This window comes from Zingiber officinale, chromosome 9A, assembly GCF_018446385.1.
Source record: "Zingiber officinale cultivar Zhangliang chromosome 9A, Zo_v1.1, whole genome shotgun sequence".
Taxonomy (NCBI): Eukaryota; Viridiplantae; Streptophyta; class Magnoliopsida; order Zingiberales; family Zingiberaceae; genus Zingiber; species Zingiber officinale.
Genome location: NC_056002.1, coordinates 34615465 through 34687553, shown reverse-complemented (window position 1 = coordinate 34687553; position 72089 = coordinate 34615465). Strand labels below are relative to the sequence as shown.

General features: G+C 37.9%; 3 protein-coding genes and 1 long non-coding RNA gene across 6 annotated transcripts; 1 reads left to right on the top strand and 3 right to left on the bottom strand.

Moving 5' to 3' along the window:
- Window positions 1-45507: 45507 nt before the first annotated feature.
- On the bottom strand, window positions 45508-56169 carry LOC122020032. 2 transcript variants are annotated; one of them, XM_042577742.1, is made up of 4 exons: window positions 56039-56169; window positions 54488-54708; window positions 48510-49293; window positions 45508-47724 (listed from the first exon to the last, which is right to left on the bottom strand). In XM_042577742.1, exons 2-4 carry the CDS (start codon window positions 54704-54706, stop codon window positions 45770-45772), a joined length of 2958 nt encoding a protein of 985 aa, XP_042433676.1. In that variant the 5' UTR covers window positions 54707-54708; window positions 56039-56169; the 3' UTR covers window positions 45508-45769. The 2 variants fall into 2 exon arrangements, with proteins under 2 accessions (XP_042433676.1, XP_042433675.1); XM_042577741.1 differs by lacking the exon at window positions 56039-56169 and having other exon boundaries at window positions 45509-47724; window positions 54488-54823.
- On the top strand, window positions 50763-56444 carry LOC122020033. Of its 2 annotated transcripts, XR_006122075.1 has the most exons (5): window positions 50763-51414; window positions 51865-51928; window positions 54591-54676; window positions 56063-56130; window positions 56207-56444. It is a non-coding gene; the product is annotated as an uncharacterized LOC122020033 (long non-coding RNA). The 2 variants fall into 2 exon arrangements; XR_006122074.1 differs by having other exon boundaries at window positions 56063-56444.
- A 1752-nt stretch (window positions 56445-58196) lies between these two features.
- LOC122019141 (transcription factor bHLH62-like) lies at window positions 58197-60099 on the bottom strand. The gene is made up of 6 exons (XM_042576640.1): window positions 59578-60099; window positions 59330-59494; window positions 59194-59259; window positions 59044-59109; window positions 58455-58517; window positions 58197-58322 (listed from the first exon to the last, which is right to left on the bottom strand). Exons 1-6 carry the CDS (start codon window positions 60097-60099, stop codon window positions 58197-58199), a joined length of 1008 nt encoding a protein of 335 aa, XP_042432574.1.
- Window positions 60100-62880: 2781 nt separating this feature from the next.
- Window positions 62881-66208, bottom strand: LOC122021696 (50S ribosomal protein L25-like). Its single transcript, XM_042579852.1, has 3 exons — window positions 65811-66208; window positions 65587-65716; window positions 62881-63320 (listed from the first exon to the last, which is right to left on the bottom strand). Exons 1-3 carry the CDS (start codon window positions 66165-66167, stop codon window positions 63112-63114), a joined length of 696 nt encoding a protein of 231 aa, XP_042435786.1. The 5' UTR covers window positions 66168-66208; the 3' UTR covers window positions 62881-63111.
- Window positions 66209-72089: the final 5881 nt, after the last annotated feature.

Sequence of the window (72089 nt, the reverse complement as noted above, 5' to 3'; positions counted from 1 at the left end):
AATTATAAAAAAATTCGTATTAAAATTGTAGAAAATTATAGAAAATACATAATTTAGAATTATGTATAATTTGTGATAGTCATGTCCCAAAAAGACCCAATTGGATTGGTATATTTTGTGTTGTAATTCATAATACGTCCTGCGTGCCGTCATGTGATTGTGTGTGATGTATTGTTTGATACGCGACCTGTGCATCATGCCTTTCTCTATTTATTCTTATTGTAAATTAGTTTATACTCGAATGTAACTTGAGTTTCAAAATTGTAATGTACAAAATTAGAGCCGTGGAAGGTCCACTCAAGACGGAGTTACGAGGAAGGCACGAGCAACATAAGGTGGTCAAAGGGAGGAGCTTGAGAAGCTATTGACCCTAGGTTGACCATCCAATCTTCTCATTGGCTTGAGAAGATCATAGTAGGGTCATGACTAATCACGAATTAATTTAATTAATTGCTTGTGTGTATGTGATGCATGATTATTAATTAATTAGTGCCTAACGATTAGATTAGATCTAAATCATGTACAAGATGCACCCTTTCGATTAGATTAGATCTATCGCGTATTTGATACACATCGACAATTAGATTAGATCTAAATCGCGTCAACTCTAATGACTACCGTGCCGTGATACCTATCACTACCTCGATCACATGTGTTGTTGAATCTGCCAAAGCATAGCAACACATATTATCTTGGTAGGGTACGGAGGGACAATCTTGGTCCCGCTTATCAACGCATGGGCGAGTACAAACTCAATTAGATTGAGTATTCCTAGTTAACTCGGTTAGATCGAGTACAACTATAGGCATTCTTCCAAGGGTTGGAAATATAGGACATAATCACATTTATATTAATTCTTGGGCGTATTAGCCAAAGCTAACTCAAGTTTTAATATAACTTCGGATAATGATCCTATAAACAAGAGTTTCATAGAGATGTAATTGATAAATCGTTACCTACCGATCATACTAAGTCTTGGGTGATTTAGCCAAAGCTAACTCAAGGGTTAGTATGATGTGGATCTTGTCCCATATGAATTATAGAATTCAGTGGGAACATCATTTAGTTAAAGGCCTAATTAAATGATTTAAAAGAATATGATATTTATTTTCTGTATTTTTTTGTTGTAGATAACCATGACGTCGAATACGAACACTTTCTCCCTACGTTCTATCCTTGAGAAGGACAAGCTCAACGGAGCAAATTACCTGGACTGGTACAGGAACTTGAGAATAGTTCTCACCCAGGAACGTAAACTGTACATTCTGGAGCAGCCCATTCCGGAGGCTCCTCCTGCCAATGCCACGCGAGCTGACAAAGATGCTTACAAGAAGCATCAAGATGATGCATTAGATGTGTCCTGTCTAATGCTCGCGACCATGAACTCTGAGCATCAGAAGCAACACGAGTTGATGGGCACTTACGATATGGTTGAACATCTTCGTCAACTGTATCAAGGACAAGCGAGGCATGAGAGATTTGAGATCTCAAGGGCACTGTTTCAGTGCAAGATGTCAGATGGGGCTCCCGTAGGCCCATATGTACTTAAAATGATTGGGTACATAGAAAACCTACAGAGGTTGGGATTCCTGCTTGGCCAAGAGCTGGCCACTGACCTGCGGATAACTTTAGTCAATTCGTTCTAAACTACAATATGAATGAAATTGACAAGCCACTGCCCGAGCTGCTTAGCATGTTAAGAACTGCTGAGCTGAACCTTAAGAAGGCAAAGCCCCACTCTGTTCTGATGGTTCAGAAACACAAGGGCAAGGGCAAGCCCAAAGGCAAAGGAAAGTCCTAAGTCAAGGGCAAAGGAAAGGCACTGAAGCCTAAAGGAGGGGTCGCCAAGGATGCTACCTGCTTCCACTGTGGTCAGACCGATCACTGGAAGAGGAACTGCAAGGTGTACCTAGAAGATCTTAAGAAGAAGCGAAGTGAGACTTCCACTTCAGGTATATATGTTATAGAAGTCAATCTATCTATTTCTTCATCATGGGTATTAGATACCGGATGTGCATCTCACATTTGTACTAATGTGCAGGCGCTGAGAAATAGTAGGGCATTGGCGAAGGGCGAGGTGGACCTACGCATAGGAAATGGAGCACGGGTTGCTGCTGTTGCTGTAGGAACTTATTTTCTATCTCTGCCCTCTGGGCTTGTATTAGAGTTGGATGATTGTTGTTATGTGCCTGCACTAACTAAGAACATAATTTCAGTTTCTTGTTTGGACAAGAAAGGTTTCTCTTTTATTATAAAGGACAAATGTTGTTCTGTTTATTTAAAAGATATGTTCTATTGTAGTGCACCTCTGATGAACGGACTCTACATTCTAGATCGTGAAAGCCCTATCTATAACATAAATACCAAGAGGTTCAAGTCAAATGACCTGAACCAAACCTATCTCTGGCACTGTCGCTTAGGTCATATAAATGACAAGCGCTTATCCCAGCTCCATAAGAATGGTTTACTGGACTCATTTGATTTTGAATCTTATGAGACGTGCGAGTCATGCCTACTAGGCAAGATGACCAAGACTCCCTTTAGTGGGCACAGCGAAAGAGCGACTGATTTGTTAGGACTCATACATAGTGATGTATGTGGCCCTTTCAATGTCGCTGCTAGAGGCGGTTATAGGTACTTCATCACATTTACTGATGACTTCAGTAGATATGGTTATGTGTACTTGATGACACATAAGTCAGAATCCTTTGAAAAGTTCAAAGAATTCAAGAATGAAGTACAGAACCAGCTTGGCAAGAGTATTAAGATACTTTGATCAGATCGAGGTGGAGAATACCTTAGCCATGAGTTTCGTGACTATCTAGCTGAGTATGGGATTCTATCCCAACTCACTCCTCCTGGAACACCACATTGGAATGGTGTATCCGAAAGGAGGAATCGTACCCTATTAGATATGGTATGATCTATGATGAGTCACACAGATCTTCCAACATACCTTTGGGACTATGCTCTAGACACGGCAGCTTTTATACTCAACCGAGTTCCATCCAAGGCCGTGATAAAGACACCATATAGGATATAGACTGGGAGAGATACCCAGGTGTCTTTTATGAGGATTTGGGGTTGTGAGGCTTACATTAGACGTCAAGTCTCAGACAAATTAGGACAAGTGCTACTTTATTGGATATCCCAAGGAAACTAAGGGATATTACTTCTACATTCCCAGTCAGCACAAGGTAGTTGTAGCAAAGACTGGAGTCTTTCTAGAAAGGGACTTTGTTTTTAGAAATACTAGTGGGAGTACGTTTGATCTTGAAGAAGTTCAAGAAGCGGACCATAGCACTGAAGCTTCGATGGAAGTTGAACTGGAACCACAAAGTGTTGTGGATGATGTTGTTCCACTAGGAGTTGAGGAACAACAACCAGTTCAAGTAGACATACCTCTTCATAGGTCTGATAGGGTATGTCGTCAGCCTGAGAGATATTCATTTCTCTTGTCTGACCATGATGACATTGTGCTCATAGAGGATGAGCCTACCACCTATCAGGAAGCTGTGATGAGACCAGATTCCGAGAAATGGCTAGAGGTAATGAGATCCGAAATAGAATCTATGTACACCAACCAAGTATGGACTTTGGTTGATCCACCTAAAGGGGTAAAACTCATTGGATGTAAGTGGGTCTTTAAGAGAAAGACTGACATGGATGGACTTATCTATAAGGGTCGCTTGGTAGCTAAAGTATTCAAGCAGATTCATGGTATTGACTATGATGAAACCTTTTCACCAGTAGCGATGTTTAAGTCCATTCGGATCATGCTTGCTATTGCAGCTTACCATGACTATGAGATATGGCAGATGGATGTCAAAACCGCGTTTCTGAATGGAAACCTGCTCGAGGATGTGTACATGACACAACCTAAGGGTTTTGAAGATCCACAGCACACTAGTAGAGTATGCAAGCTGCATAGGTCTATTTATGGACTAAAGCAAGCTTCTCGGAGCTGGAATCTTCGATTCGATGATGCAATCAAATAGTTTGGTTTCATCAAGAACGAAGATGAGCCTTGTGTCTACAAGAAGGTTGTAGGGGATATAGTTGTCTTTCTCATATTGTATATGGATGACATACTACTCATTGAGAAGGGCATCCCTATGCTTCAGTCTGTCAAGACCTGGCTAGGGAGTTGCTTCTCAATGAAGGACTTAGGTGAGGCATCCCTCATTCTAGGGATACAGATCTATAGAGATAGATCTAAGAGATTGCTTGGCCTAAGTCAGAGTACATATATTGACAATGTACTCCTTGGGTTTGCCATGCAGAACTCCAAGAAGGGATTTCTGCCGATGTCACATGGCGTGAGTCTTTCGAAGACTCAAGGTCCCTCTTCTAGAGAGGAGAGAGACCGCATGGATCAGATCCCTTATGCCTCAGCCATAGGATCTATCATGTACACCATGCTATGTACTCGACCTGATGTCTTATATGCTTTGAGCATGACGAGCAGATACCAGTCAGATCCAGGTGAAAGTCACTAGTTAGCGGTCAAGAATATTCTTAAGTACTTAAGAAGGACTAAAGAATATTTCTTGATATATGGAGGCAATGATGAGCTAGCTGTAAAGGGTTACAGTGATGCTAGCTTCCAGACCGACCAGGATGATTATCGATCGCAGTCAGGGTTCATATTTTGCATTAATGGTGGTGCTGTGAGCTGGAAGAGTTCGAAGTAGGACACAGTAGCTGATTCTACGACAGAGGCCGAGTACATTGCTACATTAGAGGCAGCAAAGGAGGCAGTTTGGATCCGCAAGTTCATCACTGAACTTGGGGTGGTTCCCAGTATCGCTGACCCTATTGAGCTCTATTGTGACAACAATGGAGTTATAGCACAGGCGAAGGAACCTCGCTCACACCAGCGGACCAAACATATACTACGGCGCTTCCATCTCATTCGAGAGATTATCGAGAGAGGAGATGTGAATATATGCAGAGTACCTACGGAGGCTAACATCGCAGATCCTTTGACCAAGGCTTTGGCATAGAGGAAGCATGATGGTCACACTAGGTCATTGGGGCTTAGAGCCTACACTGATTGGCACTAGTGCTAGTGGGAGATTGTTAGTTAGAGCCCTAGAGCCAATCATTTGATGATTGTATTATGGACTTATTGTATCATATTCTTATATAAATAAAGGCATTTGTTTTGGTTATTATACTTACTTGTATTGGTGCTAAATAAACTAAATATAATAGCGCCCTTGAGTAGAAGGTTCTCACTTATATCAATTGGTTAGTTGAACCGATAGTGAGATGATATAGGGAACACTATTCTTAATCATTCCTAGTTGAGTATTAACATTCAGGGACAATGTTAATGCAATAAGACTAGCATGTAGGTCAACTTGATGACTTGATCTCACAAGTCATGGATATAGAGATATCAAGTTGACACATGGGTATGCATTGGAGAATGTATACTGAATGACCCGCCATGAGAAAGTATCATGGATCGTTATATGAGTGTCATATACTTTCTCATGTGGCTATTAGTATGACTACTAGTCCTTAGACCTGAAGTCACCATGGATCCCTACATAAGGCGTTATGTACTTTGGTTTCGTCAAACGTCACTCGTAACTGGGTGGACTATAAAGGCGATTACTGGGTATGTAACGAATTATGCAGAGGGATGTGAGTGATGTAGATGAGATCTATCCCTCCTATATGACGGGAGAGACATCGATATTCTTGATAGAGTGAGACCACGAAGTGCATGACCATGCCCAAATGAGTCAATATGAGATATTGAGCTCATTTAATTTAGTGAGTCTACATGGAGATCAAGATTTAGATTGGTCAGAGGATAACACGGTCTATACCTCACATTGATCAATCTAGATGTCTAGTATAGAAGAACACTTGTCATAAATTGTGAGGAGTCACAATTAGTAGTCATAAGGTGATGTTGGATCTCAACATTCTTGTAACTTGGGTAGTAATGATGTGTTGCTAGATACCGCTCATTACTTATGCACCTAAATGGGCTTAGGGGCATTGCCAACGTTACAAGAACCTATAGGGTCACACACTAAGGACAATTAGATGGAGATTAGGTTCATATGATGAACCAAGAGGATTAGATTCATTTGATGAATCAAATTGGATTAAGAGTAATCCTAATTGGGCTAATTGAGTTGGACTCAAGTTGATTCATGTGTTCAATGAGTCTAATTTAGATTATGACTCATTGAATCAATTTAATTAAATGAATTAGATTCATTATATTAAATAGGCTTGAATTAAATTGTTGGATTAGATCAACCATGAAAGAGATTAAGTCAAGTTTGACTTGACTTGAGAGGAAGAGGAAGAGTCAAGTTTGACTTGACTTTATGTCACATCATTTGTGACTTGGCATTAAGTGGCCAATGATGAGGTGCCACATCACCATGTTTAGCACATGTGTGTGCCACCTCATGAAGGTTACAAATCTCTTTAATGGCCACACTTAATACAAAATGGGGGTTACAACTCCATGAATGTGGCTGGCCACTTTTGATGGGTGAGAATGAATTTTTCATTCAAGTGAATTCATTCACATCTTCTTCCTCCTAGTGCTCTCTCTTCTTGCTCTTCCTCTCCTCATCTTGCCGAACCCTACTAAGGTGCTAGCACACTTTAGTTTGGTGATCTCCTTCTTGTGTTCGTGTGGATACTTCTAGAGGGTTGTCTACTTTGACAATCTCGAGATCCGGCAAACCGTTGGACTAGCGGGATAGCGAAGGGCATCGCATCGAGGGTAATGTTAGCTAGAGCCCTAGAGTCAATCATTTGATGATTGTATTTTGGACTTGTTGTATCATATTCTATATAAATAAAGGCATTTGATTTTGGTTATTATACTTACTTGTATTGGTGCCAAATAAACTAAGTATAATAACATCCTTGAGTAGAAGGTTCTTACCTATATCAATCGATTGGTTGAATAGATAGTGAGATGATATAGGAAACACTACTCTTAATCATTCCTAGTCGAGTATTAACATTCAGGGACAATGTTAATGCAATAAGACTAGCATGTAGGTCAACTCGATGACTTGATCTCACAAGTCATGGATATAGAGATATCAAGTTGACACATGGGTATACATTAGAGAATGTATACTGAATGACCCGCCATGAGAAAGTATCATGGATCGTTATATGAGTGTCATATACTTTCTCATGTGGCTATTAGTATGACTACTAGTCCTTAGACCTGAAGTCACCATGGTTCCCTACATAAGGAGTTATGTACTTTGGTTTCGTCAAACGTCACCCGTAACTGGGTGGACTATAAAGGCGATTACTGTGTATGTAACAAATTATGCGGAGGGATGTGAATGATGTAGATGGGATCTATCTCTCCTATATGACGGGAGAGACATCGGTATTCTTGATAGAGTGAGACCACGAAGTGCATGGCCATGCCCAAATGAGTCAATATGAGATATTGAGCTCATTTGATTTAGTGAGTCTACTTGGAGTTCAGGATTTAGATTGATCAGAGGATGACACGGTCTATGCCTCACATTGATCAATCTAGATGTCTAGGATAGAAGGACACTTGTCATATATTGTGAGGAGTCACAATTAGTAGTCACAAGGTGATGTCGGATCTCAACATTCTTGTAACATTGGGTAGTAATGATGTGTTGCTAGATACCGCTCATTACTTATGCTCCTAAATGGGTTTAGGGGCATTGCCAACGTTACAAGAACCTATAGGATCACACACTAAGGACAATTAGATGGAGATTAGGTTCATATGATGAACCAAGAGGATTAGATTCATTTGATGAATCAAATTGGATTAAAAGTAATCCTAATTGGGCTTATTGAGTTAGACTCAAGTTGACTCATGTGTTTAATGAGTCTAATTTAGATTATGACTCATTGAATCAATTTAATTAAATGGATTAGATCCATTATATTAAGTTGGCTTGAATCAAATGGTTGGATTAGATCAACCATGGGAGAAATTTGGTCAAGTTTGACTTGACTTGAGGAGAAGAGGAAGAGTCAAGTTTGACTTGACTATTTGCCACATCATTAGTGATTTGGCATTAGAAGGACTAATGATGATGTGTCACATCATCAAAGTGTGCCACCTCATGGGAGTTACAATGTCATTCTCTTTAATGGCTACAATTAATGAGAATGGGGGTTACATCTTGGAAATGTGGCCGGCCACTTATGGGATTGAATGGGATTCATTTTCATTCAAGCCATTTTGGTAACTCCATCTTCTTCCTCTCAAGCTCTCCCTCTTCTCCTCTCTTGCCGTGACCTATCAAGGTGCTAACACACCTTCGTTTAGGTTTTTCTCCACCTAATTAGTTCGTGTGGATACTTCTAGAGGAGTAACTATTTTGATACTCTTGAGATCCAGCACCGTTTGGACGAGCGGGAACGTGAAGGGCTTCACTTCAAAGGTATAATCCTTTTTCATGTAGATCTAGGAGTAGATCTCGGTAGAAACTCGTATTCGTAGTTTTCAAAATTTTTCTTTGCACGGATCCGTTAGCTTTGGGGCTTTCGGGGTTTCCGCGACGCGAAAATGCGGTTTTCGCGGCCCGAAAAACCCAACAGGTAACACTCTTATCTAGTGTAGATCTAGTTTTGTAAACTCGTACTCGTATGCTTTCGAAAGTCTTTACTTCGCACGGATCCGTGGCTGGGGGTTTCGGGGTTTCTGCGACGCGAAAAGCAATTTTCGTGGCCCGAAAAACCCAACAGTATATGTAGATGATATAATTTTTTGTTCAACCGACTCAGAATTTTTACATGAATTTATAATCTTAATAGAACAAGAATTTGAAATGAGCTTAATAGGTAAACTAACCTATTTCTTAGGTTTAAAAGTTAAATAGACAAATGAGGGAAATTATTTTTATCAATAAAAATACACAAAAAAATTACTTAAAAAAATTGAAATGGAAAATACTAAAGAAATAAAACACCAATGGAAACCAACACAACTTTAGATAATGATCCCAATATAAAACTAATAGATCTAAAATATTATAGGAGTGCCATAGGCACCCTTTTGTACTTAACTATAAGTCAACCTGATATTTATTTACAGTTAGTATGTGTGCTAGATACCAAACCTATGCTAAGGAATCTCACCTAACTAATGTAAAAAGAATCTTTAGGTACTTGAAAGGCACCAAATATAGGAATTTGGTATCCTAGAACACCTAATTTTGAACTTCTAGGTTACTTTGACTCTGATTATATTGTCTATAAACTAGATTGAAAAAGTATAAGAGGTGGCTATTAACCACTTGGACCATCACATATCAGCTAGTTTAGTAGAAAATAACACTGTGTTGTCTTATCTACTACTAAAGTAGAGTACATAGCAATGGGCGAGTATGTGGCACAATTATTATGAATGATGCACACATTAAAAGACTTTAACTTGGAACATAAAAATGTAAAAATCTGTATTGATAATGTAAGTTCAATCAACTTAATTAAAAATCTAGTGCATCATTCAAGAACCAAATATATTGAAATTAAACACCATTTCATTAGCTATCACGTCGCCAAAGGAGATATTGAACTCAACTATGTTGAGTCTAAGTCAAATCTTAACATCTTTACTAAACCACTGCCATAATCTAAATTTAGTAACTTAAGAAAACAACTGAGAATGTGCACAATAGACTAGGACCTTTATTATCAAACAAATTTTCAAATACCAAGTTACTCTTATTTGTATGTCTTTAAAAAATTCCCATTTCTCTAGTGTTTCAAAATTTGTTTTAGTCTTAGTCTAGGACAAACCCCTAGAAAGCATGATCCTATAGATCTAGGTAACGAGCATCTCACAAACATACTAGGTCTATCTTGATTGTGTATTCAAAAATTTAGAATGGCTTGAGATGCATAGGTCTTTTGTCTGGACTTCAGATGCTTAGGTTAGTGCATCAACATAAGTTTGGGTAAAAAATATAATAATACATTGATCAAGTTAAGTAGTCCTTTTTTGAGTAAAAATCTAACTGGACATAGTACTTAAGTTGACTAACCAAGTGAACGTTGTTATCTTCCGGTAGTTAGTTAATAACTAAATGTTAGATATTTAAGGATAATTTATAGATGAACATTATTTTCAAAATAATATTAGGTTAAGGGGGAGGATATTTCAAAATCATTATTTTTCTTTGGAATTTTTTTGAGACAAATACCTTTTCAAAATATGTTACAAAATTTTATGTTTTCAAAAATCATGAAAAACTCTCTTTTAAAATATTTACCTTAATATCCTTGAAGATTAAATTTAAATTTATAAAATGCTTTCAAAACTTGCTTTGAAAAATACTCTTATACTTTTTCAAATGCCTGTCTTGAAAAATGAAATGAAAAGTGTTTTGAAAATTACTTTATAACCTTCCTTGGTAGTTTCCTTAAAAATGTTTTGCAAAATCATTTTGAAAAATATTTTTAAAATTAGTTTCAAAATATTTTGGAAATCTTTCTTATCATTAACTCATCACTGAAATAGACTTGCAAGTTTTTATGAAAAACTTTGAAAAATTTGTTGCTTGATATACCTATTTGTTTACTTACACTTACTTATTTGCATATTTTTTTGATAAATGCCAAAAGGGGAGGATAAGAGTTAAGTAATAAAAACTAAGACAATTCAAAATTTTAAAAATCTTAACCTTAAAATGATCAAGAGAATAAAATAGAAATTGAAGTTACTTAATTTCTCTCTTGAATCATTTTTATTATTATTTCTTTTTGTATATTTTTTTTAACTTTAACTCAGGTTGTCATTGTATCAAAAGGGAGAGATTATTGATACAATTGGTACTAATGATCAAATTTGAATTTTGATGAATGATAAGTGGATTAAAGTTAGATGTTTGTGATCTAACCTTTCTACCAAATGTGTAGGATTTGACTGGTCTTACACCAGGCTGAAATCTAACTAGATCTGGAGGATATGATAGATGGTATAGAAGTTTAGATAGGTCAAGGAGTGACTCAATATCTGGAAAGAAGTATGGCTGGGTCTATGGGACATAACAATTGGCCAAAGTCCAGTTGGGTCTGTGGACTTGACAACTAGCAAGAAAACCTAGTGGACCGAGGTAGAGTCAAGCGATTCTGCAAGGAAAGTAAGGTAAGTCACTGGAGGAGAGTGTTCCAATGAGGATGAGTCCCAATTTAGGACTTTAGGTGCAAGTCTAATTTATGTCTATTTTGGAAACCTAAATTGAGACCATGACTAATTCCTAGTCTTGGAATGTTATCTTATTAGTGTGCTAATTTTATTTTGTAAGTTAGATATTTTGTGTTAGACTAATATATTTTATAGGATGAAAGGAGCATAAAATACCTTGAATGAATAGTACCTAAGGTGCCTTTCATGTGAAGGAAGGTGCCTTGAGTTGGGCTATGGAAGGCGCCTTTGGTCAAATAAGGCAGAAGGCTTTGTCTATGATAAGAGCCAGATTTGTGAGGATAAAATCTTGGGGTTGAAGGCACCTTCTATTGGCTTGAAGATGCCTTCAATGCTCAATAAAAGAAGGTCTCCCCCAAGGCTTCTACACAACTCATACACACCTTCTATGAGCTTCTACACGTTCGTGTTGTAGGACCATTGGCGGCCGACTAGAAGGGGGGTTGAATAGCCCTGTAAAACAAAAATAAAAATACCCTTCTCGAACTCTTAAACTAATACTTGCATAACATAAATTGAACAGAAACTAAAGAAAGGAAGCGGCAAAAGGATTTACTTGGTTATAACCAAGGAGGTTGTTAATCCAAGGAATGTCGCACTAGTATCTCCTTTGGGCGGAGAAGCCTCTTACAGCAGTGAAAGCGCAAAACAAAGAAGCTAATCTAAAACTGAAGCGTACAAGCGTTGGAAATGAATTGCTCTGAGTTGTTGAAAACTTCTGGACCAAGGCTATATTTATAGCCTTGGTTGGGGCACCTGGAGGGTTTCGGGCACCCTGAGGGGGATAAATTTTATCCCCCAACGTTCAGATCGAGTTTTGAGTCGATCTGGTCAAATATCAACTTCCAAGCACCCCGGTACGTTCCGGGCGCCCCGGAGGGGTCCGAGCGCCCCGGTACGTTCCGGGTGCCCCAGAGGGATCCGGGCGCCCCAGTCAGCTCCGGGCGCCCCGGACCCAAAAGTCAACTCTAGTTGACTTTTTCAGTCCGGGTCCTCTGCTCCGGCTCTGGTCACCTCGATCCGGGTCTTCAACTCCGGATTTGCTCGCTTGGGTGATCTCAGACATTCGGAAAAGGGCTCACCCGAACCCAACTTCCAGTCTTCTCGAGTGGGCTTCCGCTCCGGCTTCTCGTCCCTCGGAATCGCCGTGTGTTTCCTTCTCGTCCGCCTGCGTACTCATCTGCAGTCTTTGTCCCTCGGACGTACCACGTGTCGTCCTTCTCGCTAGCTACGTCTCTTGCTCCTCGAGCAGTCTTCCGCTCCGGCTTTCATCCCTCGGAATCACCGCACTCTTCCTTCTCGTCCGCCGGTGTACTCTTCTGCAATGCCTCATCCCTCGGACGCACCGCGTGTCATCCTTCTCATTAGTTGCATCTTCCGCACGACTACCTAAGCTCCTGCAGACTTAAACACAAGGTTAGAAACACACAGAACCTAACTTAACTTGTTGATCACACCAAAATAACCTTGGGGTTCCAACAATCTTCCCCTTTTTGGTGTGAGCAATCCAAGTTAAGCTAGGGTAAAAATAGACATAAAATAAACTTAACTAAATTTGTAATTAAGTGCAAAAATAAAACAAGTTAAATTTTGGTCTACCTTACCTCCCCCTAGACTTATACTTTTCCTTCTCCCCCTTTGATCACATAAAAATTGGGGTTGAAAAAAAAATCTAAGGGTAGAAATGTAGAAAATTTTAAGATCCTTAAAAAAATTTTGCAATATTAAACAGTCTTTGAAGAAAAAATTTTAAGTAAAATTTTAAGAAAATTTTCTAAGTGAAATTATAAGAAAAAAAAATCTAACTTAGACAGCTTTTGTAAAAAAAAAACTTAAGCAGAAATTTTCAATTTCAGAATAGCTTTTAACTTAGGCAAAAAGAACCTCTTCTGAAAAAAAATTTTAAGTATAAAGGAGAATTTTTCTAAGAGAAAAATACTCAAAAAAAAATTCTAAGTTAAAAAAAAATTATTTTTGAAAACAAATTTAAGTCTTTGCAAAAAAAATTATTTTTGAAAAAAAAATCCTAACTTAAGATTTTTCTAAGTATAAAAATATTTTGAAAAAAAATGTTTGAAAAAATTTTAAAAGCATTAACTAATTCTAATTTTAATGCTTTGACCGAAAGTTAATTAAACATTTATTTCAATATTTTAGCTTCCAAGTCGTGGCGAGGCGCTAGGCCTTCTTGGTTATTGGAGCAACAGCCACTTCCTCAGACAAAGCCTCATAGAGAAATTCACTGTTTAATTTTCTTACTGAAAGCATTAATGTCGTTTAAGATTTATACTAAGCAAGATTTAGGAACCCAATATAGGTTCCAGCCTACTAGATTAACTAAATATTTCTTAGGTACATATTTTCTTGAAATATTCCTAATTTATCCCTGGTGATATCTATAATACCAATTTAAATTTTTAAATTTTCTAAAATTAGATGAGCATGCATGGTTCTTCAAATTATCTACTTGAATTTTCATATTTTTATTTTCTGATTAATTTCTCATTGTCTAATTTTGATTTGTCTAATTCTTCTAAGGGACAAGATTTAGCCAAAATTATTCTTAAGTTTTTAATCTCCTTTTCTAATTTGCAACAGTCTTTTGTTAATAGTTTAACAAACTTAAAGAGTTTTATCAGGAGGAAGTGATCGTACCTCACTTACCTTGTCAATCTCGTTATCCGTTTCTCCCCTTGAACTGCTGCTTTCTTCCGACATGACTCCCCCTTCATCGATGCTCTCGATGCTCATTTCGGAAGAGCTTGACTCGCAGTCGTCGTCCTGATGACTTGCCATTAGAGCAAGTCCGGAGAATTCCTCAACTTCCGACTCCGATGATGTATCGTCCCACGTCGCCTTTAGGGCCTTTCGCTTTTGGATAGGCTTCTTACCCTTCTCCTTGTCCTTGTTCTTCAGCTTGGGGCAGTTGTCCTTGACGTGCCCTTCTTCATCGCAGTGGTAGCAGCGGATCATCCTTTTCTTTCTACCCTGTGGATGGTTAGTAGATCTAGATTTACAAAGTTTCTTGAATCTTCTTACCATCATTACCATTTCCTCATCATCGAGAGAAGATTCCGACTTAGGTTCGTCTCTCGAAGCTTTGAGGGCGACGTTGTTCTTGGGCTCCTTCGAACCTGCACATCTTGATTCGTGCACTTCAAAAGTCGAGAAAAATTCTTCTAATGAAATTTTTTTTAAATCTTTTGAAATGTAAAAGGCATCTACTAATGATGCCCATTTGGTATTTCTAGGAAAGGAATTTAAAGCGTACCTTAGCGAATCTCGGTTACTTACCTTTTCTCCGAGATTCGAGAGTCCGGTGATGATCTCCTTGATTCTCGAGTGCAGGTGTGCAACTGTCTAGTCTTCCCCAAGTCGCAGGCTGGTGAGCTGATTGCGAAATAGATCTCTTCTGGTGAGCTTGGCTTCAGACGTTCCTTCATGCAGCTCAAGGAACTTCTCCCAAAGTTCCTTTGTCGAGTCGTAGTTTCTGATTCGATTGACTTCTTGTGGCGAAAGAACGCTTAACAGATGGTATTCTGCTTTGTCGTTCACCACGTACTCAGCCTGCTCCTTTTTCATCCATTGATTTTTTTTCTTTACCCTCTGGAGCTACAAAGCCAAGTTCCATTGTTAAAATAAATTCAAAATCTATTGTGAAAAATACCTGCATCAGTTTTTTACAAGTTGCGAAATCCCCTTCGTATTTCGGCGGGTGGATTCTTGGTCCGGCCATTATGTTTGCTTTGATTGGCGGTTAGTCCTCCTGAAGCTATTTGGCTCTGATACCACTTGTAAGACTGTTGGCGGCCGACTAGAAGGGGGGTTGAATAGCCCTGTAAAACGAAAACAAAAATACCCTTCTCGAACTCTTAAACTAATACTTGCATAACATAAATTGAACAGAAACTAAAGAAAGGAAGAGGCAAAAGGATTTACTTGGTTACAACCAAGAAGGTTGTTAATCCAAGGAATGTCGCACTAGTATCTCCTTTAGGCGGAGAAGCCTCTTACAGTAGTGAAAGCGCAAAACAAAGAAGCTAATCTAAAACTAAAGCGTACAAGCGTTGGAAATGAATTGCACTGAGTTGTTGAAAGCTTCTGGACCAAGGCTATATTTATAGCCTTGGTCGAGGCGCCTGGAGGGTTCCGGGCGCCCTAGGGGGGATAAATTTTATACCCCAATGTTCATATCGAGTTTTGACTCGATCTGGTCAAATATCAACTTCCGGGCGCCCCGGTACGTTCCGGGCGCCCCGGTACGTTCCGGGCGCCACGGAGGGGTCCGGGCGCCCCGGTCGGCTCCGGCGCCCCGGACCCAAAAGTCAACTCTGGTTGACTTTTTCAGTCTGAGTCCTCTGCTCTGGCTCTGGCCGCCTCGGTCTGGGTCTTCAACTCCAGATCTTCTTTGGGTGATCTCAGACATCCGGAAAAGGGCTCACCCGAACCCAACTTCCGGTCTTCTCGAGTGGGCTTCTGCTCCGGCTTCTCGTCCCTCGGAATCGTCGCGTGTTTCCTTCTCGTCTGCCGGCGTACTCATCCACAGTCTTCGTCCCTCGGACACACCACGTGTCGTCCTTCTCGCTAGCTGCGTCTCTTACTCCTCGAGCAGTCTTCTGCTCCGGCTTTCGTCCCTCAGAACCACCGCACGCTTCCTTCTCGTCCGTCAGTGTACTCTTCCACAACGGCTCGTCCCTAGGACGCACCGCGTGTCGTCATTCTCGTTAGCTACGTCTTCCACTCGACTACCTATGCTCCTAAGCTCCTGTAGACTTAGAAGACTTAGACACAAGGTTAGAAACACAGAGAACCTAAGTTAACTTGTTGATCACACCAAAACAACCTTGGGGTTTCAACACGTGTGACGTTCTAACTACTCTGACCTCGTTCTACTACTCTGCTGTAATGCTACTGCACCCGACTATTGCTGAGGAGACATCTAACACAGAGCCCGATCTAATCATCTTCAAAAGTGTTGGGTAATGAAAGTTTAATTTTATACTTAATTTCTACATAAAGGAAAGTGTACCATGTTACACTTGTCCTATTTTTTCTATTATACTCGTTTCACTCTTCTAGCAGTTCTGGAAGAGGATTATAGTGAATTGTCTATCGATATGGTCCACAGGATTGTGGGTCTTGGAGTAGGAGTCACCGAAGGCTCTGAGCCAAGTAACTGATAGAGTTCTTGCTTGTTTTATTTTCATGTTTAGTTTTTCATTCCGTACTTGTTTTTCAAAATCGAAGAAAAGTCAAGTTTCCAAAACCACATGATTCCCCCCCGCCCCCCCCCCCCCCCCCCCCCCTCCCCTTCTCATGTGTGTAATGATCCAACAAATACCTCCACCGTGGTATGAGTAAGTCTATCTTTGTTAGATGGGAAAGTGACGAGGTGGTTAGAAATGGAGCTTTATTCTTTTTGGGTCATGCTTAATAAAGTTGATTTTGATACAGGATTCTTCTTTTAACAAACACTTGCAAAATCTAGGAAGGCAAGCTCAAGGTCAATAGTTTTTGGCAGATTAATAACCCAGATTGCTATAAATTTGGATTGTAAACTCGATGGCTTGGAAGTTATTCATGGCAATCACAACATCGATATCGATACATGCCTTACCATGAGAATGATATGTCGGGATGAGAATGGTTTTGCCTTTCCTAAGAGGAATGAATTTCCATTACCTCTATCTTATTCTAAGCATACCACAGTTCACAACCCCACCAACTAGATAATTACTAACATAGCCCTCAAGTTTGCCTCCGCCCTGTTAGAGTATACTAAGCCCTCATCATCTAGATACCCGCATCCATTTAAACATTCGGAATAAGCTAGCATTCTTTGGCCTATGGTACAGGTCCCTCTAGATTCAATTTCTCATATTTTCTTTCCTCTTTGGAATTGCTTCATGAGAAGCAAAATACCCAATAACACATGTTGGAAGGTCGCTTCAAATTGTCTAACGACCAATTTCAAGAGGTTTGTGAGCACTTCTAGTTTACGAGGAATTTTCAAGTCTAGGTGGCCAAATTTATTCAGGACTAGGACACTAATCAAGGAATGATGGCCGATTTTAGGCGTTCCATGGGCATTACTAAACAACAAGTAGCTACTCTTTTCCAATACCATGAGCACATTAGCCAACTTCCCAAAATGTCTAGATTCCCTTCTGGATCACATATTGCTCAGTTTGGAGACCACCTCCCTACCCTTACCCTCCCTCTCCCCCACGAGGTCCTTAGTTTCCTCCTCCTCCACCATATTGATTCTATCGGGATGATGAAAGGCTTAAGTCTGGGGGAGTTGTATATAGTGTGATTTTCTTCGCAATTTAGTTTATTTCAATTTCATTTTGCGTGTCTTCATGTTAGTTCTTACTTTGAGTATGGTTTTTCTCTAGTTGTTTTGATTGTTAGTTGCCTTAACTATCTTGCTTGGCTATTTTTATGGCATATTGAGAACATCTATCTTCACTTTACTGTTGAATTGTCCAATAATAAAATTGTTAGCACGTTTATCTCTTGATTCATGTTATTGTTTGAGATAGTGTTAGTATATTTGTAGAACTTCTTTTTTCTATCCCTAGTAGCACAAAGTGAGCATTGTATTATAACAAGATAGACTTGAGTTTTAGCTTGATCTTAAAGATCTTATTTTCACTTTACTTAAGCTTGAATGGTGGATAACTCTAAAGTAGTCATTATTCATTTGATTTTTTAGTATTTGGGGTTTCCATGGTGATTTCTTAGATCACATCTTGGTTACTAGATGATGCTCATATGATGTAAGATTGTTTTGAAAAATCAAAATATCCCTATAGTTGTTAGTGATGTGTCTAAAGAATAAAAAAAATGATGATAAATTCAAATATTACATAATGCAATTACTTTGAAAGGGAAAAAAAGAGAAAAGAGAATAAGAGAATAAGAGATATAAAAAGTAGTTTTGCAAGTGGAAACTAGCAAGTTATCCCTTTGAGATCGAGTTAGGTTACTGGGAAAATAAATACTATGTTTATCTTGATATCAAGCACACTTTGAGACCTTGGGTAGTCTAAGAAATATGAACCAAGTGTGTGGCAGGTAAGTGTCTATCATTAGAAACACAAGAAACTCATTTGGATGATAACTTGACTATGATTAGGAATTGAAACTTGAAGAACTTGGGTCACTTATTGCACTGCGCACAAGAACTTATGTTTAGCCCATGCTTAGGTTACTCTATGATCATACTCACCAATAAAACTAGTTGATAGAGTTGGATTGGTGCACTAGAGATTATGATGCATTATATGAGCACATAGATTTAGATTGTGGTATTTTACTTCAGAACAAGTAAAAGTTTAAGTCTGGGGTTGTGATATATATAGAATATATATATACTTTTATGCATGCTTTAACGCACATTCACTTACTTTCCTTACATATGTTCTATGCATTTTCACCCCTCTTTATTATATTTTCAGCATAATTATTTCCTTTGTCGGAGATCTACTTTTGTTTAGTTTTCTGTTGATAGGATGCATTTTTGGAGCAAAAATAGTGTTGAAACACGCTTTGAAGAGACAAAAGAAGAAGAGAAGAGTCTCCATCGTGTGGTTTCACATGGTCGTGACCCTTCACCAGTAGGCAAGCAACACACGGTTGTGCCAAATGGCACTACCATGCCACTTATCCAGAGAAGAGCAAAGCCTTGGCTGTGTGATTTCACACAATCGTGCCAAGCATCCAGAACCATATCAAGCTCTAATCATGCCCAAAGCCATGGTCATGCCATTCCAATAGAATGGCATCATGCCATAGTCATGCCAAAAGGCAAGACCATGTCACTCAAGAAGAGGAGGATCAGGCCTTGGTCGTGCCAAAAGGCACAGTAGTGACACGGGATGTGTGCAGCCCGTGCTCTGCTCTATAAAAGGGGACTTCTCCTCCTTTTCAAGGGGAGAAAGGTTCTCCCTCTTGGGGGATCCATCTTAGTCCAGATCTACACCTCTTCCACACTCCAATCAAAGATCCAAAGTCATTTTCATCATATCCTTAGACTTTGGAAGCAAAGGATTGGATCTGAAGATCACTCGACGTCTTGGATAAGTTTCTTTCCCTCTCTCCTCTTTAGATTAGGTTTCAAGCTTATGATTTGAATGTCTTTAGATTCATTTCTCCCTGTTATGAAGTAGATCTATTTGTTCTAGTATTAAGGGATGATTATAATGTATGATTGATGTATACTCTTGAATTTGCCAATTTTCTTTCTATAGCACAGTACTTATACCTTGTATTCATTTGATCTTATGTGTGAATGGTGCGTTTATGATTAAATCTCATGTATGATTAAATGATTATATTATTTTGTTCACCCCATAGATAGGATACTCTAAAAAATGTGGAACCGCCACATCAGCGGCCCCCCTAAAGCCGGTCCCACAGATATGGAGGGAGGTAAATGTATGTACATAGCTGAAAGTGCATAGTCGGGATGCTAACCCCAGGCAATGACACCCCGAGAATCAAACCCTGGACCTCTCGACCATGAAACCATGTGCCCCCAGCTGTGCTACACCTAGATCGTATGATCGGGGCCCTAGTGACAAAGGTAATCTTTTAACTAGGCATCCAAGGTATCACCTTGAAAGGGAGAATAATCCTTTACAAGGAAGTGTAAAATTAGGCTTAATGGATTATTTCTATATCCATGCTATCAATTGTTTAGTGTATCCTTGTAGATGTATGACTGGGGGGGCTCTAGTGACAAGAGTATCTCTTGAACCAGACTTCATAAGAATCACTTCTATTCGGTAGCATCAGATGTAAATAGGGATAGTACTCTATCATGACCACTGTGGGGTAGTGTAGGTAACGAATTGAACTTCCTATTGGTGCATAGGAATAGAGGATGGATAGTAGGTAATCCTTAGCACATTGATCAACATCACAATGAAATTAAACTCCTAGAATGCTCACTTCAACCAAGTTCCTCAACCAACTTTCAATTCTTGCTCTCTCTCTTTCTCCTTGCTTTCTTTCTCTCTACTTTAAATGCACAGATTCCCAACTCATGATCGTTTAGCTAATTCGTTGTGTGTGTAACACCCCATCCTCCTCACTACTAGTCTGTGAGGGTGGAGCGCTACTGGACTACTAACTTAACATAATTAGAGTTGTTCACATGTAAATATCAATACATAAAACTCTCTAAACATGTAATTAGTGACAGCGGAAAACTTAAACAACTCATCCTATCATATTCACAAGCATATGTTCACAACTAACACTACGTATCAATCTAAACATGCTAAACACATATCTATTAATCTGAACATACATGCAATAATACTACAACTCAAATAAATAGAACTAATGTGCACCACAAAAGAATTCTAAAACATAATTATTCCATAAGCAAATCTAACATCAAAGGAAAATTAATTCTAACATTCTGAATACAAAATCTTAATAAATTTCTAAACTAAGTCCCAAGGCTTCTATAGTCCAAACATCACACATCCATCTGCACCTCCTTGTGGCCTTCCTTCGCTATAGCTTTTCCTTTCCTTTATCTGCAGTAAGAGGAAATGCAACTATAAGCAAAATTGCTTAGTAAGCGCTATCTAACTCACAAAACTCGAATATGCATGTAACTGGAAGAAATCTAAAACTGAATGCTCAAGAAGAAATACTACTCATGCTCATCTAACAGCAAAAGAAACATAGCATACTGAAATACTAAACATATAAGCAAATCCAAACAACATGTCAGCATATAAGAAAACTAAACTTGCTGAATTTTAAACTTATATGAAGCTTATTTCACTTGTTTAAAATTTATACTTTTATACTTCAAAATAATAATCTTTTCTTGGGCCCAAGCTTAGTACCATTGCGCACTCCCTAATAGAATTGAGGTAGCGAGCTACCAGTCCCACGAGGGTAAAGACCTTGGTCTTACCAGGGCCGAGACCTCGGAAACGGTCATCTGGATTTGTTTAACGACAACCTCAGAAGTCGGGTACTAGCCTTCTCAAGTAAAATACTTATACTTGTTAATACTTCTAATAAAAGAATGCTTCTTTAAAAACTGAAATGTTTAAACAAATTCTAACATTGAAATGCTTAGATAAACTGAAATTGCACACTTAAACATACTAAGATTGAATGCTTAAACAAACTGAAATTGGATACTTAAACAAACTAAAACTATTGTGCTTGAGAAATTCCAAAAATTGCAGTTCAAACAAACAAATAAATCTACATACCATGACTACCAAAAATCTACACTGAATTTCTAATCTTCACAACTAATAAACCCAAAACTGCAGGTTAAAGAATTAATGACAAAAAAAATGTCTAACAGCATATTCAAAATTGATAATGAAAGGGTCTGAATAAGCCACGGGAATCCAACAGAACACTTCCGGAATTTAAAGCTATCTCTGCTCATTGCATTGTACAACCCAAGTCCACACCTCAAGCTCCAAAAAAAACTATTCGTGCCTCTTTCACAACACAAACCAAGTTAGGCTTACTGGAACTTTTAAAATCAAAACCTATGTAAAACTTGTTCACAATTGATGTCTTAATAGAACAACAGAATTCGAAAACTATAAAACTCCACACGAACCGAGCATGCTTATCAAGGTCCCAACCAGAAAATTCAAATCAAAAGCTACAATACTAATTCCAAAGCTTGAAGGAATCAACCCATATGCTTTACTTCCACCGTTCATCCTCTTTCTTTCCTTGGGGTTTACGGCAACAAGCACAAAATCAACCATCTTTACAATATGCTTCGAATTCAAAAAGAAACTAGGTCTGAAAACTACTCCTACTATAGGTGAGTAACGCTTACCTTGCTTCTCGGACTCACAACCGAACAAGAAGGGCTTCTAGGGTTTCGGTTAGCTCGAGTTTCCGACCTCTTCTTGTGCCTACGAGTTCACCTTGCTCAGAGGATTGTGAGGAGGTGAAGAACTCTCGGATTTAGCCCCTCGCCGGTCGCCGGAGACGAACCCTAGTTTCCTTTGTTTCCCGCCTGAGCCCGCCGTCGCACGCAGAAGAGAAGAGGAGAAGAAATTAGGTCACGGCAAATTAATCCCTAAGTTCTCCCTTTATAACTCCAACATTCTGTTAACTATCTACCACATAAATATATTTCGCTATCTATTTTGATTAGCACGGCCCTACTGGGTTCTTGGTCATCACACTTCGCTTAAGACTCGAGTTGGGTCGGAGGTCGCGGATTTGAACCTCGGTCGAACCTCTTTATTTTTTGAAACTTCTTTCTTTTGGTAAAAATACCAAACGAACTCCGAAAATTACATAAAAATACTCTAAAAATTCCTTAAAATCTCTAGAATATTTCTAAAGCATTTCTAAATATTTTTTAAGCACTATTATGACTCGTAATGAGGAAATTTGGGTTGTTACAATTCCCCATACCTTATAAAAAGTTCATCCTCGAACTTAGAATAATTCTGGATATTTCTGTCTCATACTGTCCTCACGCTCCCAAGTAGCTTCCTCGTGCTTCTGGTTCTGCCAGATGACCTTCACTAGTGGTACCTCTTTGTTCCTTAGTCTCTTAACTTCTCTGTCCACTATCTGTGTAGGTCTGCTCTCATAGCTAAGATCCTTCTGGATCTTCACTGTCTGTAGCTGAATCACTTGGCTAGGGTCATGGAGACACTTCTTTAGCATGGAGACATGAAATACATTATGTATTGCTGACATGTCTTGAGGTAAGTCCAGCTTGTAAGCTACTTTCCCAATCCTTTTTGTGATCAGGTAGGGTCCTACGTAGCGGGGACTTAACTTGCCCTTCTTGCCAAATCTCATCACCCCCTTCATAGGTGCAACTTTGAGAAAGACTGAATCCCCTACTTGAAATTCAAGTGGCCTACGGCGTGCATCAGTATAACTTTTCTGCCTACTATGGGCAATCTCAATTCTCTATCTGACCTTCTGAATAGCCTGAGTGGTTTCATCTATCATCTCAGTTTGTCTGCCTAATTCTGATTCCATCTCTTTTCTTTCTCCAGTCTCCAACCAGCATATAGGTGATCTACACTTTCGGTCATACAGTGCTTCGTACGGTGCCATCTTGATGGTGGCCTGATAGCTATTGTTGTAGGCGAATTCAGCTAAGTATAGATACTTGCACCAACTGCCTTTAAAATCTAATGCACAAGCCCTGAGCATGTCTTCTAAAATCTGATTTACTCGTTCTGTCTGTCCATCAGTCTGGGGATGGAAGGCTGTGCTGAACTTGAGTTTGGTGCCTAATGCATTCTGGAAACACTCCCAAAAATGAGAGGTGAAGCGCCCATTCCTATCAGAAACAATCGACTTCGGAACTCCATGAAGTCTGATCACCTCCTTAACATATAGTTGTGCCAACTGCACTATAGAGTGGGACACCTTGATGGCTAGAAAATGGGCAGACTTGGTTAATCTATCCACTATCACCCATATCGCATCATATCCATTGGTAGTTCTTGGAAGACCTGTTATAAAATCCATGGATATTTCTTCCCACTTTCACTCTGGTATTGGGAGAGGCTGTAGAACTCCTCCTGGTCTCTGGTGCTCTGCTTTGACCCTCTGACATGTCAGACAGGTACTGACATATTTTGCTACATCTCTCTTGAGTCTGGACCACCAGAATCTCTGCTTCAAATCTTGATACATCTTGGTGGAACCAGGATGCATGGAGTATGGTGTACTATGAGCTTCTTCTAGAATCTTCCTCCTCAATTCCTCATCATTGGAAACACAAAGGCGGCTCCCTTGATAAAGAACTCCACTGTCTGATACCTGAAAATCTGAATCTTCTTCTTTTTGCATCCCTTGCTTGATCTTTTGGATATCTGGATCTTCACTTTGCTTTCTCTGTATATCCTCAAGCAACGTAGACTCTAAGGTCAATGCAGAGAGTTGCCCATAAACAATTTCAACTCCAAAATCTAACAGTTCCTTCTACAGTGGCAGTGCTAATGATGACAAGTGCATCAGAGTTACACTGGACTTTCGACTTAGTGCATCCGTCACTTTGTTGGCTTTGTTAGGATCCTTCGTACGGCTAGAGAGGGGGGTGTGAATAGCCGACCCCAATCTTTCGCGTTTCTTCCTACGATTAGGTTAGTGCAGCGGAAATACAACGTAGAAAGAAAACAGGAGAAGAAAGACAAACCATATAACGAGGTTCGGAGATGAACTCCTACTCCTCGGCGTGTCCGTAAGGTGGACGAAGCCTACCAATCCGTCGGTGGATGAGTCCCCGGAAACCCGGCTAATAGATACTCCTTATGGGTGGAGAAACCTCACCACAATCTTTGCAACAGCAATAGGAGTACAAATAGGAACAAGAAAACAAGAACAGAAATGTAAACAACACTTGCCTTCTTGAAGTCGGCGGGAACCACAGTGAAGCGGCTTCTCGGATCAAGCCTAGCTAGAAAACCAGACGGGAAGAAGCTCACGCGAGCTTTAGCACCCAGAGCTCAACAAAGCTCGGCGGAAGAAGAAGCGAAGCTTGAGCGAGAGAACTTCGAAGGAAGAAGAAGTAGGCTGAGGCGATTTCACGAAGTCCTGTAGCCCTCTTTTATACTGCGAAGAAGAAGCAGAGAACTAGCCTGTTCCATCTCTGATCGGTCCATGGATCGATCAGGGAACCTCTGATCGGTCCACGGACCGATCAAGGCGATCCGTCTGATCGGGCCTCACGATCGGTCCATAGACCGATCGAGGCTTCTTCCGCCATCTATGCGATCGATGCCGGACCGATCGAGGGTGGATCGGTCGATGACCGATCCACGTCTTCTTCTCACGAGGTTTCGTTGCCTCGATCGGTCTCGGACCGATCAGATTAGTGCCGATCGAGCACGCCTGATCGGTCACCGGACCGATCGGGACTCCTCTGGATCGGTCACCAGACCGATCCAAACTTCTCAGCCCTAAACCTAAGGCTTCCACACCAACATCCGGTCAACCTTGACCTGTTGGTACATCATCCCTAGCATCTGGTCACTCCCTTGACCTGCTAGCACTCCCCGCTAAGTGTCCGGTCAATCCCTTTGACCCACTTAGACTTTTCCACACCAGATGTCCGATCATCCCTGATCCATCTGGATTTTCCTCTTCGTGCCAAGTATCCGATCACTCCCTTGACCTACTTGGACTTTCCAACACCAGAAGTCCGATCATCCCTGATCCATCTGGATTTTCCCTTGCCTGGTTTCACTCACCAGGACTCTCCAACTGCCTAACATCCCAGTTAGGACTTTCCCACTGCCTGGCTTCACTTACCAGGACTTTCCACACTGCCTAACATCCCAGTTAGGACTTTCCCACTGCCTGGCTTCACTCACCAGGACTTTCCAACTGCCTAACATCCCAGTTAGGACTTTCCCATTGCCTGGCTTCACTCACCAGGACTTTCCAACTGCCTAACATCCCAGTTAGGACTTTCCCTGGTGCCAAGCTCCCTGCTTGGACTTTTCCAGTGCCAAGTCTCCATACTTGGACTTTTCCCGTGCCAAGTCTCCATACTAGGACTTTTCGCGTGCCAAGCTCCCTGCTTGGACTTTTCCAGTGCCAAGTCTCCATACTTGGACTTTTCCAGTGCCAAGCTCCCTGCTTGGACTTTTCAGGTCAACCAGGTCAACCTTGACCTACGGTTGCACCAACAATCTCCCAAGTTCGTATTCTTGTCAACACATCAGAATACAACTTTTCTACTCTCCTCAAACATTGTCAAACATCAAAATACAACTCGAGTCAGGTCACCCTTGACCAACTCGAGTCAGGTCAACCAAGTCAACCTTGACCTAAGGTTGCACCAACAGGCTTTACCTGGGTGGTAGAGGATTTCACAGTCATAATCTTTAACTAACTCTAGCCACCTGCGCTGTGTTGGTTAATCCTAGGAAAATGTATCGGTTCCACTGTACAAAAATTTTTGTATAAGTGTCGAACCTTTCCTTAAATAACCTATTGTGTTCTTTAGAAATTAAATCAGGAATCGCAGACGGAACTTAACATCATTGATTCCAAATTTAACTTATCTGTTCTTAATGGTTTAGATTTGAATCGCAAGCGGAACTTAACACTATTGATTCAAATCTACCTAAATTATTAATTCCATAAATATTAATTTCCAAAATTGGCTTCCAGGACTGCATGGCGAGGCACATGGCCTTCTTGGATATGGGAGCAACCACCACCGCCTAGGCAAAGCCTTTTAAGGAAAGCTAATATTTATTTCCTTAAATAACTTTAGGTTAACCAAAAAGAACAATCAAATCACAAATTTGAAAAAGAAGAAAACACAAAATCAAAAAATAAATTCGATAAACTAGATCTAATTACCTCTTGTATTTAGAATTCATACAAAGAAAAATAACTAGTATGATGCGGAAAAAAAAATACTAGTTATACCTTCTCTTTGTAAGCTAATGACCTCAAGATCTTCTGCAATATTCCTCGTCTCGCCTTGGACGTCGTGTGGGCGACGATCCTCCAAGATGAACACCACCCAAAAGCTTCCTCCTTCTTCTTCTAAAATCCGGCCACCACCACCACCAAGGAGAAGAGAGCAAAGGGAGATGAAGAAGGAAGAGGGTCGGCCACCAAGAGACCACCCAAGCAAAAGAATAAGAGTCGTGTCTCATGAAGCCCCCTCACCCCTTCTTTTATATTACTTGCCCAAGGCAAATAAGGAAAAACCTTTTACAAAAAATAAAATCATCCAAGAGTTTTCCTTTTCCCTTTTTATTTTTCCTTTTATTTCCTCTTGATTGAATCAATCACCAATTAATGGTTATGATCAATCCTATTTGGTTTAGAATTGAATTTGGTTTAATCCTATTGGCCGGCCCTTGCTTGGGCACCAAGCAAGGTGGCCGGCCACAATTAAAAGGAAAGGAAAAATAATTTTTAAAAATTTTACAAGAAGAAATCCTCTTATAAAATTTACAAGCTCTCTTTCCTAAAGTAGGAGTTAAAAAAGGAAAGTTTCTAAAAATTAAAACCATGTTTTAAATTTAAAAACTCTCTTATAAAATTTCCTTTTTTAACATGGTAATAGAAATTTTAAATTTTAAAACTTATTTTCCCTTTTTTTCTTAAACCATGAGGATGGTTAAAAAAAGGAAAGTTTTAAAATCTTTTAAACTCTCTATTTAAATATGTGGCCTAATTCAAATAAGGAAAGTTTTAAAAATTAAAATCTCTCTTTTAAAACTTATAGTTTTCTACAAAGAGAAGATTTTAAAAATTCAAAACAACCCTCCCCTTTTGAATTATTATGGCCGGCTCCTACAAGCTTGGTCACCAAGCTATAGGGTCGGCCCCTTCAAGAGGATGTGGTCGGCCATTGCTTGGTCACCAAGCAATGGTCCGGCCCCCTTCTTGGACACCAAGAAGAGTCTTACATTTGGATGGACTTGAGGCTATAATGAGGCTATGACAGGGACCTAGAGGAGAAATTGGTTTTGGCCTTCCGATGAGCTTGAGTATCCCGTGTTCGCCCCGAACACACAACTCAAGTTCATCGATAATAACTCATTCCACTAGAGAGTTATTACCGCACTACCGCACCAATCCCAAATTACATTATGGGCTCCTTCTTATCATGAGTGTGTTAGTCTCCCTGTGTTTAAGATTATGAATGTCCACTAATTAAGTAAGTTACTGACAACTCACTTAATTAATATCTAGCTCCAAGAGTAGTACCACTCAACTTTATTGTCATGTTGGACTACGTCCACCTGCAGGGTTTAACATGGCAATCCTTATGAGCTCCTCTTGGGAACATTCTCAACCTAGATAACTAGGACACATATTCCTTCTATAATCAACAACACACACTATAAGTAATATCATTTCCCAACTTATCGGGCATATTGATTTATCGAGCTAAACCTCACCCTTTGATAAATCAAAGAAATAAATATTAAATATATGTGCTTGTTATTATAATAGGATTAAGAGCACACACTTCCATAATAACTAAGCTTTAGTTCTTTTACTAAGTCAGTACAAAAAGAACATACCTAAATGATCCTACTCAATACACTTAAAGTGTATTAGTGTAATTTATTAGTCAAGATAAACTAATACTTAATTACACTACGACTATACTGATAGTTTGTTCCTTTCTATCTTAGTCGCGAGCAACTGTTTATAATTTATAGAGAACCGACAACATGATCTTCTAAGTGTGACACCACACTCCATGTTGTCTACTATATAAATTAATTGAACAATTGCAGATATTGACTAATGTGATTCTTTTACTTTAACAAATAAATGTTTACAAAAGTTAGGATTTTAGTATACACTCTAACACGCTGTCTCATGTTCAAATCCTTCTGGGTAAAGTAATACTTTAAACTCTGATAGTCGGTGAAGATTCTGCACTGAACTCTGTACAAATAATGTCACCAGAGTTTTAGTGCAAATACCACAGCTGCCAACTCGAGATCATGAGTGGGGAAATTCTTCTCATAATCTTTGAGTTTTCTGGAAGCATAAGCTATAACCTTCCCTTCTTGCATGAGAACAGCTCCAAGGCCCATCTTGGAGGCATCACTGTATATATCAAAACTTTTGTCACTCTCTGGAACAGTCAGAATAGGAGCACTGGTCAATCTCTTCTTCAATGCTTGGAAACTTTGCTCACATTTATCTGACCATTCAAACTTCTTGTTCTTCCTGCTTAAGGCAGTTAGCGGAGAGGCTATCCTGGAAAAGTCCTCCACAAATTTTCTGTAGTACCCTGCTAAACCAAGGAAGCTTCTGATCTCCCTGCCATTCTTGGGTCTACTCCAGTTGTTGACCGCTTCTATTTTGGCTGGATCCACCTGGATATCTTCTTTAGAAATGATGTGACCTAGAAATGCCACCTGATCTAACCAGAACTCACACTTTGAGAATTTAGCATAAAACTGCTTTTGCTGAAGGGTCCGCAGTACTATTCTCAAGTGCGTGTCATGCTCTTCTGGGGTTCTTGAATAGATCAGAATGTCATCGATGAACACGATGACAAACTTGTCAAGGTATTCTCTGAACACTCTGTTCATTAAGTCCATGAAGACCACAGGTGCATTAGTCACTCCAAAAGGCATGACTACAAACTCGTAGTATCCGTATCTGGTCCTGAAAGCTGTTCTAGGTATATCACTTTCTTTCACTTTCAACTGATGGTACCCAGAGCATAGATCTATCTTAAAGAACACTGTTGCCCCTTTAACTGATCAAATAGATCATCTATTCTGGGAAGAGGGTACTTGTTCTTAATTGTCACTTTGTTCAGCGCTCTATAATCTATGCACATTCGCATAGATCCGTCTTTCTTCTTAACGAACAACACCGGAGCTCCCCAAGGTGAATGACTAGGGTGGATGAACCCTTTGTCAAGCAGCTCCTGGAGTTGTTCTTGTAGCTCTTTCAGCTCTGCTGGAGACATCCGGTATGGAGCTTTTGAAATTGGACGGGTACCAGGAACCAACTCAATTTCAAACTCCACTTCTCTGTTGGGAGGTAGTCCAGGTAGCTCTTCTGTAAATACCTCTGGATATTCACAGACTACCCAAACATCCTCCTGCTTGGGTCTTTCTTGTTCTTCTGCATTCACAATGTGTGCAAGAAAACCAGTACACCCTTTAGCTAACATCTGGTGAGCTGTGAGGGAAGAGAGAAATTTCTGGGTCTTCCTCTTTGGCACTCCTGTGAACTCAAAGGATGGTTCACCTTCTGGGCTTAAGACTCAGGTTGAGTCGGAGGTCGCGGGTTCGAACCTCGGTCGAACCTCTTTATTTTTTGAAACTTCTTTCTTTTGGTAAAAATATCAAACAAACTCCAAAAATTGCATAAAAATACTCTAAAAATTCCTAAAAATCTCTAGAATATTTATAAAGCATTTCTAAATATTTTTTAAGCACTATTATGACTCGTAATGAGGAAATTTAGGTTGTTACAGTGTGAGTCTCTAGTGCTTATATCCAGTCCTTATGGGTTCAATATTTTTTATTACTTGATGACAACCGTACACTTATAGATTGTATACATTAGCAATAAGACTTGATAGGTCTAAAGGACCTTATTTGAGGGGAAGCCTTGGGGAGTCGATTTGATGTTGTGCTGAAGTTCAAACAAGTTTGGAGGACTCGATGTTTGGCGGTAGATTGAGGTAAGTAACTAGAGTGGAGCGATGGGGAGGTCATGTCCCAGGAAGGGATAAACCTTAGGTCGTTGGTCCAACTGAAGAAACTGGAAAGTTTTCCAAGTTGAGATCAAGACAGATCTCACTATCTTTTCGTACTCATGTAGTATTATATTACTATGCTAACTTTATGTTGCAGGGATATTTTTATACTGCAGAACTAACTTTATTTTATAGAATCTGAAAGGATCGATCGACCGAACAAAAGGTTCGGACAACCAAACATAGTTGATGTAACAAGGTTCAGATCACGCAAAGCAAATTTGGAAGTCAAGTAGATCGGTCGACCGAATCCAAGGATCGGTCGATCGAACCTATTTTGGAAATGTAGTTGGAAGATCAAATTTTGACAAAAGAGGAAATTGATCAGATCAGTCGACCAAACACTAGGATTGGCGAACATTAAATGACATTAATGACACGAAGATAAGATCTCGGTGAAGAAGGAAGACTGGTTGATCAATCGACCGATAAGGATATCGATCGACCAAAAGGATTAGTCGATCGAACCCTTTTTCTATCGACCGAACGCAACTTATAAAAAAACCTCAAAATTCGAGCTGAAGGACTTCTATGCAATCTTCTAATCTTCTATCATTCTGTTTATGTTACTCCTCTACGCTTCACACTTGTGCAAGCTGATACACCAAAGAGCTCAGATAAATCTTCATCTAATATCTTCATTATCGTTATATTTATTTTCATATTGCATAATCCTTTGTAAACTTCATTGTATGAATTATTTCTTTTCCGAAGATTTTGGAAAGAGGGATTTTAGTGAATTTCCTAACAGTGTGATCAAGGATTGCGGGTTTTAGAGTAGGAGTCGACACAGGTTCCGAACCAAGTAACCAACTATGTCTATGTGTGTATTATTTTTAATTCCACTCCTATACTTTGATTTTTATCTTAATACGAAAAAGGAATGATTTTTAATGAGCGATATTCACCCCCCCCCCCACTCTATCGCTATTCCAATCCTTCAATAACATGTCACATCCAATGAACTAGTTACTCTTAACCAACATACATATGTTAACTCTCAACATCCCAATGTTTCTAGCTAGTGAAGACCGACTGCTTAGATAAACCAAAGAGCATAACATATGTCAATATTATAGAATTGATGATGTCTAATCTCATCAATTCATAGACTAGGAAATATTTTAATACATTCACAATTACACATGGAGTGATACCCACTAATTATGATTCAATCATAATTTCTCTCATACTATGCATTGTATTGTAGACTTCATTAATTGAATTTAAGATCAAAATCATATATATATATATAATGCACACTCAAATACGAAATTTTATTTATCCAATAAATAATACAATATCAAAGGTGATTGCCTAAGTACACCTCTCAAATATAACACTTTGTGTCAATAATTAAGTTTTCTTTGGATCTTGGAACTAAGTCCTAAACTTAACTTCTCTTAAATTTATATAAATCATCTTGTATTGTGAAATCCAGTCTGGATCAAGTTAGGCATCATCAATAAATTTTTGTTCAATTTGGGAGATTAATGTTATTTGACTTCCTTTATTTCAAAAATACGATCGAGTTCTCACCCCTTGTGTAATATCTCTCACAACTTGATCTAAGGGATGATTAACATTTGTCCTAGTAGATCTTGGTTCTTGAGTTGTGGTGATCATATTCTCAAGTGGTGACTCTTCTATTTTTTTTCACTCTCACTCTCTTAGTTTTCTCCCCCCTTGCTCATTTTCCTCATTTAACGTTAATTTTTCTAATTCAACATTAGTTGTCTTTGTCCAATTTAAAGATGGATTTTCTTCAAACACAACATTTAGGGATTCTTCAACTATTTCATATCTCTTATTGTAAAGTCTATAGGCTTTGCTATGATTAATATACCCTATAAGGATACCCTCATCCACCTTAGGGGAGAATTTTCCTAAGTGATCTTTGATATTTAGAATGTATACCTTACATCCAAACACTCTAAGATGTTTAATTGTGGGTGATTTTCCAAATCATAAATCATGCGGTGTTTTGTCCAAGAACTTATGTATTAGAGTTTGATTTTGCACATAACATGCCACATTTATTGTTTCGGCCCATAGATAGCTATGAAGTGAAAATTCATTCAATGTGCTCTTAGTGATCTCTTGTAACACCCTATTATTTCTTTCTACAATTCTAATATTTTGTGATGTTCTAGGGGTAGAAAATTTATATTTATATCCATTTTCTGAGTAAAAAATAGCAAATTTATTATTTTTAAATTCACCTCTATGATCATTTCTTGACACTGGGTAGAATAGCAATTATCCTGCAAGCTAACAAGAAATAAAAATTGAGGAGAAAGTAAGAAGAGAAAACCACCATCCTCTTGGTTTTTCCAAAGAAAAGGAAATTTTATATAATAACAAAGGATTATTTCTCTTACAACTAAATACATGTTTTGTAGTGTTTGAAATTCATCCATGCTAACTCCATAATGATTAGTGTCAAGTAAAATATTTAACTTAAATAATGTAGATTCATTAGCGATAATTATGAATTATGTGATTTAAATTTCGTGATGCCTGCCTTTAGGAAGATTTTTTAAAAAAATAAATTCTTGCACATTTTCAAAAACTAGAGGGGGGAATTAACATTTTACTTTTCCTTGTTTATTGAATTTATAGATCTTATTGGTTAGATCTAATAATTATTTATTTTTGAAACCCCTCATCTAAAAATTTAAATAAATTATTTTACAAGTATCATTAGGAGTTGTAAATAGTTTTGTGGATTTAGATGAGGGGAGAATTAGAAATTTATGTACATACTAAGTAAGGTAACCTCTAGTTTAAAGAGTAAGCCAAGATTTATAATTTTGGCAATTCCATAAATCTAAATAGGTATAAAAATTTAAATGACCCAAGGGATATAAATCTGATCCTTGGGAACCCAAAATTGGTTTGGTCCAGTCAAGTTAAGTAAACATGCTTTGGGGACCCATGCTTAAACTTGGTCTTTATTTTGACTAATCAAAGATAAATATGACTTGTTTGTCGTGTCTACTTTGTATCCAAGTCCAGATCTATTGTACACAGCTCACTGATACCCAAGGATCATATTCAGATTCTTGGAAACCAAGTTGAACTTTTCTAATATTTTCTTGAGTCTCTCAACCTGACCTTTCAGGGTGGAATTTCCTTCCTCAAGTTTTGCAACTTGAGTTGAAGTTCCCTCCTAAACATAGTTGTTTGATGGATCAGAGCCAGATTCCATTCTCCAGCATCACACATCAGCACCATCCTTGCCGTCTTCAAGTAAGAAAGTATTTAAGTTTTCTTTTATGCTTTTTCTTATTATTTGTAGTATAGAGTATTTGCTTAGATATGCTTAAGTAAGATGAAAGTTCTTGTTTTCTTTTGTTTACATATGTATATATGTCTAGAAAGCGTAGGGACGATTTTAAGTTTTTCCCTGCATAACTAGATGTCAAGAAGAGGACGTCCCCGTACCACTCGTACTGAGGGTCGAGCACAGGAGAACGAAGAGCCCAGAACAGCTGAACCAAATCTCTCTGAAGTTGTTGCTCAACTCCAGAGACAATTGGCGGAGCAGCAACAAGTGATCGTCAATCTGATGGCGAATCAGCAGCCAGTCCCTCCCACTCCTCCAACTATCAATGTGGAGACTCCAGTGGTGACTGAGGTTCCACCAACCGCCCTGGAAGTCGCCACAACACCTAGAAGACAAGAAGCATATTTGATACAGTGGCTAAAACTGAAGCCAGAGAATTTCTCAGGCACGACTGAGCCCTGGGATGCTCAGGCTTGGTTCAAGACACTGGAGAGCACCATGGAGCTTCTTGACTGGCCAGAAGTCAAGAAGGTCATGTGTGCTTCTTTCTGCTTATCTGAAGATGCCCGTATGTGGTGGGAGAGAGTGAAGAGCAAGAGAGCAGTTAATCAGATGAGCTGGGCTGACTTCAAGATAGAGTTCTATGAAGAATTCTTTCGCTAGCGGATCACCAATAAGCACTATGAAGAGTTTATAGAATTCAGACAAGGTGATCTGTCAGTGGAAGAAGCAGTTAAAAGGTTCAACAAGGTAGCTCGTCTCTGCCCAGAGCTAGTAAGCATGGAGAAGGAACTAGTCAGACTGATGCTCAGGATGCTGAGACCAGTGATAGCACTTAATGTGAGTAGTGGAACTCACCAGCCCCAGACTGGCGAAGAGTTGGTCAGCAGAGCATTAGTCACTGAGCATTATCTGAACAGCATCAAAGCACAACGAGCGCAACACAAGTCAGTCAAGATCGAAGACAAGACAGTGGGGAGCCAGAAACCCCAATCAAGTAATCAGAACTGGAAGGGCAAGGGTCACAAGAGAAAGCAGTGGAACTCAGGAGGTAACCAGAAGGGAGGACCAGCAAACAAGCAGACCAAGTTCCCTCTCTGTCCTAAATGTGGGAGAACACATCAAGGAGCATGTCTTTTGGGTAAGACGGGATGTTATTCATATGGGCAGGAAGGACACATGGCTAAAGAATGCCCTAACAAGCTCAAAGCACCTCAGCCACAGCTGATACAATATGGAGGCAAACCTCAGTTACATTATATGCCTGCAACTCTGGAAGGGCCTCAGCTCAGTCAAGGAAGGTTGGAAGCCCCACCAGTTCCAGCCAGTGCCAGAGTATTCTCCCTTACTAAAGAGGAAGCTGCTAGTGTCTCCACGATCGTAACAGGTCAGGTAGTTATTTTTCAGCATTTAGCTACTGCACTATTTGATACTGGGGCGACCCATTCTTTTGTATCAGTACCCTTTGCCAAAGAATTACAGGTACCTACAGAAAGCATGAACTCCAAGTTCCTGACAACCCTACCTTCTGGGGAAGTCATGGAATCCAACCAGTGGCTTCGGTCTGTACCAGTCAGAATTGCAGACCGAGAGCTATATGTTAATCTGGTAGTCCTTGTCATGCAGGATTTCGATATCATTTTGGGTATGGATTTTCTCAGCAAGTACAGTGCTTCAGTGGACTGCTGCAAAGGGAAAGTGATCTTTAATCCAGAGGGTGAACCCACCTTTGAATTCACAGGAGTGCCAAGGAGGAGGACCCAGAAACTTCTCTCTTCTCTGACAGCTCACCAGATGTTAGCTAAAGGGTGTGCTAGTTTTCTTGCATTCATTGTGAGTACAGAAGAACAAGAAAGACCCAAGCAGGAGGAAGTTCGGATAGTCTGCGAGTATCCAGAGGTATTTCCAGAAGAGCTACCTGGACTACCTCCCAACAGAGAAGTGGAGTTTGAAATTGAATTGGTTCCTGGTATCGGTCCAATTTCAAAAGCTCCATACCGCATGTCTCCAGCAGAGCTGAAAGAGTTACAAGAACAACTTCAGAAGCTGCTTGACAAAAGCTTCATCCGCCCTAGTCATTCACCATGGGGAGCTCCTGTGTTGTTTGTCAAGAAGAAGGATGGATCTATGCGGATGTGCATAGATTATAGGCCTCTGAATCAAGTGACGATCAAGAACAAGTACCCACTGCCCAGAATCGATGACTTATTTGATCAATTGAAAGGGGCAACAGTGTTCTCCAAGATAGACCTGCGCTCTAGGTACCATCAGTTGAAAGTGAAGGAAAGTGATATACCCAGAACAGCTTTTAGGACCAAATATGGACATTATGAGTTCGTAGTCATGCCTTTTGGTGTGACTAATACACCTGCAGTCTTCATGGACTTGATGAACAGAGTGTTCAGAGAGTACCTTGACAAATTTGTCATCGTGTTCATCGACGATATTCTAGTCTATTTCAGAACCCCAGAGGAGCATGACACACACTTGAGAATAGTCCTGCAGACCCTACAGCAGAAACAGCTTTATGCCAAATTCTCGAAGTGCGAGTTCTGGTTAAATCAGGTGGTGTTTCTAGGTCACATTATTTCTAAAGAAGGCATCCAAGTGGATCCTGCCAAGATAGAGGCAGTCAATAATTGGCATAGGCCCAAGAACGTTAGAGAGATCAAAATCTTTCTTGGTTTAGCTGGGTACTACAGGAAATTCGTGGAGAACTTTTCCAGGATAGCCTCTCCACTAATAGCCCTCACTAGGAAGAACAAGAAGTTTGAATGGTCAGACAAATGTGAGCAGAGTTTCCAAGAGCTAAAGAAGAGACTGACCAGTGCTCCCATTATGACAGCCCCAGAAAATGACAAGAGTTTTGACATCTATAGTGATGCTTCCAAGATGGGCCTAGGAGTTGTACTCATGCAAGAAGGGAAAGTTATAGCTTATGCTTCCAGACAACTCAAAGACTATGAGAAGAACTACCCCACTCATGATCTTGAGCTGGCAGTTGTGGTCTTTGCACTGAAACTCTGGCGACACTACTTGTATGGAGTCCAGTGCAGAATCTTCACAGACCATCAGAGTTTAAAGTATTTCTTCATCCAGAAAGACTTAAACATGAGACAGCGCAGGTGGCTGGAGTTGGTCAAAGACTATGACTGTGAAATCCTCTACCACCCAGGCAAAGCTAACAAAGTGGCAGATGCATTGAGCAGAAAATTCAGTGCATCCCTGATGTCTTTGTCATCATTAGCCCTACCACTGTAGAAGGAGTTGTCAGACTTTGGAATTGAAATTATTTATGGGCAACTCTCTGCATTGACCTTAGAGTCTACCTTGCTTGAGGATATACAGAGAAAGCAAAGTGAAGATCCAGACATACAGAAGATCAAGCAAGGGGTACAAAAAAAAGATACAGAGTTTCGAGTATCAGACAATGGGTTCTTTATCAAGGGAATCGTCTTTGTGTCCCCAATGATGAAGAGTTAAGAAAGAAAATTTTAGAAGAAGCTCATAGCACACCATACTCCATGCATCCTAGTTCCACCAAAATGTATCAGGACGTGAAACAGAGGTTCTGGTGGTCTGGACTCAAAAGAGATGTTGCGAAATATGTCAGTACCTGCTTGACATGCCAGAGAGTCAAAGTGAGCACCAGAGACCAGGAGGAGTCCTGCAACCCCTCCCAATACCAGAATGGAAGTGGGAATACATATCCATGGACTTTATAACAGGTCTTCCAAGAACTACAAATGGATATGATGCGATATGGGTAATAGTGGACCGATTGACCAAGTCTGCTCATTTTCTAGCCATCAAGGTGTCCCACTCTATAGAGCAGTTGGCACAGCGTATGTTAAGGAAGTGATCAGACTTCACGGAGTTCCTAAATCTATTGTGTCTGATAGAGATGGGTGCTTCACCTCTCACTTTTGGGAGTGTGTTCAGAGTGCACTAGGCACCAAACTCAATTTCAGCACAGCCTTCCATCCTCAGACTGATGGACAAACAGAGCGAGTAAATCAAATTCTAGAAGATATGCTCAGAGCTTGTGCACTAGATTTCAAGGGAAGTTGGTGCAAGTATCTATGCTTAGCTGAGTTTGCCTACAATAATAGCTATCAGGCCACCATCAAGATGGCACCTTATGAAGTGTTGTATGGCAAGAAGTGCAGATCACCCATTTGCTGGCAAGAAGCAGGTGAAAGAAGAGAAATGGAAGTAGAGCTGGGCATCCAGACAGAGATGATAGATGAGACCACTCAAGCTATCCAGAAGATCAGACAGAGGATTGAGACTGCCCAGAGTAGACAGAAAAGTTATGCTGACACACGTCGTAGGCCACTTGAATTCCAAGTAGGGGATTCAGTTTTTCTCAAAGTCGCTCCTATGAAGGGAGTGATGAGATTTGGCAAGAAGGGCAAGTTAAGTCCTCGTTATGTAGGACCCTACCTGATCACAGAAAGGATTGGGAAAGTAACTTACAAGCTGGACTTACCACAAGACATGTCAGCAATACACAATGTATTTCATGTCTCTATGCTAAAGAAGTGTCTCCATGACCCTAGTCAAGTGATTCAGCCTCAGTCAGTGTAGATCCAGGAGGATCTTAGCTATGAGAGCAAACCTACACAGATAGTGGACAGAGCAGTCAAGAGACTAAGAAACAAAGAAGTGTCACTAATGAAAGTCATCTGGCAAAACCAGAAGCACGAGGAAGTCACTTGGGAGTGTGAGGACAGTATGAGACAGAAATATCCAGAGTTATTCTAAGTTCGAGGATGAACTTTTTATAAGGTATGGGGAATTGTAACAACTCAAATTTCCTCATTTTGAGTCCCAAAAATAATTTAAAAATATTTAAAAATGCCTTAGAAATATTCTAGAGATTTTTAGAAATTTTTAGAGTATTTTATGTAATTTTTGGAGGTCGTTTGGTATTTTTACTAAACGAAGGAAGTTTCGACAAAAAATGTCCAAGCCGAGATTCGAACCCGGGACCTCCGGCCGAACCAATGTCTTAAGCGAATCCAGCTAGCCAAGTGTGCAAGCGGGCGGTGTTAATTAAGGAAAGAGCGGGAAATATTTATATGGTAGTAGATAACAAGAACCCTAGGTATAATAAAAGAGAGAACATAAGTGATTTCGAGAAAAACCTTTTCCCTGTCTTCCTCTCCCGACAGCGCGACTCTCTCTCGGGCGGAAACGAAGACGACCTAGGGCACGTCTACGACGGTCGGCGAGCACCGTTCCCCGGGAGGTCTTCACACCTTCGTGATCCCCTCGTCGAGAAGAGCAAGTAGATACAAAGAGATCGTCGAGATTTGCACATCCCCGAAACCCTAGAAGCCCTTCTATTCGGCTGTGAGTTCAAGAACACGCTGTAAGTGCTTCTCACCTGCAGTAGGAGTAGTTTCGGATTTTTGTTTCTTCTTATCTCTTTTCGAAGCATGCTATAAAGGGGCGGTGCTTTTGGGTTTGCTGCCGTGAGTTTGATAAAGAAGATGAGAAGGGATTTAAATGGATTTAGCATGTGTTTAAGTATTTCATTTTATGTTAGCTTTGCAAATTTTAGTTCATATGCAATTAACTGGACATGAACAGCATGTGTTTAGTATATCACGTGTTAGTTTTGATAGCAGCAGAAATTTTGTTGTTTCTTTTCCTTATGCTTGTATTGGCAGTAGGCTTGTACCATATGCAGTAGCAGTGCAGAAACTTAGATTTCCTTAAGCATTTCAAGTAGAATCTTCTTGTTAGACAATGGGCAGGAACGGTCTTTAGGATGAGAATGCATATTTAAATTTTTATCTTTCACCTTTAGTAAATGCAGGTTCAGAATCGAGTTTCCTTGCTACTGTACCAAACGTGAACTGCTTCTAATTCCACTGCCTTCTTGTTCCAAGCATGCAACTTAGATTTTCTGTTAATGAGAATAACATGAGCAACTCTCCTTTACTGTTAGATGTGCACGGGCAGTTTATTTTAGAGCATGCAATTACAGAACTTATGCTACTTTCATGAACCTGAACAGCTCCTCATTTTGTGCATGTAATCCTAGATTTTCTGTGTCATTTAATAATCATGAATAGCCATGAATTTTGGTGGAGTGTTTATGTGTTCCATTAAACCCTTTTTGAGGATTATGAGTAGCTATAAGTAAGAAAAGACCAAGGTCTTGATAGGATCCCTAAATTTTAAAAATTGGGATCAGCAGCATACCAAGTGCTCAAATAAATGCCAAGGCATTTTATTATAAGAATATTAAGATAACAAGTATAAGAAAGATAAAGAAAATAAAGAAAAAGGCCAAGGCCTTAAGTGGATCCCAAAGTCAAGACTTAGGGGTTTTGGCACACAAGGTGCTTGTTAAAATGTCAAGACATTTAAAGAAGAAGTAATTAAGATATTTTACTTTGAAGAGGCTAGTACCCGACTTCCAAGGTTGTCGTTAAACAAATCCAGGTGACCAATTCCAAGGTCTTTACCCTCGTAGGACTTGTGACTAGCTACCACAGTCTCTATTAGGGAGTGCGTATTGGTACTAAGCATGGGCCCAAGAGAAGTTGATTACTATTTTGAAGTATTAAAGTATAAGTTTTGAAACAAATGAAACAAGCTTCACTTATGTTTAGAGTCAGCGAGTTTAGTTTCTTTTAATTCGAAGCATGCAGTGTTAGTTTTATTTGTTTCCTGATTAGTTATTTAGCATGATTAGCTTTATCTTCCAGCATGCAGATTATTCTTGTATGTCATGAGTATGCTAATTTTATTGCTTTGCTATTAGTTGAGCATGGGTAATCTTTATTGCTATCAGATTAACATGAGTAGCTATATATGCTTTATTTTAGAGCATTCAGTTTCTAGTTTCTTCTCGTATACATGCACATTCATGTTTTTATGAGTTAGACAGCGCTTACTAAGCATTCGCTTATAGTTTGCATTTCCTCTTACTGCAGAAACAGGAAAGGAAAAGTTTTAGCAAAGGAAGGCGACAAGGAGGTGTTCGATGATGTGTGATGCCTGGACTATGGAGAGATCTGGGGATTTGCCAAGAATTTATTAAGACTGTTTCCGTTAAATTGTTTAAAGAATTTAGAACTTGTACATGCTATTCTATGGATCGTTTTATCGTGTTTTGTGAGAGTTGATTATTTTGGTTATATATGAACTGCGTGGGTGTTTGATATATGTTCCAGCCGCCTGTGGCTGTTGTATACTGTGTATGTATTAAAGTTTATGGTCACCGGTACAGGGGAGATGCTGTCGAAATTTTTCGGTAGAGACTCCTCGTGGTTTCGATCATACCGGTTAAGTAGAGTTGGTAGTTAAGTAACGGTCACCCTTGAGAGTAGTATAGTAAGAAGGGTGGTCGTTACAAAAATCCCTTTTTATGATGATCCATAAGTTGATCTCCATCTTTAGAAATTGCTCCATTCGTCTCTTCCAAAGGTAGAAATTTGTGTCGTTGAAGAGAGATGGGCGAGAGGTACTTAAATCATCTTGTTAAGATATTTTTTATTTTTGTAAAAAGAAAAATAAATAAATAATTGTACCAAGATTTGGTCTTGGATTAGTAGTGTGGAAAAAGAATTACTCAAGAAATGAATAAACAAAAAAATCAAAAAAGGCATAAGAAAATTTTTGCTCGAAATTATTTTAAATAAAAGATTAAACAAATATGCTAGAAAGACTGTTATGTCTTTTCAGAGTAACCTTGCTTTGATACAAATTAAAGGATCGAAATAGCGATAGAGAGGAGGGGTGAATATCGCTCGTTAAAAATCTTTTTCATTTCGTAAAACTAAATCAAAGTAAATAAAAGCAAAAAGTAAAGTACAACTTTATTTTTACTTGGTTTGCAGTCTCATGACTACTACTCCAAGGCCCGTGATCAGTGACTGCACTCATTGGGCAGTCTACTAATAGTAGTGCTTCTAGAGGAAGCAAAATCATACAAGTATGAATATAAGTATGAATTAGAGATTAGAATTTAAAAGTTGTTTGTGTTGGAGCTCGAGATGTACTTTTATAAGATGTATTCGGTCGACCAAAAAAGCCTTCAGTCAACTAATGCTTTCGGTCGACCAATCTCACTATCGGTCGATTGATCATGCGTCTTTCCTTTTTCGCTGAGATCCGATCTTCACTTTATTAATTGCATTTATTGATTGGTCGACTGATCCCTATGTTCGGTCAACCAATCTGGTTGAATTCCTTCTTTGCCAGATTCAAACATTAATTGCATTTAATGTTCGGTTGACAGATCCTGGTGTTCAGTTGACTGATCTAGCTAATTTCCTTGTTTGCTCTACGTGATTTGAACCTTGCAACATCAGCTAGTTTCAGTTGACTAAACCTCCTATCCGATCAACCGATCCTTTCAGATTCTGTAAAACATAGTATAAAAAGTATCCCTGCAACACAAAATTAACACAGTAATATAATACTGCATGAGTAAGAAAAGACAGTAAGACATGTCTTGATCTCAATTTGGAAACCTTTCAGTTTTTTCAATTGGTCCAACAACCTATAGTTTATCTCTTCCCAGGACACAACCTCTCAGTCACTTCTCTCCAGTTGCTTACCTCAACGTACATATCAAATATGGGATCCTCTAGACCTGTTTGGACTTTGACTCAACATCATATTGGCTCCCCATGGCTTCCCCTCGATATCAGATCCTCCAGACCTAGAGAGTCGAACTGCCAAGTGTTAGGTCCTCGACCCACTTACTCTTCCTGGCTAGCTTCCACGATCTACTAAGACATTCTTATCTAGCCGTGACTAGGGATTTCCCAATTGAGTAATGACCCTGCACACTTAGTCAAATCATATCACAACAAGACTTAACTTGAACCTTTGACAACATTAAAACTCAGGTTCAATTCTGGTGTACCCTGCACTGACAACTTTAACATTGTATGTTAATTGATTGAGATTGGCAACCCTCAGTCGAACATATCAATCGATTCAAGTAGCTTCTATTTGCTTGAAATTGATTTTCAATCTATTGGCACAACTTACCAATTGATTGATACAATAATTATGTAAACCTAGAATTTTGGGTTTAACCCAATCCATTGTGTCAATCGATTAGTCTTATAAAAATCTAAAATTGAGATTTAGTGTTTATGATTTTGACTCACCAATCAATTACTATATTATACCAATTGATTGGTGAACCCTAATACAAGGTTTTTTATTCCTTAACCCTCAAGCACATAACTCCCTTCAAGTATTCGATGTACCAACCAATTGCTAAATACTATCAATCGATTGATACACCTATTGCAACCATTTCTATGGCCAAAGTTCGCTTAAACATCTCTATCCTCATTTCTCAGTTATCTCATGTTTGATGAATCTCCTGTTCCCTGGACTTTTATATTTAGAGTTTCCTTGTTTCTGAATTTTCATCTACCCTTGCATTTAATCTCGCAATTTTCTCAGGTTTCTATCTTTTACTAAGAATTTGGTTCTTCACATTCTTAGTCTTTCCTTATCTTGCATCCAATCTTCTGAGTTGTATGAACTTCTTGTTTTCAAGAATCCGACCTTCGACCTCCTTGAACTTCTATTATCCTACACACTTATAACTTAAGTAAGATCTAATTTATTAATCTAAACTTAAATACTTATCAATTATTGAATCTTCTCATCTAGGATATGATTGAGACCATAAATTCAAGTATCAAAAGTAATATAAATGATTAATAAAAAGGGAACCCTCTTTGATAATTCTAATAAAAATGAGCACTTTTTGTTTCCTAAAATAATAAGGGAAAAGAATGAACGCCCTATAAGCTTATGGGGGGTCGTTTTAGAGAATTTGGATAAGGTATGCCCTAACTATATTTGCAATATCTCAATTTAGATTTGATGGTGGGTCATGATATTGCTTCTGCAACAAATAATACATCTCTTCCATTGTATAATTAGAGCCAACAAAAAGAGACAACTTATTTTTTTTAATCATCATTTTTTATTCTAAATGCTTTGTTATTTTTATTTTTTAAACATAGAAAGCTAGAAAGACAATCTCTACTACATTTGTTTGTAATTTGATTTAATTAAGGGTGAATTGGGGGGAAAGTTTCATTTGTTTTTTTCTAAAAATTAAGAAAAAGTAAAAAGAGATAAGAACAAAGGACTAGTGATGAGGTTGATGATGACATGTTCCATGTCATTGTTGAAACCAACATGTCATCTCATGCATGCAAACCATCCTTGTCACCCCATCTATCCGTTCCATTATTCGGATGAAGGGGCCCGCCGATGGCGTCCATTAGGAGGACAAGTGTACAGTGGGTAAGTGAGTAACTTAATGAACGAAAACGATCTTTTATTTTATTTATTTTTTATTTTGACAGATTTTGTTTAAAAAAAGTTTTAATTATCACTCTTCTAAAATACTATATAATGCATTTAATAATAATAATAATAAATGTGCTACAAGATTTTGATATAAAAAATTATATTTTTAGGTGTGGATACTATAAAATATATTTTTGTTAAAATGATAGTGGCGAATGGATTAAATAATGTCCATGCTAAAATGATCGTTCTAATAACTAAAATTTTATGCTCTGTTTAATAATTAAAAATATAATTTTTAACATAAATATTATTCAAACACTATGAAAAAATTTTAAATTGTAAATGGTATATATATTTATATAGTTTCTTTAGATGTTTTAGTGTATCAGTAAAAATTTAAGATGATATTGTACAAAACATATGGGACATGGTATATCCTTATGAGTATAGTCGAATTGATATTTGGATAATAAATTTATATCACAAAAGTAAGATTTAAATCATTTGGGTTCATTCATCTAGGTAATAAGTTCCTCTCGATATCAGTTAATATCATGATTTACCTTCCTTCCATATGCTTTGAGGTGGGCCGTAAAAGAATGTCTGGAGGAGTATTATTACTTTTTTTTTTTAAGAGGCACAGTGCTATGGTAAAAGATAAAACATATTCTCATATAATGAGAATTTAAAACTCATGCAAAACACCTCATATGCCTGATGTGGGCTATCTGTCTCTGACACATTTGTACTTTTCGAATTTAACTTAGTAATTAGTAAAAAAAAAAAAATTGATTGGATCGATCTTCTATCTTCAGAATTAGTATATATAATATCCACAAAATCTTGCTAATTTATGAATTAGTTTAATTTTTTAGCTAAGATTACAAAACAGAAGAAGAGTATTTGAGGTAGAAGCAAGTAAGCATGGTGCAATCATGGTTGTCCCTTTCGTGGTCTCAAAATAGAGACCGCTCAATGCCTTCATGAACATCTCTGACTTATCTTCTTGTTTCCATAACGATGCAACAAACAAATGCTCTTAAAAATTAATTTGTTTTTATAATAAATATAAAAAATAGTATTTTTAATATTTTTAAAATGAAACATTAATTGTAGTATAGTGAAATTAAGCAATTATTTAATGATGCAATTTGCAAGAAATTGTCTTTTTGTTATGTGAACTTTTTGCTTTGATAATGATTGAATTAATTGGTGCTACAGAGCAAGCCAAAAGGAAATTGAAATTATTGTCAAAATTTATTAATAAATAATTTAAAAAAAGTCAAATATTTATTTATTTTTGAAAATATAAGATGTCTAAAATATTTGAAGTTAAAAATTTTCACTGGTAGATGGGCATTGATGCACACAAGCACAGCTGCTGGGCCGGCCCATTTTGATTGAGTCCAAATGTGATCTCCGGCGTGAAGGGATCGAGTTGTCATATACCCGATACGTCCTGTTCATATATCAACAGTTCATAGTGAGAGCTTAGCTTGACAAATTCTTAGCAGTGTCTACAAACAGATTGACTTGAGACTTCACAATATCTACTGAATCAATTCTGATGCCTAAGCTTCATTCTCACTCTTCTCCTTGAGCTAGAAATGCAAAATTTATAATGCAGTGTGACAGTATCCCGTATAAACGATATCGATCAATGTGATAACTTGTATAATTGAATGCAAGCATGGTGCTCTTTTCATGTTGAAGCAGGGAGAGCACCAGGTGGGCAACTTTGTCGACGAAGTCGGCTTGTTGTCCTCCCCAATCCAATCATACTGCTTTCACTGGCCTGAACCTCCCCAATGGTGATGGTTAAATCTCTGGGTTGCCTACTTGTTTGAGGCTTCATTTCATTTCTGCATTTGTTTCTTCTTGTTGAGCTTGTCTGCCAAGGCCTACCTGATGCTTTCATCATCTCACTGATGTTTTGAAGATCCTCTGTCACTTCGTGCCTTGACAATGATGTGAGGCTGGGGAGGATATCGTTCTGGAAGTCCCTTCTCTGCCTTCTCTTTCTTGCCTGGCCGCGCCGAGGCTTTGTGAAAAGCATGGAGGCTGCTCCAGTATCTTCCGTGTCTTCTTTGTCATCTTTGTTGTTGATTTCCTTGGGCTGAGATTGATCCATCTCAATCTCTTTCAGATTTAGAGTCATGGCCTCAAATATATCAATATCATCATCGCCTGAAGATTGAGTGCTGCAATCTACGCCATCGGATATCAGATTTGGATTTTCTGCACTGCGGGATGCAACAACCTCTGCAAGCCATGACAAGGTGTCATATGCAGCTTTTACTAACATGTTAGGAGTGATCCTGTCCGAGCAATAACGCCAATCCCTGGAGAGATCAATTAAGTTCTGGGCAGCCAATTGAAGTGTATTGCCAGAATGGACCAGTTCTTCTGAAGCATCTTTCTTGCATGATGGAATATGGTTATGCTGATTTAAGCTGCCCATTTCAGATTGAGATATCGGTGTTTCCAAATTGATGACATTAGTTTTTGCAGAGAAGGTTGGTGAAGAGTGCGGCGAAGTCACTACCTCACAATCATGGAGTTCCTCTGATAGCCTAGGATGAGCTACACATGGAAACTCAACATTCAAATTAATGTGATTCCTAACCCTTTCTATGTTCTTTCCATCACATATTGCACTATACAAATCACCGATGTGAGTCTTTTTCTCCGTCACAAAGTCCAAGTCTGTAAGAATCATGTTGTCATCATTTTTCAAGATCTTTGTACTGTTGTTTAGATGTTCTTCCTTACCCGGAGAAATTAATCTCTCCTCTTCCCTCTCGACTTCTGGAGTAACAGCATGTGTCCTTGAACTGAGTTGCACACGTCTATTCAAGAAGCTATAATCTACCTTGGTAGCAAGCTGCTTAAAGTCATTGGACTCGCCAAAATATGTTCTATCGTTGAGCCATGATGGCAATGACAATTTACCGTATTTGCTCTCGGCAAGATGATCACAGGTATCCACTCTGACAGAATGATTGTCTTCAGTGACATTCTGATATGCTTGATTTAGGTTTATATTCATTGAGGTTTCCAAGTCCCTTCTCAGGTAACCATTCTGATCATCCTTTGGTAGATTGCTATGAAGAGTTTGATTATGATGATCATTCTGGTCTTGTTTAACATAGTTGTGCTTTAGATGTGTGGCATCAGAACAATGATGAGTACCATGGCAAAAAAAATTTGTGCGAGAGACCCAAATACCATGTTTGAGGCCTGTGATTGAGTTCCTAGAACTCCCACTCTTTTCACAAGTGATAGGAAATTGATTGGCGATAGACAAACTCTCATTACTAGGATTTGATGATGGACGAAAAGAAGGAAGAGCTTGAACTACAGATGACTTGTCATTCGTGCTTGTTGAAGGTTTTGCCCAAGATGAAACAAATGTAGGTGCAGGACTGATTAAACCAGCCTGCGGAGTTGTGACAGAAGCAGGCACCGAGCTATTGAAGTGAGTGACTCTGGCTGATAGCTTTTGTCCGGACCATTTCTCTGGGCAATGAGAAAATGGAAGAGTTTGATTATTTCTATGTGTGTTAGTGTTCAACTGCAAATTCCCATGCATCACTGTTGGGGTGTTACTGTTAGCAGAGGTTCGAGCAAGAAAATCCACAGAATTGCTACTTTTACCTGCATAAATAAGGAGAAGATCATAGTTTGAATCGAGTGCAAAGAATAAGCAATCCCAATATTAGAGGAAATGTTTCAAAATACATTGAGACAAATGATATTGAAAATAACAGAAAAGATAGACTTGAATTTACAAGTTAAATGTTGTGTTGATATGTCTCTATTCTGGTTGATTATGACGTGTTTCCTTTCTCAATTTTCTTTCAACTAATCATGAACAAGTTAAATATATCCAAGTTTTTCCTAGTATTTCTTCAAACAAAATATGAATATTTGTAACTTGGATAATGGCCCAACTGTTATATAGCTTTTGTTGATAAATTTTGCATGCTAAAAAAAAATAAACCACACATAGAACATAGAAGCATAAAAACTAAAGCTTGGTTACGGCTTACCTCTTGTGACATGTCCTGTTTCATCTCTTTATGCCACATAATTCAACAAGGATGGGAAACAATGCCCGATAGACATTATTCCATGATATAAGATGCTAGTATATATTCATCATTTATCCAAGTTTACATTGGTTCCAACAAAAATTATAGTTTGTAAGCAATGATAAACTGAGATTATGAGAAGAAACAACAGTTATGCTTTAAGAGTTTATTTTAGACACCCATTCAATCAAATGCATGATAATTAGCATCTAAACTAAAGAGAAAAACATCGTTATATTTAACAACCGACTGAAATGCAGCCATCATATACAATGGATTTATAGATGGTAAGGTATAGATCAAGTTATGAACATCAAAGTAGACAGGTTTACGGGATCAATGCATTACCGCATTCAAGTCTACACAAAGGCCATTCTCTTTTTGGAAGTACATCTGTATACAAGTAATCTGATGAAATCTGTTGAACACAATGCCTGTCACTGATACTAGTACTTGATCTCACAGATGAATGGTGCATTTCATTTGATTCACTGTGTGTCTTCAAGCCAAGCAAGTGAAGAGATCGTGAGTTTGAAGGTCCTTCTGAATTTACACCTTTTGCAGGCTTATTTAAATCAATCATGCTGCAGGTTGATATGTTGATCTGCGTAAGCAAGTTCGATACGCGCTGATCCTCTTTATGAATACTCCCTATAGTTAGTTTTGCATCATTCTCATTGGAGAAAGAGTAAGTTGCATTCTTGGGAATACTAGGAGTGTATGGAAGCACAGAAAATATTTTCTGATCTGATTCATCAGTATCTTCAATGTCTATATATACATGAGCTGGAAGGTGAAGGTCAAACTTTTTCTGCTTCTCAGGGCCTAGTTCCTTGCTGTCCTTTTCAGAATCTCCATTCAGTAATGGATTGGGATGAGATTGAACACTATCTTCCCTAGTGAAACAAAAGTGGAATCTATCATTACAAGCAAGAACTGTCTTTCCATAGCTGTTGTTTCCTACATGATGGGATGTCTGTGATCTCTTTTCAAGGCACTCAGATTGCATTTGAGATGTAAAAGAGTTTGAAAGTGATGCTTCTGCAACAATAGATGATCCATAGAGTCCTCTAGTTTGAAACTTGGTCATAAGGTCCTTCTGTGTTTTATAGAGACGATGAAGTTCATACACCTGAGATATAAGTAAAACACCATAAGTTAGAAGACAGCATAAATGTCACAACAGCTATATGAGAGACCTGACCAATTGACTTATTAGGCTTAAAATCTAGTTCAAAATGCTAAAATCAAGTAAATGTTAGTTCACTATATTCTTCATTAGCCCATAATGTATCATGTGGAACTCAATTAGAGTGTGGCAACATCCTCTATTTAATGTTTGACATCCTCAATATAACCCAACTTCCAGTTGATAATCCAGAATTATTTCTAATAGGGCTCCCAAATAGAGCTGTCAAGCTGGCCGACCCGTGACGGGGCAGGTCGGCCCATAGCGGGCCAACCATTTGGTTGGGTGGGGCGGGCCAACCCGTCAAACTTGGCGGGCCAACCCGTCAAACTTGGCGGGTCCCAATTGAAGGCGGATTGCGGGTTTGACGGGCCAACTCGCGAGCCCATAAAAATTTTTTAAAAAAAAAACTTTCATATCTTCAACAAGCTTCTGCAGCTTGATATGCAACCTTTAAAAGGAGAATGAAAAATTGCAGCTTAAGATAAATTCACAAAAAACATTGCTTGAAGAAGAGATTGATGGTTTGCAAGAGACAATTAGGAAGATCAAAACAGCGAAGGGTGAGATAGATGGATTGTGGGCTATGCAAGATAATTGTTAACTAGTAGAAGCAAATTTCAATGCTTCAAGCTGAAAAAGATTCAACCATCTATGACCTCAATCTCATGATTAATAAAGTCGATAGCTAGCTAGAAAAACTTTCATATCTTAAATCGTATCATGTCCTCCACGTCCACAGACATGTGTTTCTCAACCTGCAGGTCAACCCAAGCCCGTCGCGAGCCGAACCGCACGGATCGCGGGCCTAGGCGGGTCGGCCCACGGCGAGCTTGGGTTGATAAAATTCCAACCCAACCCGCTTAATTGGTTTGGCGGGGCGGGCTAACCCGATATGCCCAACCTAAATTGACAGCTCTACTCCCAAAGTAGCTCCACTATTAGAGGGGCAGTCCTTTGAATATTCCTCACATTCTTAGGATTTGGTCTAGTATGATGCCAAAATGTCACCACCTACCCAGGTGAGAGAATTGGGACATTAACTTATTACTGATAACCATTAGTTCAAAATCCTTAAGGCCAAATTAGCATTAGTTCACTCATCTAAGCCTCCAAAACTCCCTTGTCAGTCCACAATTATGATGCGGTACTAACGTAAAATACGACAAATAAATAATAAGTGTTATTAGAGAAATAACCTTATTGGATTTTTTTAAAAAATTTTAGAGATTTTTCGAGATTTAATTGGAGTCTGTGTGACAAGTTTAAAGGGATGAAACGATTAGGCTTGGAGGAGTCCTGTTTGGAATAACCATTAAGTGAAAGTTGATTGAGAAATTAACTTAGGATTTAATTAACTAAACCTAAGTGTGATTATAAAGCTTGTTTTCTTTTCTTTTCCTCTCATTTCCAACAAAACTCTCTTGATCCCCTCTCCCTTCTCCTCTCTGCATCGTCGTCGACCGCCACAGCCCAGCGACAGTCGCCAGCCGCCCGAGCGCCACCCGATCTCCCCTCTCCAGGTCGCGGACGCCAGGTGCTCGTCGGAAGCCAAGCATCCGAGTCCTCCTTTGGGTCGTGCCCTAGTTTGGATCCACCGCCCTGTCGCCATCGCTGGGCGTCGCCCTCTTCCAATGTCTAATGTCGTCGCCCTAGGAGAGGGAGAGAGGGAGGACAATGAGTTTTTCCGTCACATTTCTGTCTTGTGCCCTAGCATCCTCTCATCCATCATTCCTCACGATCACCATCCTACTCAGAGCTCGACTTGGTGGCATCGCTATAATCCAATGTATTGGAGCACCCGATCGGTCTGAGACTGGAGGAGGGACCCGATCACTTCGTCGGATTTCACATTGTCCTCTTCATCAAATCACGTTAATCTACAGTAGGGAGTTAGATCTAAAGCTCTTTCACTCATCCGTCTGTTTCCCGTAGTCATGCTAGCCAAATCCTAATTCTCCAGCCGACTAGGAGGGAGTTCTTCTTGCGATCCGAGCTCAATGGTCTATATCCTCGCAGCTGCACCTGAATTTCCTCCACTAAGCAGCAATAGATCACATTAAGGTAAGATCTTATCAGTGTTTGATTAATAGAGAATTTGTTCCACTTCTGTATTAAATTGATGTTGTGATTTAATTAAGTGGAGTTCCACATATGGATCAATTGATGAAAGGGTAATTAATGGTTGAGTTTGATGAGTTCATGATCGTTATTAAGGATCATTGGATTGATTATTAGTTGTGGAGTGTTTTAAAAGATGGATTTGTTATCCGATTGATTCAATTACGGTGGATGTTGGGTTAAACCTAATCTAAACATTGGGATGGATTAGATTAGGGTTAATGATGGAATAAATCGGATTTAATTAAGGAAATTAGGATTAATTGAAGTTAATCATTAATTAGGGTTAATTAATGATCGCTCGATTAGGGTTTCCCCAAATTAGTTTGGGTTTTGAGTTTAGCTAGTTGTTGCATATGTGGTTAGATAAACTGTACATCATGTAATTTGCAGGACATTGATTTGAGACGAGCGTCTTGACGTGGGATTGTTTAACATGATCAACAGATAAAGGCAGGTACTTCTTCCTTGGCCTCTTCAGTTCATTGAACTTAAAGCATGGTTATTTTTGATTGATGAATTAGGTTGCTTTACTTTAAATCTATTTGCTGTTATTCTTCTTGATACTTATTTGCTTAACCTTAGAGATGATCTAATTACTTCATATACAGTTTTGACTTTGGATATCTATACTCTGTTGTACATGCACATGTAAGTATGTACTGTAGGGGATATCTTGTTAACTGAGTAAATATATTGATTATGCATATGATGTTGAGTATACACATGATTAGTTTGTATTGTAGGAGTTACCTTGTTGACTATCCATTTGCATGTTGTGTGCACACGTGTCTGGTGTGATTATTAGAGGTATCATGATGATTATACCAATATTGTAGGGTGCATACGTGTCGGGTGTGTACCATGTTGCTGTTTAATGGACACCTGTTTGACCTATCCATACATATAGATATATGTGATTGATGGATCATGTACTAGAGGTACTTATGTTGATTGTGTTGTTGTATTGATGATGATTGTGTCTATCATGATTATTTACATCATGTTCATCATTGCACTACATGTTGACGATCATTGTCTCCCTTGTGATATGAGAGAGTCGCCAGTCATTTTTAGCTGCCCATTCGGCCACTGAGGGAGAGTGGTAGCTTGGAGTGAAGCTTATCCTGTCGTGCCACCCGACCACTTAGGAGTAGTGATATCTGACATTGTCAGCAGTCAGGACCACCCCGATGTTATGTAGTGAGATAGCTACTTAGCGAACTGTTTGACTTAGCCACTCTATAGTGGTATATGGAGGGTAATACAATTGTCACAAATCCGGCCACTCGGCCACACAGGGGTCGTGGTGTCTTGAGGGGTGGTCAGGAGTGATCATGTTGCATGCATGTGATATACATATGATGCATGATGCATCTTTTGTAGATATATCTGCATTGGCTTGAGATTGTTGCATTTGCATGAAATATGATTGTTGCATTTGCATGAAATATGATTGTTGCATATGGTTGTCATGCTTATACATGTTCATTTATCATACATATATATGCTGTCAGTTATGTTGCTTAGGTGTTACGAGCATATCTATTATTGATTCCTAGTGAGTTTACTGATCACTATACCGTATGTGTTAGATCTAGATTGGATATGTGCATTTATTATGTCAGTTATGGTTATGTCATATATGATCATATTCTTATTTTCCTATAGTGACTATATTCTTTGATCTCCATATTTTATATTGATCATGCATTATCTTGTCTATTACCCGCTGAGTCACTCGCACTTACCACCCCATTTGTGTATTGTCTTTTTCCTCAAGTAGTAGATGATTGTGGAGTCACTTAGAGTATCCTATCTATCGATCCCACGTCACATCTAAGGACGGACTTTCCTTCGCTTTTGCTTTCTTGCATGCTTTCCTTATGGTTTTGGCACTGTAGTAATTAGATTTGGACTTGGTGTTTGGCGTTGTGGCTACTTTATCGTTTTCAGTATTTGTTGTGTTTAAACCGTGTCGGCACACATTGTATCATTTTGGATTATGTGGCTTTTCTATGTCTTCCGCTATATTTTTGTTATAGCCGTGTGGGTTGTTTATTATTTTGTTTTCTATTACAGCATGTAGACTGTGTATACAACTGCGTGGTTGTTGATCCAGTCGTGTGAGCTGCATATTAAACTGCGTGGTTATGTTTTATTTCCATCCGTGTGAGCTATAGATTATTATACTTGTACAGTCGAGTGGCTATATATCTAGGTTTCATTTGTCACTGTTACAGGGGAGATGTTGTCCGTTTGTCGGGCAGGGACTCCTCTAAGGCGTGACAACTAACTTGAGTATTATAATAGGTGAACTTGAGAGCAACAAGGTGGATCATTTAAATGTATGCAGAATGCAAAAAACATCAGAGAAAGTCATCTAACCCCCACATTCTTATAAAAATGACTAACAAAACATTGCAGGACTAACTGACAACTTTTAAGCAGATGGTAGAAAAATTGCATTAACTCTGTTGAATAATGTAAACATATTTGTCAAGGTCTAACAAATTACAACAACAACAAAAAAAAAATTATTGGTTGATATTCCACAAAAAAACGTTGATGAATTTCATGTTCTTTAGACCTTTGGCACTTACTTCTAGAAGCTCATACAATCAGACCAATTACAGGGACAAAATATATAAATTAGCATCTTCCAAAAGTTCACCTGAAAAAGATTTTGATGAATTTCAAATTGGACCTTGTAAGGCTAATGGCAACTCATCCACGTTATTAAACATGGGTACATGATCACACAAAAGTTAGGACCCCAATCAACTACGGTAAAGGATAATTGACCTACAAAGTTTGCTTTGAGACAGTTTGATATAATTAGTACAATTTGGTTATTTAATCGATTAAGAACAGATGAGATGTATGTAACAACTCAAAAACACAGATGAAATACATGCCATTAAAGATATAAAATGAGACAGGATAGTCTAAACTAGACTGAGTTTATTCTCAAAACAGTTCCAAAGAATTATTTTTCTACAAAATACCAAGCTACCTGGTTATGGAATATCATGTCATGTTCAAGCATCGTATGCTTTAGCATTTCTTTATCATTTTCTGAGCAACTATTCACCAGACTTTGTACATAATTACTGCAGAGATGTGAACTTGGTTTTTCATCTTGATAGTAGCCAAACCAGCTACTTGTGTTCTCGACAGCCTGTGTGGAACAATATCCTGGAAGGTAACTTTTACTCTGCATTTTTGTTGCCATTCCTGCAAGTTCTAGATCAATCAGCACAGAACAAAATGACTCAAAGGGATTGACTCCAAATTTCTCCACCAAAGGAAAAACAAAATGACAAACCCTAACCATGAAATTTCAATTTCAATCACCACTTCACAAAACTCAAATAGGTCACCGCTGCCTCATGCTTCTACTTGCTAGGAAAGTTAGCATCTAGGAAAGATCTACAAGTTTAATGTTTTTGATCCCCAATTTAAATCTCTTTTTATATGCATTTTGGTCTTTTACTTATCTATGGCATATGGACACAGAAAGGAATATAGTAATTCTTATTCTACAATTTGTAATCAGAAGCAGAGCAGAACCCCCATTCCATCCCAAAATGAGTATCCATGAGAAAAAGGAATGTTCTATCAATATTTGTGCATCATGAACAATTGCACTTCTCTATGTGGTACTATGGGCATATCAAGAAACCATGTTTCAACTAACCACTTCATGTTAGTCATCACTCAATGGTATGGAGAGATGAGTCTGGATCTGGCACTGTATTGATGGAGCAGGGGATGCCCCTCCTAGTATGAATGCATAATGGACCATTTCACTTGTCCATGCAGGACTATGGGAGTGGGGAAACCCTATTTCAACACATGTCATGCTTGTCTAGGACTAGGAGAAATTATCTATTGAAGCCAGAAGTTAGTTTTTTTCCATAAAAGAAATTGTAATGAGAAAATTTCAAAAGAAGTTATGCAACATTAGCTACAAGACAATCAAACAACACCCACTAGGATAAAATTCTAGCTCAACATATTGCATTTTTGGCTGTAATACTGCCGTCAAAATGAATATATAACAAAATGAATGTGATTCTCTAGAAAACATAATATGTATCTTTGGTAACCATGTGAAATAGCAATAACAATAGATTTGTAAATACTGTTCAAAGAACATGAGCTACAAGACAACCAGACAATTCATCCAGTAGAGATAAATCCTAGCCCATCAGGTTGCACGTTTGACTATATTATTGCCTTTCAAAATAATTATATAGCCAAAATACGTATTTTACATAACCTTGTGAAATAGCAACAAGAATAAATTTGTAAATATTGTTAAAAATACTTCCGAAACAAGTTGTAAATGACTGGCACGAATACAAACAAGGAGAATAAATTAAAATTTTATTAGTCCATTCTCCATCTGTATTCATGCCAACTTAGCAATTAAAATGCCTAAAAATAATGCAAAACCTAGGCGGCTTTGTTTCAACAATTTCAGGGGTACTCAACCCACATTTATGCAAAGAAAGAAAGTTCAATGATTAACTCAAAATTTAATGACTTTATGGAGAGTTACTTCATTAGTTTTCTCTATCATCAGATTGTAACTTGAAAAGGAGGGACCTATGGAATTAACAATCAAGGAAGGAACACACTGCTGCAAAATGGGTAAGAGTCTCTTTAAATCAAATCCCCAATGCAGGATACTTCAACACTGTAGCATATGTCGTGAGTGATGTTTCAGGCAACCTTCCTTCCGAAGTGCAATTCAACTTCTGGGTTCACCGTCCAGAAGTCTGGGATGACACTGAAGAAAAAAGCCCGCCAATCTGGTCAATTTATGTGCTTTGACGATGTTTATCTCTTTAGAAAAGATGCCTGTGCATTTCAAAACAGTACAAATTTACAACAAATCCGTCAACCTAACTGTAGCTGCTGTACAAATAATGCACACGAACAAGAAGATGAATGGATTTTTTTTTCTTAGAGTTCAAACACCGAACATCATCAACTCGAAAAGCGATCAATTTAAAGAGACAAGAGGAAACAAATACAGAAAGTCGCAAGGTTTTTCCGGGCAATCTAACAAAACAAGGAAACAAAACCGGAAAGCCTACACGAAGCGAAATCAGAAACCAAGCACCAGTAAATTCCTCATCCAAACGCAGAGCATCCCCAGCCCAGTAACTGCGGCGCCGCCAGAAGCAGAGAAGGATCGGACTCGGGACCCCGAAAGGTAGAAGTTTTAGGAGAAGACCTGGAATTGCGCGCTGGAGGCGCGGACGCCGATCGAGCGGGCGATAGAATTTCGATCCGCCGGGCCACGGAGAAAGGGAGAGGAAAGAGATCTGAGGAGCGAAAAAAAAAATGGAAATCTCTCACAGGAACGAACGACCTTCTCCTTGGAACAACGACAGGAAGCTTGTCAACATCGCGCCTTTTAATTCTCGGTCTCACGAACCGATCGAAAGCTACTTTCCAGTTTGGTGTCTGCTTTTATTGAGTTCGGGGAGAAGTCATCCAACTTTACTTAAATAGCCCTGCAATTTAGTTATTTAAAGAATGACTTTTATTACAAACTCGATTTATTATTTAACATGAATACGATTAATAGAAACTAAGAAAACATTTTAAAAAGAACAATTAAAGAGTTAATTGCAATTATTTGTTATAAAAAATAGCAATTAGATTAGAGATTAAAAGTCATAAATAGGGTTGTAAATGAACCAAGTGTTCATGAACAAGCTTGGTATTCGGCTTAATAAGAATTTGTTTATGTTCGTTCAATATACATAAGATTAATTAAACAAATAAGCTTGAACAGCTCGTTAAGCTAAACAAACAAACTTGAACATATATGTGTTCAACTCGTTGACGTTTGTAAACAACGTTCGTGAACAATGTTCGAATGTTGTTCACGAATCATATTTATTAATAAAACTCTTTTCAATATACTAAATAAACAATAAAATAAAATAAAATAAATTTAAATTATCAATCTTAATAACCAATCAAACAATTAAAAGTTTCAAACAATCAAACAATCTTGAATTGAGAGTTTGATAACATTTAAACGAACCAAGCTCAAATCAAGCTCAAGCCAAGCTCGAACCAAGCTCAAGCGAAGCTTGAATTGAGAGTTTGATAACATCTAAATAAACCAAGCTCAAGCCAAGCTCGAACCAAGCTCAAGCCAAGCTTGAATTGAGAGCTTGATAACATCTAAACGAACCAAGCTCAAGCTCATAAAAAATAAACCAAGTCAAGCTCGAATACTCATTTTAAAAGCTTGGTTCATTTTAAGCTAGGCTTGGCTCGACTCGATTATCTTATCAAACAAATTTAAACACCCCAAAGTTCGGCTCGACTCGTTTACATCCCTAGTCATAGAAATCAAAAGTACGCTCCATAAAAAAAAAAAAAATATATATATATATATATATATATATATATATATATATATATATATATATATATAAAATATTTTATTAATTGGCTAGGTCAAACATACTATATATAAAATACTTTTATATAAAAAATATTCATTATTAAATTTGGTCGATTAAAATTATTTTAAAATGATTTAAAATAGTATATATTATATTATATTTATTCATATCATGGGCAGCATCTGGGCTGTCAAAGTACGGCCCATTTACAAGCCCTAACCATCTTTCTCTCTCAGAATTCTTCTCTTACCGTACAAGGTCCGATCCGTGGACTTCCGCCTCGCCTCATTGAGATCCGGCTTTGGTGCTCCTCGGCCTCGTCGTCAGGGCGGAGGGAGCATGGGATCCCGCAACAGTCTCCTCTTGAATCTGCTGAGAGAGGTATGAAGTCTTCTTTTCTTCTGGGTCGTGCTACAAGTCCAAAAACTGGAGATGTTTACTCTGTAGATTTTGATTTCAGTGTTCTACAAAATCTTTTATCACATTCCTTTTCTGATTGTAGAAAAATTATCCTTTTATACAAAAAAATATCAAGAAACTAACACTAGTAACATCATTCCACTCTTCCAACTGTCGGTCTAACTCTGCAATTCTCACTGAACAATTCTGAGCAACACATCAAAACTCAAATAGTGTTTAACCAATTTAAAAAGGCAAGCATTTACATTTCTTTACTCTATAGATTAATATTTCACCCCCATTTGAAAGTTAATACAAACCGGATGGTGGATGAATTAATTCCTTCCCATACTAAAATCAGGATTTTATGAAAAGAAGAGTTAAACAACTAAATATTCTCACAATTTTACTATTGTTTAGTGGCCTTGTATTACTCAGGAAAAGAACCAGTGTCTGCAAGTGTTAGCTTATATAATCTCAGAGCATTCTTCTAGCTTCCTACTTCTCTTCCTGTTGCGGAATGGTCTTTAGGTCAAGTCCTATGTTGACTCCATTGTAAGCGATTGGAGCATACATCCATAGTTCATCCGAGCTCAAGAGCTGCACTTAGCATATTTAGAGGAAAGAACAGACTCAGTTCAAGCGCTTTTACAAACTTAAGTTTTAATTTCTACATTAGTTTGCTGTATTCAGTTCATATTTAACATAATTTGAATTTTGTGGTTCTATTTACCTTGATTTGTAGCTGCAAGAACTTTACATAGTGGACAGCTTCCTCCAGCATTGTGCTTATGTCAACCTGTTTGATTTCGCTAATCAGTTTACCAAATTACAGTAGTTTACATTTTCTTACGTTGTTTGAAAACATACGTCTGAAACTTACTTTAGTTCCGTTAGGAACCAGATTCTGCAAAATTTTCAGTCTCGTGTTGATTCTTTCCCTTCTTTTCTGTATTAAAGAAACAATAGTTAGCATATTATTCTTCTATAATTTTGGTTTTTCATGCCATAAAATTTACCTTCGCATATAGACTTTGTGGATTAGTTGATGGCGCTTGTTCTGCTACCTGTCTTCCATCGACAACTTCAGAGCTGTAGCTGCAGGTCTTGTTCACATTGTTGTCTTCTTTGTCACAAGTCCGAGTCCTCTTCTGGCCTTTCTTCAAAGGTGCACTCTTTTCAGCCTGCATTTCAATCTAACTCGTCTAAATAGATTCGTGAGTGTAAATTGAGCTTTCTCCTTACAGCTTAGGCTTTTCATACTTACATTCCATGAAACCTCAGCCTTCCTTGAGGTTTTGGAGGAGACATCGTCTTTTGAATCTCTACGCTTTCTCTTAATCTGCAGAATTGGATCCTGAGGAGGAACAGGCTGTCCAATGTCGCCGCTGCTTGCATCCTCACTGAAATGAGCCAAATCTCCAATTGCAGTGACACAAACTGCTGGATCCTGAGGAGGAGGAACAGGCTGTCCAATGTCGTCTCTGCTTGCATCCTCACTGAAACGGGCCAAATCTCCAATTGCAGTGACACAAATTGCTGGCTCTGAATTTTGTGGAATTAAATCTGATTCATTCAGATAAAAACCATCACCATGCCCAAAATGTGGAGTACAGAATCCTCCATAAGAATCAAAGTTTTCGACTTCTGATGGGTAATAATAGCAATAAGAAGAAGATGAATCAGCAGTAGCAGAAGACCAAACTGGGACCTTAAAGCTTGGATCATCGAAACCTTGCTCCATGAAGTGTGCCATTATTTCATAGCCCTCTTCCAAGGAGCCTTCCATTTCTTCGACTCACTCAAATGGAGAGATGGAGTGTGCTGCAATGTGTTGCGGGGATGGGGGTTCTTATACAAAGCAGGAGGAGAGCATGTGCAAGTGAGATGGAGTTGACCATATTAAGCACTCTTAATTATTTGCGGTTTGACAAACGCATCCATTGACTTTGTTGATAATTTGGGTACAAAAATTTGATTATGTAAACATGTGGGAGGTGCTGACAATGACTGAGGATGCAAATGATTGGTGTGGAAGTTTATCATGAGTTTTGCATGGAAATGGAAGAATGAAGTAGGTGTATAATTTGATTAAAATAAAGGCAGTAGAGGAGAAAGAGGGAAGCATGATCTTAGAGATTTTCCAAGAAGCGTGTGAAGTCTTTGTCAAGAGAATGAGTTCTTTCTGATTCTTCAGTATATTGTTCTATGGAAAAAAGAAATCAACTATGAACTCCTTTGTATGCTTTTTTGTTGGAGTGTGGAACATAGTATTAAACTTTCTTTTATTATTCTTTTTTTAAAAAATAAGAGGATATTGTATTTTATGACTGGTGTGGAAGTCAATCTTTATTATAAATAATTTATGGTAGTTTTGTCTTGATTTTTTTTTTTTTTTGTCATCTTGTTTGGTAGCATTTGATAGAATTTGTTTACATGTACTTAGTGTTTACTTAGTCCTTGATTTAATGAAAGTATTAGTTTATGGTTTTTCTAGCCTTGGAATTCAAGAATTGAATGTCTATTTTTGCTAGATAAAAAGGCTTTAGTTAGATGGAAGGGAGTAGATAGGAAAGAAGGGAATAAGGAGAGGTGAAAGTGAGCTGGAGTGGAATGAGAAAATCTACTAAATTAGGCATCTTTCTCTAGCAATGTTGTAGATATTGTGAGTCTGCTGAATACATTGCGAGTCTGCTAATGTTTTTGTTGTACCATGTCGGAGGGTTAAAAATAATTTATTTTTTATATATAATTGGATATCTAGTTCTCGCGAGATGATTAATTTTGAGACATTCCGTCCACTACGTAAATTGGGAAGTACTCATGATTATTTGTTCAGAGCAGTCAACTTCTTAGGTTTGTCATTTCATTTGAGAAAAATATCTTACAGTGTGTCATAGTTGAAATTCGAATAATAAATATCCCGCTAATTATGGGAGTGCCTAATTACTACACCAAAATTTTGAGGGAAAAATCATTTTTTTTTAGAAAAAGATGACAATCATAAGGATAAATTTAAAAATACAAATGACCCATCATTTTACAATTAATATTCTAAAGTTGTCTTTCTATTTAAAGAAATTAATTTCACAATGCGCTACAGTTAAGACCTGTGAATTTAAGAGGGTGAAATAAAACTTTACTCATTCTCCTATTTTGTATTTATGCTTTACTCCAATCCTCTCCTCTCATGTAAACAAACATTGAAAAAAACACACATTTTTGAGTTGATCGAGCTTTAGCCTGAATTGTTTAATTATTTTGAAATTGATTTAGTAAATTTGTTGAATCTATAATTTAAAAAATAATAACAATAGTAACATACTTAATTTGATATAGGACACAATGCATTAAAAAGTCCGTTGACTTAATTTGGTTTTATTTATTTTTTAATTAAAATTATTGGCTACTTATTTATGATGGCAAGAATAGAAGACATTAATTTTTTAATTAGATGCATACAATTAAAGCCACAAGAATTGGAAGATTGAGACATATAATTAATTAATACAGAGAATTTATAATTGGATTGACCTTTCAATTAGACTAGAAAAATTTATAGAAAAAAAACAACAAAATATGTGGTGTCTCTATTGATTAATATTTGAAGATTATCAAATTGACTTTATTATTTAAGTGGAGTTAAGCATATTTCAATATATCATGTAATTTTTCTTTAATTCTTATATTATATTTTTGCAATTGATTGAACTAGATTCAAGTCACTTGGTAATTATAAATTTTTAATTAAAAACCGTTTGAATTTTAGAGGCAAGTTGAACCTATTCATATTATTAGCTGTGATCATCATTTTCATATTAAATTATAGATATTTTTATTTAGTTCAATTAGGAGCTTCATCCATCACTAATGGTAACTAATGGTAAATTAGATAAGATACTAGGACAATAATTAATCTAAAAAAAAATTATGAGAAGTTGGATAGCAAGCATAGTGAGGGCTGATTTAATGTCTGAGTTCTGTTTGTGACTTAATCCGTGACTCTCACATACATCTTGGCGCTCGAATCATTTCCGGATGCCCCACACGCCCAGTAAATCACTTCCGGATACCCACACGCCCAGTAGGACACGGGAGTTGGACACGTGATCCGACACCATATCAAACCCCAAGTAGTATAGTATTCTTATTGCTACTCTTTTAGAGAAGCATTAAAAAAATTCATTACTCAACCTCTAATTTTTTATTGAGTATTAATAAAGTTGTTTCTGACCCTTGATCCAATAACCATAAAATAAATGGAACTCAGGTTCAATGCATTATGAGTTATTCCACAATTGTTAGAATAACTGAATAAATCTACAGAAAATATGATTGAAAAAACAGAAGATTCAATGATCAACTACAAAAATTAAGGGGATATTTGGTTGGTGGATTTAGAAAAGAGGGAATAGAATGATAGTAAAAGATAATATCTGGATTATAAATTTAGGAATGATTTCTAGATTTATGAGAATCAATCAAATCCATATAACTAGGTGGGTTTCATTCTTATTCCTAATTTCATTTCACTTTACTATCAAACTCATATCCATAGTCATTTCAGCTATTTAACCAAACGTCACCTAAGTTTATTATTGATGATAAAAAATAATTATAACACAAGAAACAGGAAGATTTCATTTCTTCCACCACACTAACCTTGGGGACCCTTCGATAGTAGATTACAAGTTCTCGAACTGAGAATGAATAGATCACAGATATGTAGGCAAACATGTATCATTCTTTAGGCTTCTCCATCTGCTGCCATTTCAGAATCCTTTCTTCCAATCTTAGTTTTTCACTCATCCGGTTTCGTTGCTATGATCTTACAGATTGGCTTGTCGTTGATTTCACTCAGCAGCTTCAGCGAAGGATGGACTGCAATGTCGCGCACTAGAACTACATCTCCAATGTCCAGATGTGTTAGGTTCACCTCGATTTTTTGAGGAATGTGTTCCGAAGGACAGAGGTACGGTAGGCTGACTATTATCTTATGAAGATAACCACCTACAAAAATACTGAATGAAATGTTAGGGATCGGTAGCCAAGTAGCTTAGAAAAAAGAAAGCACAGCTATATGAAACAGACTGACTCTTAGATTACAGTCATCACTCTAGTTAGTTATGTGGTTCAATTGTATAACTGTGGTTCAACTACACATTTAAATGCTCAGCATATACCACTAGAAAGGGTAAATGTGATAACCTATTCAAAGAGCAAGTTGTCATAGCACCTTCTCTGATGTGCATTCGAATTCATAAAATGTTAGAGATGATCCTTGATTGCAAGAACTAAATTCTTTTAGTTGTAACACAGGCTCATTTCCTGCCTATGATTTCTTTTGAAAATCAATGTCTAACTATAAAGTATGTATACAATATAGAAGGTTAAATGGAATATGCAGTTTCTAAGGATAGTTTAAAAATTGTTATTTGGATCAATTTTAAATTGTTGCATTATATGATTGAGAGTTTGAATTGAATGTGTCAATAAATATATTTTATTATGTGTATATTAAATTTTTTTCTTGATGTATTTTTTTTTAAGTATTTATGATAATACATTGCTTATGTCCTTACATAATGCATGTGTGTTAATCAAATGCCACCTATATACACCTTTTAACATCTTGTATAGGACTCATGACAAAATTTTACGATAAAATACCATTGTGAAACTAAATGCACTATATTACTGATCCTATTAACCTAATAACTCTTATCACAATGGTAGGATCTTTGGATCTTAACCTTACAAATTGTATATAGGTTCGAATCAATCAACAAGTAATCATTAACTAGCGTTAAATGTTCAAGTCAGTATCCATTAGCTTCATGAATCAATATCCACGCCATAGTTGCCAAAATCAGTTGATACCAGATATAGATTGCCCGAGTCGGATCAGTATAGGCAAAATCCAATCCATTTATCTCATATAGATTGATGGTAAAGTATTGAGGAAGCAGAGATTCAAAGAAGTTACCTTAAAAAGATTAACTCCATGAAAAAGTAAATTAAATTGATTGAAAGCACATAAAATCATGAATGAGAATGATGAAATAGATTGTCAGACTAAATTGGTCTTTGATAAGCTTAACCATTCTTAGCCAACTCTTTCCCAATCTTAAATTGATTACCAGAAAAGGGATGCAAGAGAAGAAGATATCTTTGTTGCTCTTGTGAATTCTAGCTTGAATCCCTCACTTCATCACCCTAATATGGTATTATCTAATATTATTTAATAACCTTATATTAATAAATGGGATGATGGTTACTATTGATTCTATATTGATAAGTATGACTTAATATCCACAAATAATCTAAAACATATATGTTGGATTTAATAATATAATGGCATTAGTAATATGATATGGTTCAACTAATAATAACAATAGCATGAAATTATTAATAATATATCTAATCTAATTAATCAATTTTATTATTATATTGTGTTATTATGTTACCTGATATGCATTTTTAATATGATTGAACATCATTTATCATCTTTTTATGTTAAATTATTTAATTTTTCACTTTTTTATTTTCCCAATGATTCAGATTCCATCAGTCCTAACAATCCTATAAGGTCAATACTTGCATTTTTCGGACAACCTGATTCTGATACGGAATAGCAGTTTTTGACAACTATGATTCAAACCACATATCTTTTTCATGAGACAATTAATGAGAACAGATCCAGGAAAAGCTAGAACAAGCTCAAAATAACCTTTATTGCTCTTCGTTCATGCTAACTGTATTTACTTCAGTCTTGATCTTGTCAAGTTAATTGATCTTGAGCTGAAACACCTATACTGTCTGAGTTAGTTATCGTTTTATTGTTTTGTGACCGAATCCTCAATCATAAACAACATTTCAGATTCATACAATCTTGTTCTCAAATCATTAACAGATCAGCAAGGAAATAGTGTTTACTTTAAAGGAAAGTATACTCATAGTGGTCTAGCCACTACAAGTTAAACCCCAACTAGCGAAAATGTTTCCAAACTTTGTGCATAATTAACAATTATGATGTTGTTATAACAATTACGATGTTTCCAAACTTTGAGCATGAATAACAATTACATTATTTGGACATATCTAATTGGGGAGAAATTTTATAACAATTTATATGTTTTAAATGAAACCTAACGATAAATCAGTGGTGGCTGCAGTTACTGTTCCTAACAGATCCATCAAGAAATGTCAAGTAAAAAACAACTAAGCGCAGAAAAATGGCCTGAGAAGACCTAGAATTACCAGAGAAAGCTCAAACCTTTTTTCAATCCAGGGCAGGCATCCTCTCCCTTGAAGATAACAGGCACGTCAACCTTCAACACCGAGCCTTCATCCGCCCATTCAAACATCAAGTTCATTATTTGCCCCGTCTCCTGGCTCTTATGGACCTACAATTCAACACCAACCAGGATCTCAACCTAAAAATGAAAAGCAGAGAACAAAGAGGCCCTAAATAGGATTCTAGAGTTTTTGAGTCCGTGCCTGGATAGGTAGAACAGTGCCGGATCGAAGGACAACGGTGGAGTCAGGTCTGGCGCGGACTTGGAGCTTGATGGGAGTGGAGCAAAAGAAGGGTGACCGATCGAGAATCTCACGGATTTGATTTTCGTCGGTGGTGAGGAGCTGAGTGTTAGAGATGTCGTCACTGCCGTGGCGCCGGGTGAGGACCGCCGCGGGAATCAGGCCGGCGGCTCGCTGCTTGGCGGCGTAACGGCTCCCGGTATACTCCCTCAGGACGGCCTGGATCGTTAGGTGGTATTCGTGGGTAGCATCCCCCTGCCACAGCGGCGTTGACGCCGCCTGGAGAAACCCTGCTCCGGCTCTCCGCCACCGCGCCATCTCTCCTTCGGCCGCCTCTTTGCGGAGAGGTGACTGGAGGCCTTTAGCTGTTGGCCCGAACAAATCATAACACATGGGCTTTTAATTGGGCCCAAATAACGATTTAAGTGAGTGGGCCTAAATTAGCTTTAAATAGTGTACATTTAGCCCATTGTTATTGTTATCTCCTCAAAAGAGCATCCCTCTTTTATAACATATATAAAAATAATAAAATTCTATAGGTAGTTTTATGGGAGATGAACATATCCGACTAGATTAGTCGTAAGCTAAATGTCTGGTATCAATTGAAAAAATTAATAGATGAACATATCATGAGAGAAAGAGGCAAATGAGAAGTTGATGTTTGGTAGCATTTTGTTGTCTTTTCTATGATGTTTAAAGTTATGGAATTCATAAACTAGGGTTGTGATAATAGATGATACAACTAGAGATGAGTCAGTCAAGGGCTATTTTGGGTTGTAGTCTAGCTTGAGTGGCTCCATGTATGTACCAAGTAAAGAAGAAAATAAACCAAAAATTAATAATTCTCAACTATCAAAGTAAATATCATAGTCAAAAGAAGGAAAAAAAATCTTTGCATATGTTGCATTGTTTTCAATTTTTTTTATTAATTCAAAAAAAAATTAATTTACATGTAAGATAGAGACATGGTTCATAAATTTATTGTATCTCTGCATTCTCGGTATTTTGACAAATCCATTTTTTCATCTTATAATTTTATTTTTAATTCAACTATATATTTGTTTAATTATTTTTTTTATTATAATTATAAATGTGGTTTGTTTTCTTTTTCCTATCCACTCAGACTAAACTTATAACATGCATGCTTAATATTTCATTATCTACTACACAACTCTGGCCATGGACGGTAGCCCTTGTCTTTACCCTCCTTATCTTTGACTCCGAGATCGTGGTCCAATTCTCTATCTCACTCGCACCCCCCCCACTCCTCTCGTCGTCGTCCTCCGCTCATCCTCCCCCGACAATATTGCCTCCCTCCTCTGCCTTGTTTATTCATCCCCATGCTCTTTCACTGTTGTCACTTGTGGTCAGGCCCTCACCCTCGGAGATGTAGTCGTCAATATGATCATTATCGGTCATGGCTGCCACAACGAGATTGATGTGTCATCCACATCAGCATACCCTTACATCAACACCGAAGGCAAGCAACTGTAGATTAAGATCTCTCGTGAGATGCTCAACAACACACTTTCTAACAATGTCAGCCATCATACATTTTAAAATGACCCCCAAATTTTCAATATCTAGGAATTATAAATTACTATTAGTAAATTAACTTAACAATTTCATAAATAATAAAAAAATCATTTAATTAAAATTTAAAATTCAGTAAACTATAAAAAAATGAAATGGTAACTTGATTGCACAAAGTGAACTCGGACCTCTTCCATGTCCTTGGAAAACTCAACCAATTCCCAGTCCATTTCAAATTTTGGGATCTGTTCCTGGATACAACCACATGTTTCAATTACAAAGCAAAGTTCAAGTATTGATACAAGTATGTGAAACAAGCTAGCTAGCTAACCTAGAACTATAGACACCTTCCAATTTCTAACTTAACATTCAATCCATCTATTCTCGAAGCAAAAATAATTTCCAGAGACAACTGAAGAATCTTGTTAAACAATTAGAACCGATCGTCATCCCTTACAACCATCTCTGAAGAAGTTATTCAGACACCAACAAGCCATTACATTCCATTTATGCCTTTTTGAATTCTTGACCACTGAAGAAGTTCTATAGTTTACGATGAAATCAGATGGACTTTTTGCAAAACGTGACTATATTTCTGAGTTTCTATGTCTAAAACTAATTAAAGTAGAACGATAAGATTATGCAGTTAGCATGAAAACAAAATCTGCTAGTTGGAAAGTAGAACAATAAGGTGGTCTATCAGAAAGATAGCAATGAGGAAACACAATCACAGATGGAAGAGGAAAAACATTGAATTTTTCGATAAGTTCTAGCAAATTGTTCAGATAGTATGTAAGAAATGTTGGATTTAATTTCTCTTAAGGTGAGCTTAAATTTAAGAAACTTGTGATACTGAAACCCATCAAGTGATCTAACTTAAGGTTATTAGATTTCAGATTATTAGATGCGAGTTTAATGTGTATAACCCTTTAATCCGATCTGTTATTATCTATAAGTTGATAATGAATTGGATTCCTATATAAAGGGGGTGTCCCAAGGGTTTATCATCTTAACTTAGTTTCTTGTTCCCCATTGACAAGAAACTTTTTGGCGTCGTCATCCCCTAAGCCTCTTGGAACATTCTCCTTGTTTGCTTCCACTTCTTCTTCTTCCATAGGGATTGATCCTGCCCGAAAGCAAAGAAAATGGTAGACTAGGAACGTGGCTTTATGGTTGACTTGATAGAGATTCCTCGATGTCCTGCAAAACTAAGAGAGTTAGTGTTGGGCTGGGAAGGGGTTCCCAGTGTTGACCCTCCAACATTCAAGTCAATCCTTGGATTAGTGGAGAAGAACAGTATGAATAAGAGCTAGAGTGTGTAGAATAATAATATATCACATACCTCTGTCTGTAAATGGAAACCTTCTTTTATAGTGTCATTGTAGCATCTGTGCATGCATCTCAAAGCATATGTATATTTTCCAAAGTGTCCTAGGAAAGGACAAATCAAAAAGTATTCTTGACACCTTTTCTTAAGCGAGCACACAAATCTCTTACGTGACAGGCTGAAAGCTTCTAAAGTACGATTTGCCTGTTGGATATGCTCTGTTGTCAATAGTACAAACTTTCAAAAGGGTATGATAAGATATGTAGGTGGGTCCCAGTATAGGTCGACCGAAGGCTGCTCGGTAGGGAAGTCTCAGCTCGGTCGTACTGAACAGAGTTATTTTCTTTCACTCGGCTTTCTTGTTGTTGGAGGGCTACCTTTTATTCGACCAAACATGTCGTCCGATTGGTAGGGACAGTGGTCCGGGAGATTTACTGTTTGTCTTTTAACTCCAGTCGCAAGCTTTCAGAGGATGGTCATCCGAGCGGTCATGTCTGACTAGCATTAGAGACTCGTTCGACCAACTTTACCTGATCTATGGACCTAGACTTTTGACTGTTTTGACTTTGACCTCCACGTCAGCTGCTCTTCCCTGCTTTGATCCATCTTTGGTGGGGTCCCTCTTTATCACCATATCACAAGTTTTCCCCTCAAGTCTAGTCGAAGGAGGCTACAAGTCCGATTAACTAGACAATTAATATGTTCTGCAACTCTTCTTCCCGATCAAACATACTAGGGTTTAGAGCCACCGCTCGATTGTGACAGTCACTATTCTTTTTGCTCTGCGAAAAAGTGATCTTCTTCCCGATCAACCACTTCATGTTCTGAGGTTGATGCTGCTTGTGTTAGAGTGTATACTAAAAGCCTAGCTTTTGGTATAAACATTTATCTAGAAATAAGAATCACATTGGTCAAATGTCTACATTTATGATAAATGTAGTTGTTCAATTAATTTATATTGTAGATAACATGGTGTGTGGTGTCACACACAGAGGATCATGTTATCAGTACCTTATAAATTATAAACAGTAGCTCACGACTATAATGGAAAGGAACAAACCATTGGAAGGTCGTAGTGTAATTAGGTATTAGTTTATCTTAACTATATAATTACACTAGTACACTTAGAGTGTATTGAGTAGGACCATTAGAGGTCGTTTCTTTTATACTGATTTTATAAAGAAACAAAGACCTCAGTTATTATGGAAGTGTGTGCTCTTAATCCTAATATAATAACAAGCACATATATTTGATATTTATTTCTTTAATTTATCAATGGGTGAGATTTAGTTCGATGAATCAATAAGCCCGATAAGTTGGGAAATAATATCATTTATAGTGTGTGTTGTTGATTATAGAAGGAAACTGTGTCCTAGTGATCTAGGTTGAGAATGTCCCCAAGAGGAGCTCATAAGGATTGTCATGTTAAACCCTGCAGGTGGACTTAGTCCGACATGATGATGAAGTTGAGTGGTACTACTCTTGGAGCTAGATATTAATTAAATGAGTTGTCAGTAACTTACTTAATTAGTGGACATTTGTTATCTTAAACACAGGGAGACTAACACACTCATAATAAGAAGGAGCCCAAAATGTAATTTGGGATTGGTGCGGTAGTTCAATAATAGTTCTTTAGTGGAATGAATTATTATTGATGAAATTAAGTTGTGTGTTCGGGGCGAGATGCTTAATTTCATCGGGAGACCAAAACCAATTCCTCCTCTCGGTCCCTATCGTAGCCTCTAGTATATAGAGATTTATACCCACCGCATACCCACCTTTTACCCATCCAATGGGGTCGGCCAAGCTAGCTTGGAACCCAAGCTAGGGCCGGCCAAGACCAATGGATGAGCCATGTTGGTGGTCGGCCAAAGCTTGGGTCCCAAGCTTAGGTGGCCGACCACTAGAATATTAAAAGGATTTTTATTAAAATTATTTCTTATGTGGATATCATGATTTTAAAAGAAAGTTTAAAAATTAAAAATTTCCTTTTATAACTTTCTACAAAAGATTAAGAGAAGAGATTAATCTCTTTCCTTATTTGTAGTTTAAAAGGATGGTTTTAATTTTTGGTAAAACTTTCATTATTTGTAAATCATCTAACATGTTTAAAAGAGAGTTTAAAATTTGAAATCTTTCCTTATTTGTTGATTAAAGGGGATTTTAAATTTTAAGAAAACTTTCCTTTTTAATCATGTTCATGATTTAAAAGAGAGTTTAAAATTAAATATTCTCTTTTATAAGTTTCTACAAAAGATTAAGAAAAGATTTGATATCTTTCCTTATTTGTAGATTAAAAGAGATTTTAATTTTTAGAGATAACTTTCTTTTTATCCACATGTTTAAAAGAAAATTTTAATTTATAAAATTTCCTTTTTATTAACCAATCATGAAGGGATAAAATTATTAGAGAAATTTTTATAAATTTCTAGAAACAAATTAGGAGGTTTTAATTTTTGCTAAAACTTTCCTTGATTTGTGGATTGTAGGTGGCCGGCCAAATAAGTTGGAAAAAGGAAATTAATTTTTAATTAATTAATTTTTCTTTTTCATGGCAAAAGAATTAAGGAAGGTTTTATTAATTTTTCCTTATTTGCCAAGACCAAGGATTATAAAAGAGGGGATAGAGGAGGCTTCATGGTGAACAACTCTATTCTTTTTCTTCCTCTCTTTTCTTCTTTGGTGTGGCCGGCCCTATTTCTCTCCTCTCCTCTTGTTGGCAGAAACTTATCTCTTGATGGAGCTTTTGTTAGTGGCCGGATCAAGGAAGGAGAAGAAGGAGAGAAAGCAAGCCTCGTTTCTAGCATCCCTTGGAGCATGGTGGTGGTGGCCGAACCTCTTCATCCTAGAAGATGTTTTGATGGCCGAAACTTGCAAGGAAGAAGAAGGTACTTGGTGGTTCTCATCTCGGAAGATCGTTGCCCACACAACGTCCGAGGTTAGAAGAGGAATACGGTAGAAGATCAAGAGGTCTTTCTAAAAGGTATAACTAGTAATTTTTCTTTCCGCATCAAGCTAGTTATTTATGGAAATAATACCAAATACAAGAGGCTTACGATTCTAGTATTTCGAATATGCTTTTCGAAGTTGTGTTCTTTTATTTTATTTTTCCTTGTGATTTGATTGTTCTTTTTGGTTAACCTAAAGTTATTTTAGGAAATTAAATATTAGATTTCTATAAAAGGTTTTGTCTAGTCGGTGGTGGTTGCTCCCATATCCAAGAAGGTCGTGTGCCTCGCCACGTCAGTACTGGGAACCAATTATGGAAATTAATATTTAATGGAATTAATAACTTAAGGTGATTTGGGTCGAACGTGTTAAGTTCCGCAGGAGATCCAAGTCAAAACCTAAAAGAACAAATAGATTAAGTTTTGGATCAA

Coding starts and splice junctions, on each gene's coding strand:
- LOC122020032 (XM_042577741.1), bottom strand. CDS start 54,808: ATGGTTAGGGTTTGTCATTTTGTTTTTCCTTTGGTGGAGAAATTTGGA. Junction 49,294..54,487: donor ACATGATATTCCATAACCAG/GTAGCTTGGTAT, acceptor CTTATATCTCAG/GTGTATGAACTTCATCGTCT. Junction 47,725..48,509: donor TTTGTGTAGACTTGAATGCG/GTAATGCATTGA, acceptor TTATTTATGCAG/GTAAAAGTAGCAATTCTGTG.
- LOC122019141 (XM_042576640.1), bottom strand. CDS start 60,099: ATGGAAGGCTCCTTGGAAGAGGGCTATGAAATAATGGCACACTTCATG. Junction 59,260..59,329: donor CACAAAGTCTATATGCGAAG/GTAAATTTTATG, acceptor TCTTTAATACAG/AAAAGAAGGGAAAGAATCAA. Junction 59,110..59,193: donor TGGTTCCTAACGGAACTAAA/GTAAGTTTCAGA, acceptor GAAATCAAACAG/GTTGACATAAGCACAATGCT.
- LOC122021696 (XM_042579852.1), bottom strand. CDS start 66,167: ATGGCGCGGTGGCGGAGAGCCGGAGCAGGGTTTCTCCAGGCGGCGTCA. Junction 65,717..65,810: donor GCACTGTTCTACCTATCCAG/GCACGGACTCAA, acceptor GTTGAATTGTAG/GTCCATAAGAGCCAGGAGAC. Junction 63,321..65,586: donor CTGCCCTGGATTGAAAAAAG/GTTTGAGCTTTC, acceptor GTATTTTTGTAG/GTGGTTATCTTCATAAGATA.